The sequence below is a fragment of the Glycine soja genome, chromosome 17 (assembly GCF_004193775.1).
Source record: "Glycine soja cultivar W05 chromosome 17, ASM419377v2, whole genome shotgun sequence".
Taxonomy (NCBI): Eukaryota; Viridiplantae; Streptophyta; class Magnoliopsida; order Fabales; family Fabaceae; genus Glycine; species Glycine soja.
Genome location: NC_041018.1, coordinates 5776959 through 5833613, shown reverse-complemented (window position 1 = coordinate 5833613; position 56655 = coordinate 5776959). Strand labels below are relative to the sequence as shown.

Sequence of the window (56655 nt, the reverse complement as noted above, 5' to 3'; positions counted from 1 at the left end):
AATTTCTTTTTAAAAATTATAATAAATTTTAGAAAACTAAAATCAGAAGAAAAAAAACTCTGGAAACACAACACAATTATAAAACTATTTAAAAAAATGACATTTTATAATTTAAAAATCATTTATTTTTTAAAAGTTATCATAATCGATGATGAGGAAATCAAAATAGAAATTAAATCTTACTGTAAAAAAATGAAATAACAAAATAGAAATGTGGATGTATAAACGCTATTACGTTTGTATTTTTGCTAATAATAATAATAATAATAACTATTATTATTATTATAAATTACTTCACTATTATATTTCAATTTTCTACTTCAGTTAATTGCAATAAAAAGTCCAGTTCTAAATGATAAAAAATCTGGATAGGATGCTGTACACATTTTTTGAGACTTTTTGTCCGTCAATTCAAATCGCAGCAACTACTCTCCATTACTCTCATTGAATGTCAATTACTTTCCTCTCATGTAAATAACAATATTATATTTTTAGATTGTTAAAAAAATCGCTTGAATATTCCATGTATAACTACAACAAATGTCTTACCCGAAAGATAAAAAATGTGCATACGGTAGTGTCTGTCTTTCTGCTGGAGATCATGATCATGATATGTATAATTAATTTTTAATTGAAGAACCGGTTATATTATTAATGATGTGAAATTTTCAAACTAATCCTCAATCCCTCATCTAAAATTATGCATTTTCAAGATAATCCAATATATAAAATCATTAGCTCGCTGAAGTACAATGGTAGTATGATAGACTGGTAGTAATAGTAAGGTATGAAAAAGGCTTTGGTTCTTTCTCATACTCCTTTAACATCCTGACGTGCCATTGTCTAACTGTTTATTCTTTTGGTACGTACATGGCAATGATACTTGCCTAATATTTTATTTTATACTACCATAGTTACATGTCATTGTCAGTATTATATTGTTTTTTTTTCTAGGAGATCAGTATTGTTGTGTTACACTAGAATTAGATGAATATTTGTTATTTTTCTTTTCTACATGAGCTTGTTATAGGTTAGGCCATGACCACTGGCTAAAGGGTATTGGTCGTATTGCAAGGGCATTTAGGTGATGTGCCTACAACCATGTTAATAAGGTGAATTGATGGAACCAAAAGAATTACTTATATTTTTTTCAATGAGCAATTGTTGTGTCTTTACATGTGCTTGACAGGAGTAATTACGAAAACTTATTAGAAGCAAGGAAAGAAAAGAGATTTTTTTTTTTGAACGAGTTTTTAAGATAAATTGAAAATGGGGAACTTTTGGCTTGATTGATATACGTGTAGACTACTAATTCTAAATTTGTGTCAGTTAATTATAAAGGTAGAGCATGTTTGAGCAAATATGTTTATTGTAGCCATTAAAAATTCCAAACCTCTAAATGACTACTTGCAGTTGAAATTGTTCATGCCCCCTATAAATTTACCAGCTTTAGATTGTTTTAACATTGACTGCATTCCTAGTTTATCGCCACCCCTAAAAAAAGAGGGGATATGAACAGAAAATAAATTGATCATTTTACGTGAATTTTCCAATTTTATGCTTTTTTTTTAAGGAAAATTTAAGTGAATTGGATGTCGAAGCTCATCAAGATTATAATACATCTGGAGGTTCAAAGAATTTAATATAAGAATATTTACAACACTCACATTTTATTCAATCTATAAACTAGACACTCTTATTATATTATGACTATAATTACAATAATATTATAGAATAAATAGAAAATTCTCATAAAACACTTGAAGAAGAACAAGAAGTTTAATTTTGTCTAAATTTCAAATACATCAAACTTATAGGTGTATGTTACATTAATTAATGTACCAAAAAATATATAACATACAGTTAAATCACTTTTGTGTTCCTGTCAATCAAGCCTTACTAAAAAGAATGTACACAAGCAAAATATCATACATCCATGATTTTAAAGTTATAAGCACAGGAGGGGAAATGTTTGGACGTGTGTTGATATAATTAATTTTATATCAACAAGATTTTATAAAAATGATTATGATTAAAATTATTTTTGAAATAAGATGATTTTTGTTTAGAGAACATAAATTTTTTAAAAATTATAAGAAAATATTGTTTGAATAAAAAATAATTTTAAGCATGTAACTATCAAAATGGATTTTAATGTCTATGTATAATTATTTTCTATTATATATTGATAATTAAGATAATATGCTATAATATTTTTACTTTTAAAATAGAAGTCGTAATCTTTATAAAATATTAAATTTGGACGAAATGTATAATAAAAGTATTAAATTAGCACAAACATACAGAGGTATCTAAATTAAAAAAATTCAAATTCGTAATTAATATAATGTAAAGTGCAATAAAACTTTAACATATGAAGGTATAAGTGGGAGGAGATGACAATCGTGGCTAGGCATGTCTTATGCTCACTTTGAAGATTAGTAAATTGATTTTGCTTATTGAATCATACTCACCGATAAAGTTAAAGTGAAATGATTTTATTTTAAAAAAAGTATTAATTCAATTATGAAAAATTAGAATAAAAAATAAAACGCTTAAAATAAAGAGAAACTAACAAGAAACAAATCAATTATAAATTTATAATATTTAAAAAATCAAAATTAATTATCTTGATTATTGTCTTTATCAAAAGAGTTGACATACGAGTAAACACGACACTCATGTAAGATTTTATTGTGTTGATATGAATAAAAATATTTTTTTAATGAAAAAAATCATGTTTAATTCATATTGTTTATAAAGTTTTCTTAAATTAACGAAGTCAAAACATCATGAGTAAAATTAGTATTGTTGAGAGACATCTAAGGCTTTGTTTTTCAGCTTGGGTCTCTAAAAGGTCGTTGAAGTTGCATGGAATGGAGTACCATGCTGTTTGATAATTCCAAACAAGAGTTCAACTGAACATGAATTGTACACAAATTGACGTTTAATTGGGATTAGTTATGGATTATTTTTTTATCAACATTCATTGGATACTTTAGAAATATAAGATTTTTTTTAAAAAAATATAATTACTTTTAAAATAAAGTATTCAAACATAAAAAAATAAATTATATTCAACTTACTTTTATCTAAACTTTAGTTGATCATTATATTAAACTGAAGGTGTAATCCAAACACACACCAACACTTTGACACAGACCAAAAAAAACCACGTCACGTAAACATTGACACTTGGCGCGATGTTTATTTTTGTAAGTAAACTAAACTAATTTTTCCTTTCTACCGTACATTGTAAAGATTTGCACGCGTGTACTTCTGAGTCAGCAGTTTCATCTCCGTTGTTTGAAAACGATTTGTTGTTCATTTTCCTCAAAAATGGAATGGAATCACAGTCTCTGCATCCCACTTTTCCTCATTTAGAACGTCCATCTTCATCATCATCATGAGTCATCACGTTTCACCTCTCTCCATCATCATCGCGATTTATCTGTGGTTAAGCCAATTGATATTGGGGCATATTAGTTGCGTTGTTTCTCATATTCCCTAACATCCTCACGTGCCATTGCCTTACTGTTTATTCTTTTGGTACATGCCAGTCATGCTTGCATAATATTTTATTTTAGCTACCCTTACATGCCAATGGCAGTATTGTTGACACCAGAGCTAGATGAACATTGGTTATTTTTCCCTTTATGACTTTTTTCTTCTGTGTCCCTTTGGACATTAATTAGGAAAGGGTATTCGTATTGCAAGGCCATTTAGGGGATGTTTCTAAATTTGGAACCAAAAAATTAGGTGCAACTTTCTTAATAAGCAATTGTTATGTCTTTACATGTGCTAAGGAATTCCTCCTTTCCCTTGTTTGGTAAATTCATGAATTCTCGTGCTGATTATATTTTTATATTCCTACTTGATAGTATATTACAGAATGAGTTAGTAATATGTAGGATTTCTCACGTCAGTTACTCATACTTGAATTGATGAGCTTTTTTGGTTTGTGCAACAAGTTCCAAGTACAATCATTTCTGGTATTCCTCAGTAGGACATTAGAACAAAAATTCTGTCATAAGTTAAATAGAGCAAGTTAACTTGGCTTTATATTGTGCTACGTACAAATTGGTTGCTGGATAACTAAAATTACAAAAGACTTATTTGTGAGAATATCCATGTCAAGTGCCATTTATCCTGTGCTAATTAAAAATAATTATACTAGCAACCTTCTAAGTAAGATCAAATAAAATTTAGGATGCACTTGATAGTAGAGATAACGAAGAGTTATTCCAAGCAAGGATATATGTGTGTGTATATATATATATATTGTGAAGGAGTTTTAAAGGTAAATTGAAAATGGGAAACTTTTAAATTGATAGATATATGTGCACTACTAATCCTGAATTTGTGTCAATTAATTATAAAGGTTGAGCATGTTTGAGCAAATCTTCTGGTGTAGCCATTTAAAATTCCAAACCTCTAAATGGCTACTTTTTGCTTCAAAATAAGTTTATAATCTTTGCAGTTGAAATTGTCCATTCCCCCTTTCAAAGAATGTGTATTAAGTATTAACAGATCCCTATAATGTAGCTTTAATTGTGCTGCATGTTAAATGTATGTTGCGACATCTCCCTTCGGGTTAGATAAAAAATTTAATAGTTAGGAGACAATTTAAGAGGAATTACTTCCATATAAAAACATACTGTGTCAATTATGAGCTAAACTCGTCATTTTCATTTAACTTTTTTGTATAGGGAAAAGTATTCGGGCACAACCAACTAGTTAAAAATTAAGAAACAACCACATGTTGCATTTATAATTTTTCGTCGAGATATACGTTGTCATAAAAGTCGAATTGCCAATGTTTCGGACTTGATATACCTATCCGAGCCCAACACCAAAGCAGGGCCCAATAATTCTGTAATGCCTTCCCTCTTCTAAAAGTACTGAAAATCATGTGGTGCTGGTGCACCCTTCTATCCTTTTTTCTTCTTTCATCAGCATCACATCAAAAGCAAGAATTAAATTATAATTAAGAGCTAACAACGTATTAAAACAACATTTTAAAAAATATGGATTAAAAAACATTTTCAAAAAACTATTTAAAATTTAAAGCTTTTAATTTTAGAAATTCTCAAAACTTAGATAGATTAATGAAATTTACCTTAAAGTCACTTTTAGAGACATATCATTATATAAGTATTGATTAAAAATTTAATTATTAATAAAATCATTTAAAGAAACTGATGTATATTTTTTAATTTATGAAAAACTAATAAACTTACCATTATAATTTATTTTAGAAAATAGAAACTATAATTACAAAAATATTTTTTAAAGGCTAAAAACATGAAGAATAATATATGTGAAAATTATCATTAAATCGAAAGATTAATAAAAATAATTTAAGTATACTGAAAAAGTAAATATTTTTACTGTATTATTCAATTATTATTATTTTTATCAAATAGCATAGTAAACTACTGTTTTTTTTATAGGAATTGAAGACAATATTAAGGGATTTATAATAATTTATGCATTTTGCTCAACTAATTGAACTAGACTCTCTTAAATTGTAAAAATAATTATAAAATATCTTTATTATGATACAAATTTAAAATATTTTTTCAGCAAGTCTAACTATAAATTCTTTTGAACACAAATTGAATAAGTTCAAACTTAATATTATTATTGTTTTAATCATAAAAATAAAATAATAAAATGAAGATAATGAAATTCGATTTCAATAAACATATATTTTCATGATAATATTAATTTCTATTTGTTAATTTATGTTAGAATGATTTAGATTCCATAATTGAAGGTAAGAATAAGTAGAAATCTATCCTGGTTTGAAGTTTGACCACCCCGGTCCACGCGGTTCAAGTTTGAGTGGCCCAGTTGTTCTATTACCGACCCAGGATTTTCAAGGCCACACATATATATACACTCAATTCCGGGCCCAGGCCCAGGCCCTACCACCGATAATTGTAGAGATAGAAAGACAGACAATAAAAAAATCCACAACGGTGTGTTGCGTTGTTGGCGGTGTAGGGTTTAGTAGCCACTACCGTTCAACTATTACTTCTCTTTCCAGAAGCCGAAACCCTCTGCTTCTTCCGCGTCTTCTTCTTCTCTTCTCTTTTCGAAGCTTCTCGAACTCCACCAATGGCCGAAACCATCGTGATCCAAACGGAGCCTCCGAATCCGCCGGATCCTTCTTCGTCCACTACTACTACCGCCGCTCCTCCTGTGCTGTCCAGAAAAATCGTGTTTCTTCCCGTCAAGAAGCCCTTCAAGGGTTTCTCCAACCATTTCCACGTCGAAACCCTAAACCCTTCCTCCTCCTCCGAACCTCGCCCCTCCGGTTCCGTCGCTAAGAAACATGACGCTTCCGAATTCTCCGAGTACGGCTTGGATCCGGAGTTCAGCTTCGGAATTACCTTCCGCAGAATAGTGAGTTCAATTCCATTGCTTAGTTTGAGATAAAAAAAATAGTTTATGCGTCATTAGGAATCCTTGATTCTGCTACGGACTTTCTTTTTTCGTTGCGCGTCCTTTTTAGTTGTTATTGACACATTCCGTTTTATCGTTAAACCTTAAGCTGAAATAAAATTATCATATTTCCGTGTTCTGGGTAATGGCTTTGGCATGTCATAGTTTTCAGTATCTAAGGGCGCTATTCATGATTTTCAGGGAGCTGGATTGCGAAATCTAGGAAACACTTGTTTTCTCAATTCAGTATTGCAGTGTTTGACGTATACAGAACCTCTAGCTGCGTATCTGCAAAGTGGGAAGCATAAAACTTCATGTGAGTGACTTTCCAACATTTTCATTTTCCGTTCTCTTCTGTTAGATGGAAAATATTTATTTATTGTTCACTTTTGCTTTGTTCAGTTTGGTCTACCCGACCTTGGTAAATTAGTGCTGTTGAACAGGGTTATGCTTTCATTGTTTTTCCTTTTAGTTGGCCATGATGCATGCATATGGAGGAAATTATTGTTATATTGAGTTTCTAATTTCTGTATTTTACAAACATTGTAGGCCACGTTGCTGGATTTTGTGCTCTGTGTGCAATACAGAATCATGTTAGCCGTGCACTGCAATCGACTGGGAGAATATTAGCCCCAGAGGATTTGGTCGGGAATCTGCGATGTATCCTTATGTTTCGTGTTTGATTTATGATTGGACAATTATTTGAGTGCATACATAGTTAGACGAGGCATAATACTGTTTTTCAAGTTAACTAGAGTTTATTACTTGGTTTTATTATCCATGAACAATAAGTAATGTTCTCTGTCCCTTTTCCCTTTTATTAGCTTGAAATTTGTAATTCCTGACATGAGATCAGGCATATCACGAAATTTCCGAAATGCAAGGCAGGAGGATGCACATGAGTATATGGTGAATTTACTTGAGTGTATGCATAAATGTTGCCTGCCTTCTGGCATACCAAGCGAATCACCTGGTGCTTATGAGAAAAGTTTTGTTCATAAAATTTTTGGTGGTCGTCTCAGGAGTCAGGTAACTGTTTCTAGCTTTGTGGTGGAATTTTAGAGAGTAATTTCCTTACCAACTGAGCTAGGAAGCACAGAGAAAAGATATGACACAGACATGGGGATATGGCAAATTTTAAAAATCATAGGACACAATACTGATATAATTCAACATCTAAAATTCATATAAAATAAACATTTAAATCATGAGAGAGTTCATATTTTAAATATGGTCACAATTCATCAAATACATGGTAAAATACTAAATTTTGTCTAATTATTGTAGTATTCCAATATGTATTGGTATAAGCATAAACATTAAAAAATTAAAGCAAAAAAAAATTGTATAGCTGCAGCTAAAAGTATTTGAAGTATCTATGCAGTATCCAATAAGAAAGTGCATCTAGCAAGACTGTAGCATGTCTAAACTCAACTTTAGTGGATTTTTTCTTCAATGTACGACTACTTCATTACAACAATTGAAAAGTTCTTTGGTTGCTTATTCCAGGTGAAATGCCACCAGTGTTCTTATTGCTCCAACAAATTTGATCCTTTCTTAGATTTAAGTCTTGAAATATTCAAGGCAGATTCATTGCAAAAAGCACTTTCAAATTTCACGGCTGCAGAATGGTTGGATGGAGGGGAGAAGGAGTACCATTGTCAGCGGTGCAAACAGAAAGTTAAGGCTCTCAAACAGCTAACAATACATAAGGCACCTTATGTGCTAACGATCCACTTAAAGCGGTTTCATGCCCATGATACTGGACAAAAGATTAAAAAGAAGGTTCAATTTGGCTGTGCACTGGACTTGAAACCTTTTGTCAGTGGCTCAAATGTAAGTAAATAAGTAATATATTTTTGAAATTGATATGAATTATCTTACTACATATCCTCCTATTGTTCTTGCAAAATTCTTGAGAGATAAAATACAAAATATATCTCTAATATTTGTTTTGCCATATAGAATTTTTTGTTGCTTCTTGTTTTGAAATGTTCTGTATGCTGTTTGACTGTTATATGTGTTTCTAACTTTAAACTGGTATGTTATGCTTCTTTCAATTTTCTTCCATTTCGCAGGATGGAGATGTGAAGTACTCTCTATATGGTGTTCTGGTTCATGCTGGTTCCAGCACTCATTCTGGACACTATTACTGCTATGTTCGCACTTCAAATAACATGTGGTATACCTTGGATGACAACCGGGTACTGAACATATGCTTTATGGTTTTCTTTTTCTAGTTTTATGGTTTTCTTTTTCTAGTTTTATGGTTTTTGCAAATCTTGGCACTACTATGAATATCAATAAGCTTTGCAAAAGCAGTCAGTGTTTCAAGATGGGGATAACTAAAAAGAAACATAAATATTATAATGCAGAATTGCATTTTTTTAACTCTATTTACTCTATATAACTATGGATAATATTGAAAAATAAATATTTGCCTATGGAAATGGCTTTCATAAATAATGTATTGATGAATGACGACTCTTTTTTGGAGGAATACTATATAAAGCCAGACCCAAGGGTGCTGTTTTATTGAAGTCAGTTATTTACCATTTTAACCCAATTTGCACTGTTGAAACAGGTAAGTCATGTAAGTGAGCGGGAAGTTTTAAACCAGCAAGCATACATGTTGTTTTATGTTCGTGATAGAAAAAGTATTGTTCCAAGGAAGCCTGTTGACATTGCTAAGAAGGAAAATATGAAGACTAATTTGAATGTAAATAGAGAATCTTCAACTTCAAACCATGTATTGAAGGAATATCCAAATGGTACCGTCGAAAATAAAGCTGAGAAGGGTGCTCTAGTTCTGCAAAAGCATAGTGTCATATTAGCAGAAAACTTGATACAAAGTAAAAGACATGGATCTGAACTTTCTTCCAAGGCACAGGCACAGAAAGACTCACCGGATGAACTGTCTGTAGCTAAATCAGAACTTGGATGCTTGTCATCATTAGATCACTCTGGAAAAGATTATAGTCTCCCTCATAATCTGAAATCTTTAACTGCACCAGTTGGAAAAAATAGTTTGCGCAATGAGAATGTAATTTCAAAAGAGGGCATTAAAGATTCTCCTTCAATAGTGCCCTCATCCACTAATCCCCAGAATGTTGAACTCACTACTGAATGGAAACCTCAGTCTCTGAAGGTAAATAATTCTGATACTTTCAATATCCTCTTTGTGCTGAATTGGTAGGGATGTCAATTGGATGGGTTGGATAAATTTTGAACTGGATCATAATGGATAGATAGAAAACAATCCATTTATTTGTTTTTGGGATCTTTTAATTATTGAAGAAATTCAGTCTATCCATGACCTATTCAATTAAAACTATCCAACCCATTCAATAATCATTTTCAATTATTGCAATATTATTGCCAATGGATCATATAGTAATGGAGTAGCAACAGAAAGAAAAAGTGAGCTTTCAACAGCATCAAGAATAACCACTTGATCCATTTTTATTAGTTGAATATTCCAATGGATTGGGAATAGATGGATGGATCACTAACCATCCAGTATTCACAATAACCCAACTCATCTAATCCATTTACTCTTGTTTCTTTAAATGGATGGATTGGATTGGATTGGATTGCATTTAAGGAAGGATGAATTGGTTGGATTATGGGTATATGGTCTATTTTGCCTCATCTATGAACTGATGCTATTTCAGTTTTCTTGATTACTGAACTGTGATTCCTTTCTTTTCACTTAGAAAAATCTTGTCAAGATAGTTGATGTTGCTGCACCTCAAGATTCAAGCACAAATATGACCAATGGCATTTGCCCTAAGACATCACTAATTCATCTGAAAGTTAACCATCAGGTTTCTGTGCTATCCTGTGTGCCTGTTGCTTTGAGCCTGATTGTTTTAATGTATTGACTTTATTTTTATATTTTTAGCTTGGAACTTCTGCAATTGGTTCGGTGTGTGAGAAAGCAAGTAGTGTGGTGCATGAAGATCTGGTTGGTTCCCAGGGACTGATTCTTAATAAGTCAGTAAATACATCTTTGAATACAGAGAGTCTTAATCAAAAGCCTTTGAAAAAATCAAAAAAGAAGTTCCTTAAGTATCAGGTATCTTGGATGCATCTTCGCCCAATCTTCTATTACATGGCATACTTGGGCCCACGGAAGAAGAATCACAAAAGAATTAAACGCCGCACTTTGAGTATGAAGAATCCAAACAAAGACAAGCTTGATAAGCTTGCTTTCTCATCAGAAGATGCCAAACCTGATGTATTTCCTTGTCTATCAAGTTGTTCTGATAGTAAAGCAACCAAGGCTGGTTATAGACCTAGTGCTAATTTTAAATCTAGTGATGAATCTCTAATAGAGACTAGGGCTGAAGGGGAATTTAGGAAGAGAATTGATCATAGCTGTGCTGTGCTTGCATCAGCGGCGCAAATTGAAAATATATCTGGAAGTGGTTCAGTAGTAAGTCAATTTGAAGCTAGACAGGCTGATAGTGCACAAGATAGTACAAGAGATCAAATGCATAATGGTTTAATGAGTATGCCTAATGGAGGTCCAGAGGAGACAGTTGGTAAGTTTCTATTGATATTTCCTTTGTGGTTTTGTCTAGCATGATACATTAAATTTAGGTTCCACATCCTTGTGGTTTTATGCTTGCTGTAGTGCTCTATAACTTGCATAATTGTTGATGTTGCTGTCTTTGGATTTGTACCATTCATAATATACTTTTTTATGGTCAAGTAAATACATGTCTGCTTGCACATTTTAGCAGATCTAAATACTATTCAAGTTTCACATTAATGCTTCAAGTCAACTGACATATTTTCAGTATGTGTATGATCAAACATTAAATGGGTAATCTACTTGGAAAGTGGTCTAGAATGTGAATCTTTTCTACATACTTAAGGCCATGTATATAATGTTATCCTTGATATAACTAACTGTTTCTGTTAATTTAGCTCAATTTATTATCTCATGGAATACTTGAATTACTCCAACCCACCCTTCCACCCTGCCCCTTTTTGCTTTATAAATAATGGCCTTTATTTGGATACAGTTGCTCGATGGGATGATATAGAATTACCTTCATCTCAGCATTTGGAGTCAAAGAATGACAAAACTGTCAGCATTGGATATGTTGGGGATGAATGGTGAGCTCAGCTATATGTTGTTTCTTGTTTATTATTTCTAGTAATGTGGACTGTTATTAGTTTGTGCTTCTTCCTGTGCCATGACTAATTGAAATGCTTGAAGATACATTTTTTCCTAAGGCCGTACTTTTTCCCTGTTTGGCCTTCTGTCATGTCCAAAATATGATGTAATGATTGCCATGAAAGTATCTTGCCTTTGTAGATGCACTTGTTGACCTGGTCCTTTAGCTAATTGGTACACATTGGGTTCAAATGTAAAAGAAAGGGAAATGTTAGTGTATTTAGGCAGGTTTTGTTCAGAGACATGTATAAAATATGGTCTTCATGCAGTTACAGTCACAGAGCTGCTATTCACCACAATGTTGGCGTTTTGGTGGGGGAAGGCTTAGGAGTTAGGATTTGTCATTACTGTGTGACTGGGCTATTTTGATCCATAATTTTGCATATAAATTTGTATCTTGCTGCCACAATTTGCAGGGATGAAGAATATGATAAAGGGAAGAGGAAGAAGATAAGGGGCTTCAAGCATAGCTTTGGTGGGCCTAATCTTTTCCAAGAAATTGCTGTCGAGAAATCGAAGTTTAAAAGGGCAAAGTTTGACCAATCTTGCTCAGGGAACCCTCCATTTAGGATATGACATCCAGAAGAACTCTATGCCTTCTATTGCTTGGAGGCTTCTTTTGTAGCAATTTTGTCAAACGCTGAAAGTGTAATGAAGAGAGCACCTACCTTATTCTTTTCTCCAGTAAAAAAATTTGTTTGGTGGTTCACATCATTGTCTTTGGGACAGAGCCGCAGAGGGTTGGGTTTTTGTGCACCGGTATATTCCTGTTGGACATTTCTCATTTTGAGACTGTATTATTGTAGGAGCTGCACGCCGTAGCTCAGAAGTTTTGTTCATGATTTTAAATCATTCAAGACAATTTGTATTTCAGTTTTATGTTACGAAGCGTGTTTATCGTGTACCCGAAGTTGTATTTTGGTTTGAGTTTGGATTAGGTACTAAATTTTTATGTACTATTAATTTCTAGGAAAAATTGTAAGATAGTTAATTTATATTCTAATTCATGAATGTAAGTCTGTTTTTGTTTGGATTACATAAAAGGAAATGTTTTCGTGTAGTGACCTGAATTTTTAAGAAAAATTAAAGTTAGTTGAGAATAATATAATTGAACGGAAAAATCATACATACCACTTGGTTAATACAAAAAAATAATCTTAGTTGATTGGTGTTTATTATTGTAAACCCTAGTAGACAGACATTGCATGAATTTAGATAAAAATTATTCATTTATTTTTTATAATTTTATCATTTTTACTTTTTTGGTTACTATAATTTAAAAGTGGTATTTTTAGTTCTTATAGTTTATATTTTAATTTTTTTTAGTCTTTATAATTTTGAAGTGATTTTTTTAATCCTTATAATTTTTATTTTAATTTTCTTTTAATTCCTATAGTTTAAAATAATGTTTTAGTTTTTATATTTTATATTTTAATTTTATTTTAGTCCTTACCATCCAGATATGAGTAATATTATCAATTATAATTAATTACAAAATATTAGAAGTAATTCATAACTAATTTATCGTAAAATAATTTGTAATAAAAAATAATTAATTTATAACTAATTTGTAGTTAATTATTTTTATTTTTTTTTGTAGTAAGGATTAAAAGGTAATTAAAATGTAAATTATAGGAAATAAAAGTATTACTTTCAAATTATAGAAACTAAAAAAGAATTAAAATATACATTATAAGAACTAAAAAAATACTTTTAAACTACAAGGACTAAAAAGGTAAAAATAATGAAACTATAGGAACCAAATGAATAATTTAACCTAAAAAATATTGACGTATAACATGTTTTTAGAAAAAACCTAAAAAAATATTGACATGTACATTTTTTAAGAAATCTACTGCTTTTATCTTTGATTCTTACGGGTGTATATATATATATATATATATATATATATATATATATATATATATATATTTCAAGGTTAAATTACCTATTTGTTTTTTATGATTTTTACCTTTTTAGTCTCTATAGTTTGAAAATATTCTTTTTAGTCCCTATAGTTTATATTTTAATTTTTTTAATTTCTGTATTTTAAAAATTATTTTTGTTAGTTCTTTTTGTTTGTATTTTAGTTCTCTTTTAATCCTTATAATTTAAAAACTATAAAGACTAAAAAAGGAATCATGAAACTATAGGGACTAACAAGACCACTTTCAAAACTACAAGGATTAAAAGAGAATTAAAATATAAACTATAGGAACTAAAAATACCACTTTTAAAATATAGAAACTAAAAAGATAAGAATTATGCAATTATAGGAATCAAGTACCTTTTTTTTTAATTTAACAACTCTATATGTTCAAGCTAGTTGAATGAAAAATCAAGTATAACCTTTTGTGACATTTCTTTTAATAATAAATTTAAACTTGAATATATATTGTTTTCTTCTGATTTAAACTTAAATATGCTTAAAATACTCTTAATAATTAATTTAGACTTAAATATATTTTTTTATACCTACAGTTCAGTCTATTTTTATTTTTATTACTTTTTTTATTATTTAATTTTTAATTTTAACATCTCTAGTCATTTAAAGTATGATGTGATATTTAGTTTGATACAGTGTCACCTAATAATATGATCCTTTGATAATTTATCATTTCATCATTAAACAAATAACCTGACTAATGATATATACTTAAATCAAACAAAAAAAGTTTAGATAGTAAAATAAAGAAAAAATAAAGTTTAACTAGTGAAATTAAAATCAACTATATTACAATTATCAAAAACATATTTCAACTACATATTTATTATACTGAGGAATTTAAATTTTGAGGCCCTTTTTTTTATGTTACTTCGCTGATCTGTAAATTGAACATAAATAATTCCATGTCTGCAGGCTGCAACAAACAAAAATTAAGGTTATGATTAGATAAAACTAAAAAAAAAATACTTTTTAAAAAATTTGATATACATTCTTAATATCTAAAGCATAAAATAAAAAAAAATTGTTACTTGTAAAAATACTTTTAAACTTCCCACCTAATATCCCAACATACAATGAGTTAGAACTTCCATTATCTTTTTCCCGATCATTCTTGTGTTCACCACAAGGGATGAAATTAGTATCCAAGTGTATGGCTGTTCTGCAATCTTCCAGACCAGAACTGCAGAACATACAACAAAAACAAATTAATACGCCGTACTGACTACTGAATAATTTAAAGCTGTCAGAAGATGAATCAACCATAGTTTAAAGTCAACTTTTAATTCAACCCCCATATATATGTTCTTCCACCCATTTTAAAATCCCCTCTGTAATTTTTAATGAATTAATAAGAGGTTAAACCTTTTTTTTTTTTTTGAAAATGAGAGGGTAAACTTTTAAATATATAAAACACCATTCAGTAGAAACACTACTAACAATGGCACCCCTACGTTTTTGTACCAAAAAAACTCGACCAATTTCCGAATCTCACCAAAATAAAGACTAAGACCTAAATAATTTAAAAGACTAAATTGAATAAAGAACTAAAACCGAAATTAAAGGACAAATATTACAAGTTTACCTTATAAATACAATGGTGTTGAGTTTTAATTTCCATAGAAATTTCAGTAGGATACTTATTTATATTACCATTTACCGAGTGTATAGATTAAGGTGGTTAAAAAATCAGAAAATTCTTAAATAAGAAACAAACAGCATTACATCAAAACCACAAAAATATTTTATTACAATTACATCAGAAAAAAAAACTTGTCAGGATTTGTGCATCTGCGGGCTTAACAAATGCAATTTTGCGTCTCACTATGCTTAAAGTAGGTAAAGAAACTAAAAAGAATCTATAAATTAGTTAAAGAGAAAAAATGTTAATTTAATTTGATATAAAAATAAATCATACATGTATTACAAAAATAAAATATAAAAGACAGGCGACTTAAAAAAAATGTACAGAAGTTAGCCTCTGCTTTCAAGAATTGAGAACTTCAATTTGTTCTATAAGATCAAATAATGACTTCCTATCTTAATTATCAAGTGAGTAATGTGTTTGTGTTGGCATGATATTTGGGAATGGTGTGAAAGTGCTGTATGTGAAAGGGTTACACTCAAGTAGTTGAACCTTCTTATATACTCCATGAGTTGTGGCTTGCACAGAAGTATGCGCATGATGGTTTATTAATTTAGAAAGTTTGACTAGATCTTCATCATATTCTCTCCCTCCACCGTTGGATATCTAGAGAGGGTTTGCCATGATATATATCCACATGTAATAATACTACTATAGACTATAGTGTTATTTTTATATATAGTTATATATCATAATGCACCTCATGAAGTGGTCCCTTTGTTGCAGTAACATTATTAATTTGACGTGGTTTGAAATATAAGTATGGTGGCATGATTAAGGAAATGGATATCATACACAATGTCCGCATTAAAATATTAGTGGGAATGCTATGATTATTCAAAGTAATTTTGTCGGTTGATTTCATGTTACTCATTAAGCCTCACCCTTAATCAATGCAAATCATTAGACACTGACGCGGCTTCATTTTCACCCTCTCTACTCACTAGCTGCTTGTGAGGTTAGTTCTTAATGAGTTAATGCGTTCTTCTGTCTCTCTCTCACACACAGTCAAATGTTTATGCGTATTGACCCAACTTGGGAGGTTTGTTTAATAACCGGACAGTTTCTGCGCATGTTTCATGAAGAGTCCAACTTGCCATGTGAAAACACCAATTACTGTATTCCTTGTAGGTGAAGATTTTGTCTATATAATATAAAAGGGAATGAAGTCAGAAAGTCTCGTGTGCTAGCTAGCATTTCTCCAATTAACATTCAAATAAGTGGGGGGAATTGCGGGCCACTAGTGGAAATATAAACTCTAATTTTATCACAAAACTAACTCTAGTAAAAACTTCTAGACATTTAAAAACATTGGATATAGGATAAAGATTCTTTTACATCCCTAAAAGGTGTATAGTGTAATGTATACACACATTGGAGGTAGAGAAGATGAAAAATAAGAATTAGAAAGTCATAAGTGAAAATAAAAAAATTAAAATTGTTAGATATAAGCTCTGCTGAGATTATATGACTAACATAAACTGCACCTTGTTATGGGCAAAAATATGAATATTGTTCCTATGCATTGCTTCACGTGATGAGACAAATGAGCCGAAGGGCTCAAAATCCCAAATTGAAATGGATTATTGTTTTCAAGTGAAGAATGGTCACCAACTAGAGGGCCCACATGGTAGATTCTTGGCTACTGCCACTGTTCCTAGAGCCTTACATTGAGAATGGCCCGCACTATGTAATTGGCAACCTAGTGAGCATAAATTAAGGTGGGAAAAGGGGCAAAAAAAAAAGATAAAAGAAGAAGAAAGACTTACTTTAGGAAAATGATGTAGAAGGGAGCTATTTTCTATGTTTCAAAGTCAAAAAAAATACTCTTTATTCCACCAAGAAATCTAGCTAACCCATTGAAGTGACCATCATGATACAATTATTTAATTATTTTTTTTTGGGGTGGGGGGGGGGGGGGGGGACTGGACTTTGGAGGGTGGGTTGTGTTGTGAGCCCACGATTATACAGTTAAGATGTTGGTAACAAACCAAAGGCGTTTCCTACTTTCCTAGTACCAACAACATTAATTGCACAACAAAGATTATCAACTTTCACGAAAAGAGAGAGATAGAAAAGAGAGGACAGGAAGACAACACGCAATGAGGGTCACTCCTTTTCCCCTGATTCGCACTTGGATTACTATTTCTTAGTACAAGTCAAGGTGTTTGAGGGTGAAACTTTAAAGGATCCAAAATTTCTAATTAAAAGTTCATAGTTTCAATCTATAAATATATAATTCTAAACATTTGTGCTAATTTAATAAGTGTCTAGCCATTTAGTTTCATATTAAGTAAAGCTGAATTTAATATGTTAAGTATACGTTTAATTTCTTTCAATAAAATTTTAATTATAAATCATTTTTTAAGTAAGATAATTTAAGCGCTCGATTAATTAGATTATGGAGAGGTTAAAAAAAAAAAAGAACAAGAAATGATACGTGCTCATTTTTTTTTTCCTTTTGTATAATAATTATATCAAAATTCGAAAGAGACTTTTCTTTCTTTCTTTATTTCAAAAAATGGTGATAAACACCCTCACTCACTCAACAAAGCATCATTGAATTCACACCAATAAATCTGTGATATATTCACCACCATCACCAACAGTCACCCTCAAATGAGTTCAGTTCCTGAAACACTGCACTCTTCACCCTTTCTTTCTCAGTAAACAACAACACAGCACTGCATGTTGCGCTGTCTCTGCCTCTTTCGAAGGAGAAAAAAAGCCCCTCTTGAAACTTCAGTTTCTACACAAAAAGTGCTGCCACAGAACAGAACCAAAGCATCACAGCTTTTTCGACAACCTTGAGTCTAGACAAAGCCAATAGTTTGCTTCTTGCATCGGTTGTTTCTTTATTTATCCTTCTTTTTGTTGCCTTTCGGGGATCCTCACATCCAGACAAACTTGTTCACATTCTCTTGTTATAGTCCACAATCTTCATATTACATCACACTGAATTTGTTTTTGTCTTTAAAAAGTACCATTAGTTTTTATAAGCTTGTGCTGTGTACTTTTACTCTCTCAACTCTCAATTACTGTGTCCTTTAGCTTGTGTTTGTGTCCTTCTATGCTATATTATGCAGTAAAAAGATTTGAGAGATTTTTCTTACAGTAAAACACTAAAACATTCTGTACTTCATGATATGGTTTTGAAGTTCTGAGGGGACATTTTATTTTCCTGTGGTGGTTTGCATCTTTTGCAAGTATCAGATAACACTCCTTGATGGGGTTGGGAGTGTTTGGTTCTGTTCTGGTTTTGGCACTCTTATTCAAGCATTTGGCATCTCAGCAGCCAAATACTGATGAGTTCTTTGTGTCTGAGTTCTTGAAGAAGATGATGGGTTTAGCATCTTCCCAAGGCTACAACTTCTCTGCTTCTGTCTGTTCATGGAAAGGGGTTTCTTGTGATGCCAATAGAGAACATGTTGTTGACTTAGTCTTTTCTGGTATGGACCTCTCTGGCACTATACCTGATAACACCATAGGCAAGCTGGGAAAACTGCAATCTTTGGATCTTAGCCACAACAAAATCACTGACTTGCCTTCAGATTTTTGGAGTTTGAGCACTGTGAAGAGCCTTAACCTCTCCTCCAATCAGATTTCTGGCTCATTGACTAACAACATTGGCAACTTTGGTTTGCTAGAAAGCATTGACTTGTCCAGCAACAATTTCTCAGAGGAAATTCCTGAAGCTGTTAGCTCATTGCTGAGTCTAAGAGTCCTAAAACTTGACCAAAACAGGTTTGCACACAACATACCTTCTGGGATTCTCAAGTGCCAGTCTCTTGTTTCAATTGATGTTTCTTCAAATCAGCTGAATGGAACACTTCCAGAAGGTTTTGGTGCTGCTTTTCCTAAGCTTAGGGTCTTGAACCTTTCTGGGAATAATATGTATGGTCATATTTCAGATATTTCTGGGTTGAAGTCCATTGTGAATCTCAACATATCAGGGAATTCGTTTCAGGGTTCTATTGTGGATTTGTTTCAGGGAAGGTTGGAGGTTCTGGACCTTAGCAGAAACCAATTTCAAGGTCACATTCCACAGGTACTATACAACTTTAGTAGTTACAATTGGTCTCATTTAGTTTACCTGGATTTGTCAGAGAATAAGCTTAGTGGGGATTTTTTTCAAAATTTGAATGAGTCCTTGAATTTAAAACACATTAATCTTGCACACAATAGATTTGCCAGACAGAAATTCCCACAAATTGAAATGCTCCTGAAATTGGAATATCTGAACTTGTCCAAAACTAGCCTTGGTGGTGAAATTCCTCATGAAATCTCACAAATGAGTAATTTGAGTGCACTTGATCTTTCTATGAATCATCTTAGTGGGAGAATTCCCTTACTGAGGAATGAACACCTCCAAGTCCTTGACCTTTCAAACAACAATTTGACTGGAGTTGTCCCTCCATCTGTCTTGGAGAAACTCCCATTGATGGAGAAGTATAACTTCTCTTATAATAACCTATCCCTTTGTGCTTCTGAAATCAAACCTGAGATCCTGCAAACAGCATTCTTTGGATCATTGAACAGTTGTCCAATTGCTGCAAACCCACGACTCTTCAAAAGAGACACTGGAAACAAGGGAATGAAGCTAGCTCTGGCACTGACCTTCTCAATGATCTTTGTGCTTGCTGGCCTTTTGTTTCTAGCATTTGGATGCAGAAGGAAAACCAAAATGTGGGAATTCAAGCAAACTTCATACAAAGAGGAACAAAACATTTCTGGTCCTTTTTCATTCCAGACTGATTCAACAACTTGGGTGGCTGATGTTAAGCAAGCAACATCAGTCCCAGTAGTAATCTTTGAGAAGCCTTTGTTGAATATCACATTTGCAGACCTCTTGGCTGCAACTTCAAATTTTGATAGAGGCACCCTTTTGGCTGAAGGAAAATTTGGCCCAGTCTATAGAGGCTTTTTGCCTGGTGGCATTCATGTGGCAGTTAAGGTTTTGGTTGCTGGTTCTACATTGACAGATGAAGAGGCTGCAAGAGAGCTAGAATTTCTTGGTAGAATCAAGCACCCCAATCTTGTTCCTTTAACTGGATATTGTGTAGCTGGGGATCAGAGAATTGCCATATATGATTACATGGAGAATGGTAACTTGCAAAACCTGCTTTATGACTTGCCACTTGGGGTACAAAGCACAGATGACTGGAGCACAGACACATGGGAAGAAGCTGACAACAATGGCATTCAAAATGCTGGCTCTGAAGGGCTTCTCACATCTTGGAGATTTCGCCACAGAATCGCCCTTGGCACGGCTCGAGCATTGGCATTTTTGCATCATGGTTGCTCACCTCCAATAATCCACAGAGCTGTTAAGGCCAGTAGTGTGTATTTGGACTATGACTTGGAGCCAAGGTTGTCTGATTTTGGGTTGGCCAAGATTTTCGGAAGTGGCTTGGATGATCAAATCGCGCGTGGCTCGCCTGGTTATGTTCCACCAGAGTTTACTCAACCAGAATTGGACACTCCAACACCAAAATCTGATGTGTACTGTTTTGGGGTGGTGCTCTTTGAGCTAGTGACTGGAAAGAAGCCAATTGAAGATGATTACCCTGATGATAAAGAAGAAACTTTGGTGAGTTGGGTGAGAGGACTTGTAAGAAAGAACCAAGCTTCAAGAGCTATCGATCCGAAAATTCGCGACACTGGACCAGATGAACAAATAGAAGAGGCTCTTAAGATAGGTTATCTTTGCACTGCTGACCTTCCCTTCAAACGACCAAGCATGCAACAGATAGTTGGACTTCTAAAGGATATTGAACCTACTGGCTAGTTAGTGAGCATGATGAGAAAGAGTCTAGGTCCTTTTTTCAAATTTTTTTTAATTTTCTCTTTGATTTTTCTACTTGAGAGCTTCTCATGCTACCTTGGAGAAAATGTAAAGCAGTTTATGAGTTCTTGAATGTTGATCTTTTTTCAATTTTTTCCCACACCACTTCTGGTAGATGAACAAAACTTTGATGATGAATTGAATATACAGCTAAACGTGATATTTGCACTTTAATAACATGTTACTGCAGTTTACTTTACTTTTCTGTAAATTTAGTTATATCTTCCTTTATAAAGGTAAACGACTGTGGAAATTAGGCACCGCTGGGGACACTCACTATTTGTAAATGTTAGAAACACATGCTGATTTTACAAGTAAATGATGAATGGATGGATGGTGCTGATGAGGGTTTATCAAGAGATTTTTATTTTTTATTTTATGCGGAAATATCACTATTGGTGTTTTATGGTGTGAGTCTACTGATTTAGTGTGAGTCTATCACTATTGCTTTGCTTAGCTTGACATTGTCCTTATGTAAAATGAAATATAAAATATGTCCTATTTCAATTTAATAATGGCTATAGATGGCTATGGTGGTACCTTTACATTGGCCCATTCGCCTGGTGGCATGTTTTATATTTTTGTCGCGCACACAACACAAGTATTCTTTTACAGGTATTATTGTATAATCACAAGTACAAGGACTAACCAGCAACTTGCACCTTGTGATCAATTTGTTGTTCCCTGTGAAGCACAAGAAATTGCTGAGTTTGTTGCAGTTTCTCTTCCACACAGACATGTAACAGATGCTGCTGAAATGTGCTCCTTGACAATAATGAGTTTATGACAATCTATTTAGTTTCCATACCCCATATTGGGTGTGTGTTTGGTACGATTATATTGTGGTCACACGGATACTACAAATGAGTTCATACATGACACCCAGTTTTTTTGCTTAGTTGTTTCACTTGTTTGCTTTGTTGCAAAATACAACAAACGGCAATTTCCATCCTTTCAAAACTTATATTTTCTTTAAATATTTTTGCTACTTGAGTTGGAACATATGATTTATGAACATTGTATTTAACTATTTATGCTATGATTTTAATATTTTATAGTTCGTGTTGTTATTTTTCTATATGATAATACGCTGTAGTAACCATGCCTGTGTTCTAAAATATTTGTTATATTCCCATACTACCTGTACCAATACTGGAATTCATACACGTATCCATGAAACACAGATGACAAAATATTTTTAGTATTGCTCTGTTGTTTGTCTGTTATTGCCAACCTCACCTAATGGGATAAGATTTTTGTTGCCGTTGTATGCTATTTGTCTGTTATTATGATTTGGGACAATCAGTTAAGTGAACATATATTTTTTGCCCTGTTTGTTTGTCTATTTATCTTGACAGGTCGTAGAGGTTTCTACATCAAAGACAGGCAAGCATGGACATGCAAAGTGCCACTTTGTTGCAATTGATATTTTTAATGGGAAAAAGCTTGAAGATATTGTTCCATCATCACACAACTGTGATGTAAGGCAATTCTGCATTCATTTATGTATGTAATATTTGCTTGTGATGCATTTCTCAGTCATAATTTCTCTTTTTGCAGGTTCCACATGTGAATCGCACTGACTATCAGCTTATTGATATCTCTGAAGACGGCTTTGTAAGTTTTCTTTTACTTCCAACACTGAAGATGCCATGGAAGTCAATTATGTTGTGGTTTGTAAAATGAAAAAGAGAAATTAATATGCAACTACATTGCTGAGGATACCATGTTCTGAAAACTGAGATTATCTTTTGTTGAAGGTTTCTTTAGAAGATAAAATTAGTCTTCTGGTATGCTTCTGTAACATGGAGAAAGTCAAATATCTCCTATTGTTTCTACTTTTTTTTTATTTCTAACAAAAGCCTTTACATTCAATTAATAATTGTTTGTTTTGTTTTTCTCCTTTTGGGTTTATAATCTAAGATAAGATGGCATTGGGTGCACTTCCAACATGATATTTTTCTGAAGTTGAATAAATATAACTTGGTTAATTTTAAAAAGTAAAACAATGCCATGTTATGACTCTAACTGGTAGTGTAAAAGCAAGCATCCAGCAAGAAAAAACAGTTAGATTATTGCGATTTTTCTGAGAGTAGCAAAGCATTCTTAACCAATTGGCATGGGTTTCTTTTAGGTGAGTCTGTTGACTGATAATGGAAATACCAAGGATGATCTGAAGCTTCCCACGGATGAGGCGTTGCTTTCTCAGGTGTGGTGTTGAAATCATTTTTAAAGTTGCTTTCCATGTTTGATGTGTTTTATTTTTCAAGTTGTGGTTTTATGCCTCATGTGAACTCTTTCCAGTTAATTGACTACTTGCATGCTTGCTTTTGTATTTAGATTAAAGATGGATTTGCTGAAGGAAAAGATCTTGTGGTTTCTGTCATGTCTGCAATGGGAGAAGAACAGATCTGTTCGCTGAAGGACATCGGTCCAAAAAATTAAAATGATGCTATGGCTGTAGCTATAGCTGTAGCTATAGCTGATAGCATGCTTTTTCTTCTTATGTTGCTAACAGGTAGTATATTTTCCGATACATGTGTGCAAAATAAACTTCATAAGATGGAAATTTGCCTGCGCTTGAAACTCAAATGCTTGGGATAGAGGAAAGGGAGCTGAAGTGCTTTTTGTCCATTAATCAAGGAACACAACGGTCTTGGGTGGATGAAATTCTTATAAATATCTCATCATTTGTTTTTGTTGAGTTTAATATATAACCCTATTAGTTCTCTCACTTATCTGCACTTTTAATATATGATACACAGATAAATTTAGGAAAACCACGTCATACTTGAATCTCCAAATTTGATTGCCTTTTTATAATTTATTATTTTTATTAGTGTAAATTTTAGGAAATAATATTTGATCGATCTTTATTTTACTTCATTTATATAAATATTTACATAAGAAAATCTTCTTAAATTTTTTAAATCAAGGAGTCGAGTATATATATATTATCCTGCTAGTACTAAAAATAAGATACGTATTGTTGTTCTGGAGTGTGATAAAGTGGTGAATGGAAAATCTAGTTTCCGCTTTTCCTAACAGTGCTTTAAAGTCTGAAACTCAATCGGGTCACATGCATTATAATTCCCAAAATGTACACCATCAAAAATACATTTTTGGCTAAATAGTACACATACCATTCGTCTTCACCATTAAAAGTTGAACTTCATAATGGTGATTTTTTTTTTTAACAACGAACTTCAAAATGGTGATAATCCTGCATACTATAATTTCGGAGGTCATAGTCTTTCCACGAGTGTATGATACAGACATCTTCCTCATTCTACTCTGATCTAATAGCAGAATCATTGTATATGGAATTTGTGTTGCACTTAAAACTCTGATCTAATAGCAGAATCATTATATATGGAATTTGTGTTACACTTAAAACTATATTCACAATCTTTACTTATATTAAATCTCCTAAATTCAATTCCTTCATCATTGTTTTTCCCGTTGATACACAGAATTAAGATTATTACTCTTCCCAGATCACATAAATTCATCTTTATTTAATATTTATTAAATTTGAATGTTGTGTTTGAGACTAATCAATCAACAGGATACCATGGCAAGGAGACCCATGAGCGATTCACACAAAATTAACCAGTGTTTGTTCTTTGATGACTGATACGTGCTCTGTCATGGTTGTTAGTGGCTCATAATCTTCAACTAATTTGGAAGGGCTTAATTCTTGGGAATTCTTGGGGGAATTTGTTATTCTCAAGATCTGCATTATTAGGTTGACAATAACTATCAAAATAGTTTAGGATGTTATAGTAAACAGCTCTGGAGACTAATCTTTGGCTTCATAGTTAAATGATCTTTGGGTATGTAATCTTTCTAGAACAAATAGCAACAAAAATGGGCATAACAAAAAAAATATTAAAATGGCAAATCACCAGCACAAATGTTAGAAAATAAAATAAAATTACCACGGGGGACCTCGGTGAAATTGGCTTGAGAAACTTACCTTCAATTTATTAAATAAAGTTACATGTTTCTGTCTCTGACAAGTATAGGCCAAACACGATGCCTCTTTAGTGCAATTAATTTGGCTCATTATCCACTATGACCTCATGATTACTCATCTAATCAACATTTAATAATAGTAGTGGTAAATGAAATTGGTCTGACTGTGCCGTTTCTTTTCAATTTGGCTGCTACGTTGTGAACCACACAAGGATTTTGTATGCAATGCAACATCCAATTAAAGTAAGAGTTGAATCTCAAAGGAAAAGGAAAATGGCGCCCACAAAAATCACATCAGACCACCCGCTCAATATCAGCATCCAAAAACAGAATCCAAGGAGTACCATTTTTATATGAAGCCTATCAAAAAATCCAAAACACTCCTAATTCTCAAATGCAAAAATAAGCTAACAATTTCTAAAAGGGCCACAACAGCCAGAACATAATCATCGTCAACATCATATAAACGGTGGCTCAGGATAGACTCGACCAATAATTAAGCTTTTAACTTTAATAGATACCCAATAGTTAAGAAATATAATATTTGTGCACTCATGCACCATAGTCCATATTATATAAAACGGTGGCTAGCTCACGTTAGACTCGATATATAGTACTCGACTATTAATTTATGGCTTTCATGCATATATAACAATTATTGAACTAGTTGTATATATAGTGGATTCCTTTGTGTCAAGTTGTAGACAGTACTGGCATGGAAGGAACCTGTTAAAGTAAAAGAGATATCATATCCATGCAACAAATATAAGACCTAAATCCTTTTAGCTTTTGTCACGCACGCCACTACTGCCAATAATGTTTATCCACAAAACCATGAGCACTGGCAAACCTCTACTAATTAACGTACGGTCCCCATTTTTGTTCACAGCATCACAATATTCTTGTTCAATCTTTGTTGCAATCTCTGAACCAAATTGCGTCTTCTTTGTCTTTTTTAATCTCTTGCTGCTGGCATCGCCACTTTGCACTACTACCCTATCTTCTACCTGCTGCCTTCTGTCAACCACCGCATCACCAACCAAATATTGTTAGATGCCCATTCATAAAACTTTGTTCACCAAACAAGCTACTACCAGAAATAAGAACAACGTTTAAATACCATTGGATTAAGTCTAGCAAAGGAACCACTAGTCTCTCACAAGGTGACCAATCAAGGTTGGAATAATTTTCGCTAGAAGATGTGTAAAATAAAGACAAGTGTTTGGAACACACTCTTTTAAACACTTTTTTTCTAATAAATTAAAATTTATTGAAAATTATAAAATTAAGAAAAAATTATTAAATATGATATGTGACTTGTTAAATTTTGTTACTTTTAATAAATTTTAACTAATTAGAAAGTATGTATATCAATGAATGTAATATAGAGAGTCTGTTTTTAACATTTCTTGTGAAACAAAAGTTCAAATGAATAAGGATTTTGTTTTTTTATACCCCAACTACAATTGCAAATAATACTGTATTTTTTTTACTCTTTAAATTCAAGTATTTAGTTTTATGTCTTAACCCATTTAGTATGTTTGGATCGCATCATTTTTAGTTAATATAATTGCGTCCATATTGCATTTTGATAAATTCGGTTGTCCACGTCGTTTACTCAAGTTATTGTCTGTGGACGTGGAATCTAACATACGTTGTGTGTGTTTAGAGACACCTTAAAACGTGTGTGAAACTACAAAATCACATGACATAAAGCAATTTGACACGGAATGTATATATAGTTTAATGCGAAAACAAACATGTACTAAAGAGATTTTAAGTGTCCAACCAGAACCATTTGTTTAGAAAATATTATATTTAACAACTCAAGGAAAATGATCCATATGTGGATCACTATTCAAATGGGGCACTTTATACGACAGAGGAGAATCTTGAATTTATCTCAACAAGTTAGCAAACAAGTATTAGAATTTTGTGTAAGTGTGTGCTCGCATTAAGGATATTGCTTTCAGTAGACTATCAAAAGTTAATTCTTTTTAAGATAAAGAGATCACTTAAGTAAGTTATATAAGCTCTCTTAACAAAATTTTATTAATATACATGCAACCATCAATCAAATATTAATGAATATCCTTAAAGACTTAACTATTTATTAATATAATATACTCAGTTAGTATTAGAAAGTTATAAGAATGCAAAAAGGCATTATAAAATTTATAATAAAAAAACGAAAAAGGGGTACTTAAGGGAAGCAAATTGTCTGTAAAAAAGACGAGAAATTTGGTACCCTTTTTGCCAGCATTTATGGCTTTCCATTCATAAGATTGGACTTACCTGCAATCATCACTTTAATGGGAGAAACTAGTTTTAACTTTTAACGGCTGAAATTTTAAGTTAAAAAATTGTTATTATACATGTGAATATATTTTATCACGATTTTTAATAATAATTTCCAATTAAGAATTATAACTATTTTTAAAATTATATATTTTTTACTTTTAAATACTCAAATCCTAAAAGTTAATAATAAGGGGATATGTCAACAGTGAACTCACAATCATTTAGGCAGGTCTTAATGAAAGTCAATTTTGCTCTATTATAGGCTTTAATCATCTAATTTTGATGGACAAGAAGGCTCTTTTGCCTCTCCGATCCATACGGTTCATATATATTTCAAAGAATGAAACCATCTCGAGCAAATATAATAATAAGGTTAGTGCTTTGGAGGGCTTCAAATTCTCTCTTCCAGTTGCTTATCATCCAAAACAACATTTGAAACTTCTTCATGCATCTTGTACTTTAAAACTTCACTCTTACCTCTTCGTGATCTTCAATGTTCTCATCTTGTCCATCATTGCATCCTCCCAACTCAAATTCTCCACTCCTTGTCCGCGCTCACCATTCCAGAATTGTCATTTTAATAAGAAGTAAAAGTGGTGGATAGACGACATATAGTCGTGTGAAAATGAACAAGAGAGAAAGTAGCAATTTTGATTTTGTTGTTTAATAAAGTGGAGTCTCAATAAAGGTTTGGTAAAATAACAAGTTCAAGGGTTATTTTAGTAACAATAGAAAAACTATATATTTAAAAATGAATTTGTACTGATCTAGGAGAGAAAATAAACATTGACAACCATAGGAACAATAATACCTCATATATATTCCACTTGGCTCTATTTCATTTTTCTCATCATTGACAAGAGGGTTAGAAAACAGAAACTCCCATAATAGAATATCCTTGACGAACCTTCATATCCTCTAATGCCTTTTGGTGAGCATGATAGGAAATTCAAGTTGAATGGGTGATTTGAGTGCACATGCATTTAGTGTTGGTCATGGCCAACACAATACTAGTTGTGTCGGTTTAACGTCCACCATGTAGACTTAAAATTGATACTAATTAAAGTCATTTTAGTGTCTACTTTCTCGTTGTAGCATCCACGAAAACCGACATTAAAACACAAAACATTTGCTGTGAAAATAGCTTATGATTTTAATCAAATTTCTTATTATTTTCAGCTTCTAATATTTTAAAAGGTGATTTTTTACAGAAATTTTTTTATATCAAACGGCAGTAAGAATGTGCTTATTGCATTTAGTAATTCGTTTTATAAAAGTAATTGTATTTTAAACAAATTTATCAGTTTTGTTTAAATATCAAATATTTTATTAAAAATTAAAATAAATATATAGCAAAGGAGACAATTTATCAAAATATTAAGAATATGAGTAGACAAATAATAAGCTGTATATTTCTATAAACTTTTTACGTAAAAAAAATGTTATTTTTATATTATTGTACCTTTAAAGTTGAAATTTAAACATGTAAAATTTATTTATTTGAGTGCGTGTATTGCGATTGATATTGTCCCATCATTCAAAATATAAGTGCCATCACAAATCAGAAAAAAGGTAATTAAAAATACATCTTTTTTATTTTAAAATAATTATTATATTAATCTTTTAATTTATCTATCACTTTAAAATATTAATTTTTATATATTTAAAAAATAATATGTATCTTTTTAAAAATATATATAACGTTAATCTTTATATATCAACGAAGTATTAAACCATTTTAAACAAATGTAGGATTATATAAAAAAATTATACGATAAAATTTTCTTATCTGACTATATATTTTACAAAATAACTATCAACTGAACAATTATTAAATTGTGTAAAATAATCTTGAATTACATCAATATAAAATATATAAAAAAATGCCTTAAAAGTTAGTCTCGCATGGATGCCAATAAAAAAAGCTAAAAATATATACTTGAGTTGGTTAGTGGATGCTAATTATGGCTTTGTTTACTTACGGTTGATTGTACTGTGTTTGCATCATTCATGTACGGGTTGAGAAAATGAATTCAATAAATACATGATTTAAGAGATGCATTGTTGTAAGCTTAGGTCAAAGTAATGCTGCTTTGGAAGGGAGCACAATCTGGCTATCTTGTGATGATAAAAACCACTCATTGTTGAACAGAAATTCTACTATTCTTTCCACAACTTTATCCCTTTACTCCGTTCGTCCAAAAACATTAAATATACACATACATATTCTAAAAGTTATTATACAAACATTTATCTATACTAAGTTATCATCGTATTTACTTCGGCGTGACGACATGAACATATGTCATTTAAATTTGGTTACGAAAACTCAAATTAAACATTGTGAAATTCATATTTGTAGTTATATCGAATATTATATTTTTTTATTAACAAATAAGTTCATATCTAATTGATATTGTTCTTTTATACTCTTTTTTCTCTTCTGAAAATAACATATTCTGAAAATAACATATTAACAAATAACTTTTTGGGTTGACCGTGAGAGGGAGAAGGAACCCTTAATTATTGTGACTGGGAATTGAATAATAATAATAATAATAATAATAATAATAATAATAATAATAATAATAATAATAATAATAATAATAATAATAATATGAGAGTAAAGATTGTTGTTTGTGGTTTCAAATCCTTTTTTTCTTTGTGATTCTTAATTTTTTTTTCTTTGTGATTCTTAATTTTTTAAATAAAAAAATAGTGATCATTTTTAACTGCTATTATATTAATTTAACTATTTTAAAATTTAAAATATTAATATTTCTAATTGAAAATTTGAAAAAAGGAATCAAAATGATACATTTTAAAAACATAAAAGACAAGAATGAAACTTTTAATATATAATGTACCAAAGTCATAATAAACCAAAAATAATGCTTAACAATTTTAAATTTAAAAGTTAACAAAACATTAACATTTCAAACGAAAAATAAAAAAAAACCAAAACAATATATTTAAAAAACATAAAGGATAAGAATACACTTTTAATACATAAAGTGCAGAGCAACTGCCAAATATAATAAAAAAAATTTAAAAGTTAACATATTGACATTTCAAATGAAAAATTATATATATATATATATTAAAGACATAAAATATTAAAATGAAAATTTTAAAATTTGATATATTAAAATTAAAAAATTATAAAACATAATAAATAAAAAATAACATTAATCCTAGAATATATTATATTCGTACCAAATCCTGATTTATGTCAAGTCTAGCTTGAAGTGTACTATAATGGGAGAAACTAACTTAAAACACGAAGGTTTTATTTTACAAGTGTCTTACCTATTAATTTAACTAAAACAGTTTGTCAACAAAAATATTAGTATTAAACAAAAAATATACATTTGAATATACTTGAAAAATATTTATTTCAATCTAAAAATATTAAATAATATTTTGTAAATTTTAACGTAATACTGGTTAATAAAATACACGGAGTATTATTAAACCTTTGAAAATAAAGAAAGGTAGAGAAGTGCCACATTGGATTCAAGAGTCATTAATGGTCAAAAAAAGCAAAAGCAAAAGAAAAGGTTTCACTGTAGCTGGTCAAAGAATCGGGAACATTAGATTAGAGCATTGACGGCGTTAACGCAACCCCTAATTCAACAACGCTAGTAATAGACGGCGTATGTTACCTTCCGTGAGAAGAGAAGAGAGAGAACGAATTACTACTAGGTCTAGGATGTTCTCCTTATTAATTCTGATTATATTTATAATAAGGTTTTTTTATTATTATGTAAGTTTCATGAATAACACAGTAGAATGCAAATATGAAGCAAAGAAGTCATGATATAACGTATTATAATATTTTATAAAACATTAAATAAAAAAATTAATTTAACATCATAATATAAAAATATATTTATTTTATTTATAAATTAAAAATTATATAAGAAATTTCATATCAGTAGAATAATCTTCATAAACGAATTTTTATAATATTAATTAAAATATACTCTTTTATATTTCACTAAATGTTTTAATCTACTTTAAATAATTATAGGTATATTCTTAATAAATAATCATATTTTTAGGAGGTTATTATTATTGTGAATTAAAAAATATATAAATAAAATCATTAAATATATTCCATAAAATAATTTAAATTATTTGAGGATTTTAATCACACTCACAATTAATTAAAAATAATTACTGATATAATTTTTAAAATGGTTATTATAAAATAAATTAATTTATCATAAACGATAATTTGTAATCGAATAAAAATATATAATTTTTTAAGTATAAGCAAATATTATATACTGTTTTATTTAAAGTAATTTATTTAAATCAAATATTAAATAAATTTACGTTTTCAATTATAACCATATAAGATATAGTAAAAAATACTTATTTATTTTAATAAAATTCTTATTGACCAACGTTTAACAGTATTAATTAATGTTGTATAACAAGAGTATTAATTGAAAAATTAACAAATACAAAATTATCAAAAGTCAAAACAAGATTACATAATAAATTATAAAATTAGTGAATATTATTAAAAAATTTATCCAAAAAATAAATTTTAAAGTAATCATTATAAAATCAGTAAAAATATGTTATATGATCATTTATAATTGAATAAAAATATAAAAAAAATTGTAAATGAGTTTCATTCAAATTTTATTATATATTTAAATAAACAATATACAAATTAACAATGTAGAGTAATTATATTCGCTTCTTATATATAAAGAATTTAATAGATATACATATAGTGTAAAATAAACAAATAGTTTATATAATTAATTTGTGGTTTGCATTATTGGTGCATCACCTATTTCCTCAAAAGTAAATTATAATTACTGTTTTTTTTCCTATAAGTATGTGAGCATCGTTCTTAATAAAAAATTAAATTTAAATTCATTACTACACTAGAAAGAAAGTACTACGTAACCCTTTTTACTAGATTGAATTTGTGTTAGTAAAGTAGAAGTGGAGGTCTAATAAGTATTTTAGTTTGAATAAATGCCAACATTCATTGATTTAACTATTTGTTCTCTTGGGAAAAGAGAGGCACCTGAGTCAATGCTGGTCAGAGACACGCACCCCTCCCCCGCAAACTCTCTCTCACACAAACTGTGGCGTTTCGCGAAACCCGAGACGTTTCTCTTTTCCACACCATAAAACGCACAGCACAGCACAGCATCTCCAAACCTTCCCTTTTCTCTCCTTCCGCTACTCTGCGCCATGGCCCAGCGCCGCAGCCCCCAACCTCTCCCAGAGCCAGACACCAAAGGAAACAATTCCCACCAAAAACCGCAACACAACAAGGAAACAGAACGAGTCGCCGAATCGCCTTCCGCCGCCGAGTCGCAGCGTGGCGAGTTACGGAGCTCCGACGAGCCTCGTACGGAGTCCAATTTAGAAACCCTAGGCCATGGTGTTTCCTCATCGGTTGAAACCCTTGCTGTGCAGTCTCCGACTGACGGTATTTAACTATTTATTTCCTTCAGTGTGCGTCCTTTTTTATTTATATGAAAATTAATATTTATTTCTTTTTAAGTGAATTGTGTGGTTGATGTAACAGATTTGCAAGGGAGCTCTACCGCACTTAATTCGGGTGCCAAAGCCGAAAGTAAGGTTAGAGAGCATTTAGCTTAGGATATTTAATTTAATTATTTTGAATGAGGTTTTAAATCTCGTTTTGATGCGATCGTATGTTTGAAGGGTTTCTAGTAGTTGTTGCTCTGATTAGGGATTTTAGTATGTGGTGTAAGTGTAACCCGTTTAAAGAGTTTTGCTCGGTTGCTTGTTCTTATGTATCAGTTGCTATATATAGGTTCATTAGATTTTTGTATCTCTGTTTTAAAGCACTTTTTTTAGTGTTTTTGTGGCTAGTGTTTATTATAACTGTGAAGTTTGAACTGCTTGAAAGGTAGAATGAAGTGTGTGTATGTGTATTCCTCTATTTTCTTTCTTTCATCTTCCTCTTTGTTTTATTGGTCTACTAGATGATGATGGTCAGGTTAGTTTTGAATGAGTACTGATTAGGACTTTGGAATTTGGATTTAGAATGATCGCTTGCTTTTTACAATAAATCATTCCAACTCGGGGATTTGAATTTATGAAACTTATTTTAGGAAAAGACTTCTCAAGCCTCCTGATTCCACTTTTTTTTATCTCATTAAAAAGTGTAAGTAGATGCTTTGAGGCTTCATCTTAAAAAAGTGTTCAGACCTGCTCTTCAAAGTATACTGATGATGCATACCATAGAAGGAGCTTGAAACATAAAAAATATAATTGCTTGAAACTTAAAAGAAAAAAAGAAGAAGAAGAAGTAATTTCCAGAATCTAAGATTGGGCTGCAATAATCCAAAATCCTATCAAAGGTACATGCTGCTACTAATAATTGACTGCTTTCAAAATTGAGACCTGAAGCTTTATGCAACTCCTGCATGATGTTTGTCAAGATTCTTAGTATAATTTTCCTATCTCTGTGGTTTACACTTCATTTTAACATTGATATCTAATATCTAATGTACATAGGAAATGTCTACCTGATGGTGCATTTAATACTAAAAAGTCTACAGTCACAAACCAGTAGAGATATAGGGTCCTTTTGATTCGCTAAATTTTAAAGGACTGGACAGCGCAAAAGCATTTTTCCCATGTTTGTTTTAAATAATAATTGGAGAACGGACTGGAAAAAAGTTTAAAAATTTATAACTTACTCAACTACGGGACAACTTTTTGTCCGGTGGCTGCTAAACAGAAATGTCAAAATTATCCTTCTCTCTACCCCCTCTCTCCCACACGTTCACAATCCACACTGTGTTCCACATTGTAACACAGTGATATTCGTGCATGGTCTCTTTCACATGTTCAAGTTCCATTTATATCATTTTATTTCATGACAATAAATACAACTTGGCCTTAATCAATACCCAAGTGCCGTGGAGAAGGCCTGATGATTAAGCATGAGGTATCAATAGAAAAAAAAACAAAAAAGAGAAATTTTTTGTTGTAAAATAATTTTGTGTCAATTCCGTCCAAAAAACTGATGTTGGGGAAATAAAATTAATTAGATCGGTGAAATGATGAAAAAGAAGGGGCTTTGAAGAAATGAGGCAAAAGATTTTGAAATCGTGAAGGTGCTTGATGGATCTCTTCAACTTCCTTTTTTTGTTCTGTCATTTGGTGTCGTAATCTCTATGGTTGTTGAGATCTGATTTTGATCCTGTATATTCTGATTTTATAAGTTTATAATGATAATTATTAAAAAGGATATTTTGGTAAAAATAATGTTATTTTATTTGTGATGTTCATTGTCCATCAAGCATAATCCTGGACAAAAAGTTATGTTTCTTGATTACTTGTACTGTGCTGTTCTTGTGCTATACCTCAACACATATCAAGCGCGCCCATAAACCATTCTCGAGCTTATGTCCAACTCTGAGCTTTTAGGAGAATTGATCCTTGACATGCTATTAAAGCCCCCAGGACCAGGAGTTTGTCTGTGATGACTCATTTTTTCACAATTAAGTTGAATTTTAGTATGACTCTTTGACAAGAACCAGTAAGCTTGATTTTTGGAATTTGGCTTCCCATCCCAATTCAGCCTAGGAGCATTGATGATGGGTTCAGAGTTGCATTTTGGTTTGTGTATCAATGTACATGCATATGAACAGTTTAGATTATGCAATATGACATGTAAGTGCAACGCACAAAACTAATTTCCTTAAAAATTGATAGTAAAAAGTAACATCTTTTGTTCGCATTAAGCATCAGAAAGTCGTATGTTCTGTACATCCCCATTATTTTGGCTTCTTTTGCACTAAAGTAGATCATTGCATGCTCAGGAGACCGTTGGATCTCCTGAAAAGGAAATTATTGATAGAGGAGCAGTGCAGCCACTCCAAACTCAGACAGAAGATCGGCTTCAGGTGTCTGTGTGTTCAACTCCATTGTCTGATCTATCACCAACTTCTGTTACACAATCTTTATCAATTGTTTCTAGTCCAACCATACCGAAACAGAAAATATCTACTCCAAAGGTCAATAACGCACATGTGCCAGAAGTAGATAAGAAAAATCCTTCTGGTCGCAAAACCTTATCTTCTGTTTCTATTGCAAGGACATCAGCATCTGATGGATACAACTGGCGGAAGTATGGTCAGAAGCAAGTGAAGAGTCCTACAGGTTCTCGAAGCTATTACAGGTGTACTCATTCAGATTGTTGTGCTAAGAAGATTGAATGCTGTGATGATTCAGGTCATGTGATAGAGATTGTATATAAAAGTGAGCACAGTCATGATCCTCCACGGAAGACTAATTCCATTAGGGAAAATAAGTTTCTGTCTTCCAGTGAACCCATTGTAGAAAACAGTGTTCCGGAGCAGCCTATCAAAGTTCTGAAGGATGCTGATCCATCCATTTCTTCAAAAGAATCTCTACAAGAAGCACCCTGCAGCACTGATAAGAAACGACAAAACACATCTAATATCAGTGGTAATGGTAAAGTTATTTTGAAAGAGGAACATGTAAATGAGCCAGTACCAAAAAAAAGGCAAGTTTGCATATGAACTCATACTTTAAGTAAAAAAAATTAGACAATAAACCCATTTTGTGGCAGGATATAATATTTAATGTTCTTTCCTTTAATTTGATAACCAGAATGAAGAAAGGTGACTTAACAGACATGGATTCTCCAGTAAAACCTGGAAAAAAATCCAAGTTTGTTGTACATGCAGCAGGAGATGTGGGGATATCTGCTGATGGTTACCGATGGCGCAAGTATGGGCAGAAAATGGTGAAAGGAAATCCACATCCCAGGTGCATGCCTATTTATTGCTTACTTTCTGTTTTCTTTTTCTTTTTTTAATTTGTCCAGTACTTAACATGTTTTTCTTATTTTTGCCTTGACAAATTAGTATCCTTATACATTGTTGGTGAAAATTAAGTTGTAATTAGATTTAATTGGTGTCAAATTAAAAATATAAACTGATAAAAAATTGTAGAATCTGATAAGAAATTGCATGTTGGTTTATTTGCTTGTAAGCAGTTCAAAGACAATGATGCAATGCAAATACATTATTTCTAGCTAGTGCCCTTTCTTTTTAACTTTTGCTAGTTTTTAAAAATATTGCCCCTATATATTTTCTTTTTAAAATTTTCTTTTTCTGTAGGAGTGCTAATTACTGAGCTTCATTAATAATTTGTTATTGTGTAGGTTTAAACTTGAACAAAAAACTCATAGTTGTATTTAGTGACCCAGGATAAAGGCACTTGTATTCTGTGCATGTTTGTATTAGCCTAGTTTTTGTTTGGAATAACAGAATAAGAAAGTTGCTTAGAGGTCTTTTAGATAGAAGCTATTTTTGTGGGAAAATTAAGCCAAAACAAACATGGACTGAGTGTGAAATTAATAAATGAAACAGTTTGCAAAAATTATTATATCTAAGGCTGATGAATTGTGTTAAACTGAGACTTGTCTATCCCTTCTTATGTTCCAAGAAATGCTGCATTCATCATGGCAGCATGTATTATTTAAAATTGAATTTATTGGTTCTTCAAGAGAATATATACGGACTCTTGTTCATCAGTAATATCATTTCAGACTACCATATTACTGTTGGTTTTCTCTGTTTGCTAAAGAAACCAAAGCTCATAATATGGAGTAATAACTAATAACCTGAAAACTGGAATTGCTGTTATCTTCAGTGTTCAGTTGCAAGTTGTTGACAGCAAAATGTGTACACAGTTAAAAGAAAAATGCATAGTGTCTAAAACAAAGATAACTTGAATTTGCTGATATATGTTAGAGGAGCTCTTTTGTGATCATTGGCACAAGTTTTGTTTTGAAATTGAATGTTGTTAGTCATTTACATAAAGACAGGTGTTCTTTTTAGGCCTACTGCCATATAACCTAGTAAAACCAATTGTCAGAAATTCTAAATTAGTTGAATTTTATTTTATTGTTGTTGTACATCTTTTGAGTGTGGACTGTCGACTACATTATTAGCAATCAGAATTAACTTTTAGGTGGATTTTCCCAAAATAAATGCATGGGTGGATTTATCCCCCCCAAAAAATAATGATTGGGTTTGTGCAAAACAAAATAAAAAATTGGGATACTGTATTTTTCTATCTGTCATGGAATCAAACCTTTGATCACTTGTAAATAGTAAGTCAGTATGAGACTGAGAGCCAAATACTGATTTATTTTCCCTCCATGAAGAATATCTTTTAACAGCCAATCAGTCATTCTGGAAATTTTATTAACAGCTATAGTGAGATATTGGCAAAGTCTATGAAGTTAGGTGTTTCTATTTGTGTCTCCTATCAAGTCTTGGAACCTTACCTAACTTGGTCTGGAGTTTCAGACATTATGTATTGTGTTTTAGATGCATATTCTTCTCTCCTTGGTGCATCTTATTTACGTAGCTTAATGTATTTTCACTGGATTTTCTGTGCTCAAAATCAAAAGTGTCAGTAACTGGGACATACATGTGCATTTTATTGTCCAAAACCATTTGGATGCAAATATTTTCTTAATTTTTTTTTAATTCTTTTTATTTTTTGGATTTTGCATAATTAGTTTGTGTTTGCATCATTTGCACTGTGAATAACTATCGGTACATTCCTTCCAAAACATGGAGGATGAGATTTCTTATCTTCTAAAGCAAAGATATGTAGGTGGTGGTATAGTACTTTTGCTTTCTTGCTATGCTGAGAAGAACTGCTTTGTCTGGGCAAAATGACAAGGACAGATGCATCCTCATGCTTGAAAGTTACTGACATGAAATATAGGGTGAGTGACCATTGGTGTATGGAGAAATCCCAACCATTGAGAGCTCTGCTCCATGGGAAAAAAAGCATGTCAGCAGACATACTTGCGGAGAAGAGAAACACAGTTGGGAGAAGGAAAAGAATACAAATGCATGTTTTTTTGTGTTCCACAAGTTTGCCATTTCTTACAATGATACCACAGTACAAATCACTTCTTTTAAAATTGAACAAAAATGGCTTCGGATTGTTCTGGTTTTTTCCTTAGGAACAAAATATTAGGAGCTAGATTTAAATTCTTCAAATAAAAGAAGTCAACCTTATTCTTCTGTTTGTTGATCTTTAAAAAATTAGTTGTTTTCTGAAACAGTAACCAAACAGCTGCCCCCCTCCTCGTCTTCTATATGGCATGTTGATTTCCCCTTCTGTGTTTTTTTTAGTTTGGCCATTGAAATTATGATCTATTTCTTTTCTTCTGATTAACTCGTGAATTTTTCAGGAACTACTACAGATGCACTTCTGCTGGATGTCCTGTCAGAAAGCACATTGAGACCGCTGTAGATAATTCAGATGCCGTCATCATAACATACAAGGGTGTACATGACCATGACATGCCAGTGCCCAAGAAACGACATGGGCCACCAAGTGCTCCTCTTGTGGCTGCTGCAGCACCTGCCTCCTTGAACAGTTTGCAGGCGAAGAAATCCGATTCCCCACAAAACAAGAAAATTTCTACTCAATGGTCAGTGGACACCGAAGGAGAACTAACTGGGGAAGCACTGGAGCTTGGGGGTGAGAAAGCAATGGAGTCAGCTCGAACGCTTCTGAGCATAGGTTTTGAAATTAAGCCTTGCTGAATTCATCCTTCAGAAGCCATGCAGTTGTAACTATATAAATTAATTGGCAGGTCTCTTGTAATTTCATTGCTTCTCATGTTTATCCTTTTTTGTTATTGTTTTTCTTCCTCACTTAGGCTTGTAGTGGAACAGTTGGTGTGTATTTGCTTGTACACCGCTTCAACTTGTCTGAAACAGTTTGCTAGTTGTGGAACAAATGTAGAATTTATTGGCATCATTTTATTCTCACGGTCATGGAGGGTAACAGTAGCATTTTGGCATTATCATTTCCAGATTTCCTACTCAGAAGTCTCAAATGATTCCATACAAAGATTATGTCAGCAAATTACACATACATGTTGGTCAAATCAACAAAGAGGTTTAGCTGAGAATGGACTTGGGCCAAGTAAGGGTGCATTTGTTTGTGTAAATTTTAATTCATAAGGCTTGCATTTCATATTTGGTGGTGCTGGAATCCGGAAAAGGTTGATGGTGATATAATTTTTGTATAAGTTCCGATGCATGGGGCAATTAGATTTAGCATTTGCTTTTGTCACTTTTGGTTGTAAAAAAATTCACGCAATTTTTCACGAGATAGATGGTTATGTAAAATTCTTCTTGAAGTGATGATTTTAAGGCTCTCATCAATGATATCATAGATAAATAAATAAAGACTATTAGCATCACACTCTCTATTATATTACTCCTTATAATTAGTTGAAATTTATTAGAGAAAATAAAAACATGAGTGAGACTAATTAAATAAAAAGTAAAACTCAAAATTTTGTGATTTTTAATAAATGAGTGTTTAAAAGAGTGTGTTAGATTTTTTTATAGATGAAATTTTCCTAAGAATTTTATTTTAATATGATCAATTAGTGTATTTCCTTCGTATACTTGTGGTAAAAGATTTTGATGACCAAGAAGAGAGATAAATGGTTTAAATCCGGATGGTTACTTAGATGCGTTTAAATTATAGTTGGTAAAACTATGGTTTAGCCTAACGAGATAGTGTTACTTAAATTATGGTTTGGAATTAAAATTACGCTCAATTTTGACTTAATTGTGTTTTAGCTAAACATGTTATTTGTAAAAATAGTTTACAGTCTCCAAATTATGGTTCAGGGCGTCTGAATTACAATCTAAACTTGCACTCAACCCCCTAAGCTTTCCTCATCCAATCTAATCTTTCTAGCTTGGCATAACCCCTATTTCATTTAATGAACTTAGAAAATCAGCTTTCCGAAATTGTACTTTATTACTATTTTTTTCAGTCTCTACTTCCAAAGCAAACTAATTACTTTTTCTTTAATGTTTTGGTGAATATTGTGGTTGATTGTCCTTGTAGTTGGTATATGGTGGTTGATAATATAAAACTTGGCTACTGAATATGATATTGCTTATAGATTATATAGGTATCTACAGTGAAATTACAACTAATTTGACTTGGAAAGACTAAACATAAAAGTAAGACTCGTGACTGTTTTCTCTATTCATACTTCCTTTATTTGGAGTGTCAACAAACACATTCTGCATATAGTAAATGATTTATGGAGTTAGCTCCTTTGGTGGGAAAAAATCAACTTGATTTAAGGTTGAAGTCAGGTTTTTCTTAATTATAAATAACAAATGAGGACAATTTTGAGATATAAATACTCATGGCTAACCTGACAAATTTGATTCAAGTCACAACTTTCGCAAAGAGAAAAAATTATAGTGTAATCCGTGTAATTTGCATTTCATCATATAGTATAATTTTTATTTACAACTGTAGACATATATTGTGCTCAAATTTGGTGAGTTTGATCTATCTAATCATTATTAAACTTGATATTTCTAATATTGTACACGTAATTAATCTATTTGTCAATTATTCAATTGTTGTTCATTGAGCGACTATTCTTTCCATCCTTTGTTATTTGCTTGATACCCAATTTCAAAGTCTTCCTTTCTTTTCCTCGACTTCTTCCTTGGAGTTGCATGCTTACTCTAATGCAGATTGGAGGTGATTCCATTGATCATAAGTCTACTTCAAGATTTTACATTTTTTGGGGGATTATCTTTTTTTTTTTTTTTGCAAGAGTAAGAAACAATAATTGTGTCTAGATTCTCAACAGAAGATGAGTATCGAGCCATGACATCCACCAAGGCATAAATAATTTGGTTGAGATGGTTACTTGACTATATGAATGTCTCACTCTCTACTCCAATTTCTATGCATTGTGATAACATGAGGGCAATGCAAATCACCTGCAACTTAGTCTTCCATGAGTGCACCATTTGAGATTGATTGTCATCTTAGTGGACATTATTTTTTTCAAGGACCATTACCTTAACTTTGTTTTCTTCTTCTATGCAAAATGCTGATTTGTTTACAAAACCGCATTCCACTCGGCCTTTTCCTTTCTTAACTAATAAACTTTCAATACTTCCTATTGATGCATCATGAGTTTGAGGAAAGATATTAAATAATATGTCTTTTTTTATTTCACTTATTTGTTAGAGTAGTTTTGTTTTATTACTTGTTGGTTTTATATTTCTCTCTTTTCACTATTGTACATATTAGGTTGAATAGAGTTAAACCTCTTCATCTCTCATTTGTTGTTTGTTTTTCTTCCTCTTTGTTTATATATTTGCATTATTAACAATAATATCAAATATATAGAAGGTTGAAAAGAGTAACTATTTTTTTTCTGTGCTTAATGATATGCTAAACAAAAAGTTTGAATAAGAGTTTTTGCAACCAACCGTGACAAAAAAATTATTTAAACAATAAAAAGAAAAAAATAATATTTTTTTTTTCTATATTTAAACAATAAAAAAACATGATATTCCTTTTTATGTATATCTTTATTTATGTTCTTTCGTTCTACTTATCTTGATATTTAAAGTAATTATTTAGTTAACTCAAACAATTGAGGATTCTTAAGAAAAGAAAACTCTAACTTAATTAGTTAAGTTCTATTCATCTCAACAAATTATTAACCCTTTCTAAAAAAATATTAACCCATAACTTATTCCTAATGAGCTGAGTAATCCATAATTAACATCCCTAGACCCTAATCCTTTTGTAAACAACAAAATAAAAGGGCAAAAATTGAATTTTGGTGTCTAACTATAATTTTTTACACTCGTATTATTCTTGATATTTTTTTATTATTGTATCCTTCTTGATATAAATCCTAATGAGGTAATAATCTATATAAAAAAATATTTCTCTCTTTTTTATAGCTTTGATATTCCTAGATCGAGAATTGAGAAGATAGTGAAATTTATAAAGGATCAACTTTTTTTAAGAAATACTTTACATATGCACCAACTTGAAATTCAATTCTTAGCCATTCAAAAATTACGGTACTGGTTCAGTAAAAAAAAAACTACAATTCTAATCTCTTAAGACATATTTTTTTTCTTTCTATAATCTCTTATGAAATTTATAAGGAATCGACTTTTTTAGACAAATATTTGTCATATGTATGAACTTAAAATATAACCCTTAATTATATGTTTAAGAGATAAAATTATTTTTCAATTATTTATTTTTTATTAGATTATTTTATCATTTAACTATTCTCTAAGTTACTCACTACACTACACTTATTAGTTTTTTAGACTCTAATATCAAATTAATTATTAAAAATTCAAATTTAACATTTAAAAAAAAATTAAAAGTGGCCTGCCTTTCTTCCCACCGGTTAGAAAAACAAGGGTTGATATCAGATTTTTACATTTAAAAAGCTATTTCACATTTATTTAAATTTTAATATAGTGTTTTTTTATTCTTACCACTTTTATACTTTTTAATATTAAAAATCATTGTGTTTTTTTTTATGAAGATTAAACAATATTGTTAACCTAATTGGTTCGATTCAATAAATGAATCTATTTGAAAGAATAAAATATAAAATATAGTACCATATTTTTTTAATTCTTACCAAACTTGACTTTAAATAATTTCGTTTTCTAAAGGCTGATACTTGCGTCACTAGGCGTTCTTACTTCTTACTCTCCCCATTGTCTCACTTCATCTCATCTCCCACATTTTTTTTTTCTGTATCTTCGTTTGTTTTGATCAAACTTCTCTTTCTCTCTCTTCAATCTTCAACGTTTCTGTTATTCTCACTCCCAAACCTCACTCCTTTTCCCGGAAAATTTCTTTCTTTGCTATTTTTCTGGGAAAGAAAAAGAAAAAGGAAACAAAATAAACGAAGCATGAATTCAGCTGAGGAATGCGTGTAAGCGAGGTTGCAGTGCTGAGAGCAACCTCCTTCTCCACAATGCAGAATGCAATCTCAACGTTTGGAGACTCTTTCAACCTCATTTCCAAACCCACCACTCCTACAGTGCAACTAGGCTTAAACCCTAGCTTTTGCTCAAAAGGGTCAACAACTTGATCCTGTTGTGTCAGCAGCACCCACCGCCAGCTTCAACCTTTCTGGGTTTTGAGCTGATTTCGGAATCTGGGTATCAGAGGAATGCGGGTTTGGTCTCTCAATGCCTCTCAAATTGCAAGCTTTGGATGTGTTTTCAGAGATACCGAGTTCAGTGCATATTTGAGATCTATTTAGAAACCCACATCACTGCACACCAGGTGTTCGCCAAAAGTTTCAGTGATCAAGCTTTCTATTGAGTCTTAAGCTTCCAAGAGTGGTGTTTCTGTGAGTTTTTCTGGGTAGCTGATGGATAGTTAGAAGGAAAAAAAAAAAAAAAGAAGACAGAATTCTCTGAAGTGGTGAGTGGTGAAGTAACAAACAAAAAAGGAAATTGAACCAAAAAAATAGTGTCAATGTCAGGTCCTAGATTGAGGTCTATGAATGTTGGTGACTCAGAGGCTGCAAGGCCTGTGTTTGGACCAGCTGGGAACAAGACAGGGTCATTGAGTTCTCGGAAAACAGCTTCAAAGCCACTGAGGAAAGCTGAGAAATTGTACAACGAGGCCAAAGAGAAGAAGAAGTCCTATGAAATGTCTTCGGTTGTGGCTTCTCCTCAGTCACATTCTGCTAGTGTTCTGCGCCGGCATGAGCAGTTGCTGCATTGTAACTTGTCTCTCAATGCTTCGTGCTCGTCTGATGCATCCACTGACTCGTTTCATAGCCGGGCTTCTACTGGAAGATTGACTCGGTCTAATAGCTTGGGTTGTTATAGGAAGCGCTCCGTGTCAAAGCCTAGGAGTGTTGCTTCTGATGGAGTGTTGGAATCTCCTCCTCACGGTTCACAATCCAAGAAGAGGTGTGCTTGGATCACTCCTAATACTGGTTCGTATTCTTCTCCATCTTCTTTCACTTCCTCCATATTTATACCAAGAAGACTTGTTATGCTGTGATGCTAAGTTGGTTTTACTATAAGCCTTTTAAATTTTGATAGTTTCTGTTGTCTGGTTTTGTTGGTGCTCATATTGTTGTAGTGTGAATTGTATGATTCTCACTTGGTTTCAATGTGAATTTCAGTGTTTGAAGTTTGAGATTTATTTACTTTAAAAATTGAATGTATAGTTCCGTTTAATGTCATTGTATTCTTTCAGATATAAATTAATGTGAAATGAGAGTGGAGTTGGGCTTGTTAATTTAAGATGTTGAGTTCTTCTCATTTGCTTGAAATGTAATACAACATGCATGTGTTTGTAGCTGAAGCCAGTGTAATAGAACATGCAACGGATGTATGTTTTTTTTTTTTTTTTCTGTGGATTTTAGTTGATATTTTTCAACTATTAAAGAGAAAATTGGGAATCTTAAGTGAATGTATGGTATGAACCAGATATAGGTTGATAGTGGTGGAGATGAATGCACGCTAGCCACACCTTTCTTGGAAATTCCTCTATAATTCTTGTTTTGAGTTTTAAGTTCTGAACTAAATTGGCTTTTTTCAAAGTTTTATTTCCTAACTAAGTTTACCTATTGATATTAGAACCATGTTATGCTACCTTCCATGACGAAGAATGGGGAGTTCCAGTACACGATGACAAGTAAGTGATCCACAAAAATCAATCTTGTTATAATGGCTGGAAAAGGAATCTGTCTTTTGCTGTTATATTTTTCTTGACGCTCTTTATCTTGTGTAGGAAACTATTTGAGCTTCTTGTTCTTTCAAGTGCACTGTCTGAACTCTCTTGGCCAGCTATTCTAAGCAAGAGGCACATTTTTAGGTATTACCTCTGTAGATTTTCTAAATTTATTTTATTTTTTAGAATTATTATTATCCATTCTTAGCCTCAAACCCGTACCAGTTGGCTGCTACCTCGGCTGTCGCCCATTATTTTCTTTGACTGTTCACATTATTTTTGTTAACAAAGTTCATTGCAGGGAAGTTTTTGTTGACTTTGATCCAGTTGCTGTCTCAAAATTTAATGAGAAGAAGATAATGGCACCGGGATCCACTGCAAGCTCCTTACTTTCTGACCTTAAATTGCGTGCTATAATTGAGAATGCACGTCAAATATCAAAGGTATATTAGTTTTCTCATGACTTTTGCAACCTTTCATATTGGAATATGCAAACTCTTGGGTTGGTCATGATTACTTATTGATTGCTGGACCATTGAAAGACAATATTACAGCCTTGGTGTTATTTCACCGTCATATCCTAAATTAATTCTTCTGTATTGGGTGTCCCTGGATTTAATAACATGTCCAGGGAACAAGTGATCTAGGTGGTACTACTTGGTACTTCCTTATTTATGATCTATGAATTGAGAGGAATATTGGGGTCCCTTCCTGTTTATCCTTATTAGGATATGGTAGTTAGGAGCATAATCATCTACTTAATATTTTTTTGAGTTTGGAAGCCTTTTTCTTCTTCTTCTAAAATTAATAGCTTTATTTTCTGCATTGATCTTTAGGGGAAATACCTAAAAAGAAAATCAAGTCTGAATTTTGTTCAAACTGCGTCTGTATTTGCCAAAATAGGGAGACACTTGAACTTAAATGCTAGATTTCATAACAATCGGGGCAAACAGGATAATTCAATTCTGTTTTGATAATTAACGCATTTTGTTCTCTTTTTAAGAAAGATTGGAGTTGCCCTGGGATCTATTGAGTTTTCTGCAAAATCAATTAAAGAACTTTATATTTTCTTCCCATTTACCCCCACATTGATCAACTGAATGACTTAAAATTGGTGTTTAATGGTCATTTGTTCAGGTAGGTTAGGTAATAAAGATAATTGGGTTGTGGTCCTGACCCTTATTCAATTTGTATGACCCATATGGGACAAACCATGATAGTAATCCACTGTACAGCCTGAGCTTCTTTTATTCTAATTTTCAACAATGATATGCAACCTAATTATTTTTATTCTCTAACCAGCCAGCGTGCTTAGCTGGTATGTCCCAAGTCACCTATCAGTCTTGATACTTTTCCAAACAAAACACTACAATGCCCTTTTTTCACTGAACTGCCATAATTGCATTTTGCACAATTTGCTCCATGGTTATGATTATCATTGCAACTAACTTTTTGCAGGTTTTACTGATGCCAGGTCATAGAAGAGTTTGGGTCATTTGACAAGTATATTTGGAGTTTTGTGAACCATAAGCCTATAATTAGCAGATTCCGATATCCTCGACAGGTTCCTGTAAAAACACCAAAAGCTGATGTTATTAGCAAAGACCTGGTGAGAAGAGGTTTCCGAGGTGTGGGTCCCACTGTCATATACTCCTTCATGCAGGTTGTGGGGTTAACAAATGACCACCTCATCAGTTGCTTCAGATTCCAAGATTGTATGGCTGCTGCAGAAGGGAAGGAAGAGAATGCCATCAAGGATGATGCTCAACAAAAGGAGCGTGATCATGTGATGGAATCTGATCTGTCCATTGCCATCGACAATTTGAGTTTATCCTCAGAGTGAATGACCGACGACTCAACAATTGTCTTGGCTGATATAGATCCTGGTTCTATTGGCAGTTCATCTGGTAGACCAAATTCATACTACTTAGGCCTTAGATTGAAGAGTCATGATGGAGGAGAACTTATGTACCCATCTCATGAAATCCCTGAAACTGAAAGCATAATTAGTTTAGTTGAATTAAATCAACTGAGTACCTAACTACCCATGCTGTTGTATGTGGCTTCTTGAGGGAGGCCTTAACAAATTGTTGTACAATTTTTTGTACAGTAAAAAATATCGGACGATTAGAAATATCTTTTATTAAGCCAGTGGCATCAGGTGATAGATAACCTTGCTCTTTGTTACCATCTCAATTTTTTTATGGGTAAATGTTAATTATTGGCAAATATTAATTATTAGGATTGTTAGTCTTTGTTACCGTCTCATTCTCATTACAGTTACATCACTGTTCATGCATGCATTGCCTTGGTTACCTAGAGTTTGAACTGATTGATAGTCCCACTTGTGATGGATGACAATGATAGAACAGTGGCGTTTGTTTATTTGTCACCTTGGCAGCAAGACTACTCATGATAGATATGTTTGCTACGTTTGGATTCCACCAACAGTGGTGGGGCATTGCTTGGTCTCTGAAAATGATAATTGTGACGGATTGTGGCTTGTCACCAACAATGTCTCCTACCTCTTTCTGCTCCATTTTCTTTCTCAACCTTACGCAATACCTTTTTGGCTCGTTTTTTCTAGTAACCAACAAGTTGATGGGTAGATTCCTGGAGACAGTTTCTCTCATAATTATCTCACGTTAGTCTGAGGTTTGTTTGTCATCAACCTTCTGTTTACCTCCAAAAATAAAAAAATCTAATTTTGCTGTGTCTTTTTGCTCTAGTAACTTGTATAAACGGACAAAATAGAAAAAAACCCAATTCCAATTACTATAAATTTACGAAATCTTTAAAAATTTCAATGTTGTGGTGGTGTCTCTTTTAGTCTTTTACAATTCTTGAGAATAATGACTTTTTTTGTCTCTGTGTACATGAGCTCATAATTTTCTGCGTGTGAAGACAGCTGCAGAAGCGCAAGTCCACAAGGTAAGGAATCTTTGATTTATATTTTCCATGATGACAGCTAAATCACTCTTAACATTAGCAGAAAACGGATAGCATATTATTGAGTCACCACAATCAAAGGGAAGGTGTTATCTATGTCTGCATGTATAGCCATTTACATTTTACCACAAACATTACAAAATCTACAACTTAACAGACCTTTACTACCATGAGATAGATATATCATAAGCCAAAATCCTTTGTAAGATTCGAAAATGACGTCTTCTCTTCAACAGAAGGCAAACTTAGCAATAAATATAAGCATAACAACACTAGACTCAATTAATTTAGATTGGTCGTAAAAGAATATTTTCTATATATGATTCATATATTGTCCACTGGCTATAGCCTCTATGGCCACAACTGAGAACATTTTAGAGTATTTCTAATAATATCTCTACCTGTTAAATATAACAATACCAGCCATTTCGAACAACCAATAATCATAAATTCATAACTGAGATGAATAGAATGATTTTTCACAGACTAACATTTTATTGCCGGGAATAAAGCAATCAACACGGATTTTGAGGGAAAATAGAGTACCATGGACTGGGGAAACCAATTAGATCTCCATAGTCCTATTTAAGTGTCAAAATTAACTAAATTACTTAATATTTCATTTAATGAGCTGTTTAACTCAGTAAAATTAGTATAGTTTGTTTGCGTAAACTTTTCTATGAGCATTGAGAAGAACATTTTGAAGGAAAAATGAAAGAAAAAAAAAATCTCCATAAGTTAAAATTAACATGCATAAGGTTCAAATTAACTTCTAAAGGCCTTAAAAAAAAATTAACTTCTAAAAAACTAACATGAGAAATTATTTATAAAATTAACTTTCTAAAGGCCTTTAAATTTCGCTGTTTCGCAGACTCATTATAACTTTATGGAGAAGCATTTTTTTATTTTATTTTATTTTATTTTCTTCTCCTACAAATACTTTTGTAAAAGTTTATCCTCCAAGCAGGTCCTAAATTATGTAATAAAATATTACACAAATAAAAAATAACTACACAATGGAAACTAATTTTCGTTGTATATTTCAGATGAAATACAAAATTAAAACTAATATCTGTTATGTATTATAGGTTGACACCTCCCTATATATTTCCACTAAAATACATTACAAAAAATTCTTTCCATTGTTTATTATAGGTTGACAACTTATATTTTTTCCACTGAAATACGTAATGGAAATTAGTTTTTGTTGTGTATTTGGTATACATACACAACGAAAACTAGTTCATGTGTATGGTGATTTTGTAAAAAGAAAAAGGTGGAGAGTTTGAATATCAAACAGGAAATGTCAATACATTTTGTAGTTACATTCCGAAAGACAAAAAGGGAATAGGAGAAGCAGCTAAATTCTCCTTTTGTTCTCACTTTTATTACAAAACCCCAATTAAGCTAATTTTAAGCGTCCCAAATAAAAAAACCTGCCGCCCCAAAACTGACATTTCAGTCACGTGGCATGTAAAACAACCTAATTTGATACTCAGCCCAAAACTTCTCTCTCTCTCTTTTTTTTTTTTTTTTTTATGGTTTTGACAAACAGCCCATAGTCTCATGGAAATAAATATGAACAATTAAAAAATCTACCATTTGTACTTATTTATCAAAAGAATGATCTTATCTAAAAAAAATCAAAAGAATGATTATATAATAAATAGTAGTGGGATACACGTATTATATATATATATATATATATATATATATATATATATATATATATATATATATAAAGAATTTATCATTCATTTTTTTAATCTAATAATTAAGATTAACTATTTATTATTACTATTAAATCTTGCTTTTGGAGTAAGTGAAAATCTACACACACAAATATATATTAAACTTGAAACATTATCCTACTTACAAACACGTGATGACCGGATAATTTCTATTTATATGATTTGTATAAAATCTTTTATTTATTTTTATTATAAATTAGAAAAGAATGATGCTGTATCATCCTATCAATGCAGTGATATATTTCTATAAAAAAAATGTCAATTCTTTCAATATTCTATAGAGTAGATATTAAATGAAAAAAAAATTAATGTATTAAATATTTTAAAAGCATAAAATAAATCAATCATTTCTTTAATTAACAATTAAGAAAACTTGTAAAAAAATTGTAAAAATTTCATGTTTAAATCATATAAAATAAACAGTTATTAGTTTTTTTATCACCTGAAATTCATATATATATATTAATTTTTTAAATCATATTAGTCATACTTTTCTTTTTTAATTTTTGTTGCTGAAATTGATATTTTTTTTCATTATACAATATTTTTTTATTGACAACAGTGCCGCATCAAGAGTTCTGACAAAGCATCCAATGGAAAGCATCAGAGCAAACCAAAAATGGCAATAGGAAAGAAAGTCTCTTGTCAGCTTGTCTCATTACTCATCTTTCCAAAAGGAAGAAAAATACTAATAAAGTGAAGAATAACTCTATTTGTCTTGAGTAAATAAAAAACTCTATTTCTCTATGAAATTTATTATTAACTTTTTTATTTATTAAATATAATTTTTTAAAATATTTTTTTAATATTGAAAACATTTAATTTTTATTTAATATTTTTTTGTAAAAAATGATCTTTCATTGAAAGACAATCTTTCGGATTATTAAAAACAATAACATTTTTTTTTTAAAATTTAATTATTTTTTTCATCTCAACACTTTAGCATTTTTTTTTATTTTCTCTTATAATTTATAACGTACACTCTCCCACACCGAAATGGCAGCCATTGCTACTATCTTCGTTTCTTTCACAACCACTTCGTCTTCTCTGTTTCTCACTAGACTCACATCGCGCCTCCATTTCGCTGCATTCCCTCTGCGTTCTCCAACGAGGAAACTCATGTCGCACACTCTCGCACGTGCCACTCTCGGTCTCACACATCCTTCTAACATCGAAACACCCAAGGTCAGTCTAAACTCGTTAACTAGTTTTTCTCATTCAATCTAACGTGCCCAGGTTTTGTTTAACTCTTTATATGATTTAACGATGTAAAAAGTTAATAACTTGTGGATTTTCTCGTTGTGGGGGTTTACTTTAAATTTAACTTTTTTTAGGGGTGACTGATTGGATTTGAAATGTATTGGCGTATTTGTGTGTGTTTATTGATGTGATGCTGAAAATGCGTTTTATGTTTGTGAAAATTCGTGGAAGATCTCTTTTGGTGCTAAGGATGTTGATGTGACGGAATGGAAAGGGGACATTCTGGCAGTGGGTGTTACGGAGAAAGATTTGGCTAGAGATGCAAACTCGAAGTTTGAGAATGTGATTTTGAGCAAGATCGACTCAAAGTTGGGTGGTTTATTAGCTGAAGCCTCTTCTGAAGAGGATTTCTCTGGCAAAGTTGGTCAGTCAACTGTTCTTAGAATTACAGGACTTGGATCAAAGAGGGTTGGATTGATTGGTCTTGGTCAGTCACCTTCCACTCCTTCACCTTTTAAGGGTCTTGGCGAGGCCGTTGTGGAGGCTGCCAAGTCTTCTCAAGCAAGCAGTGTTGCTGTCGTTCTTGCCTCTTCTGAAGGACTCTCTGCTCAATCAAAGCTTAGCACTGCTTATGCAATTGCTTCTGGTATTGAATTTGTGGTTTATATTTGGGTGATATATATAAAAGCTTGTGATTTGTAGTTATGCTTGACAATGTGCGGGCTTGAAATGTGCCAGGGGCTGTGCTGGGATTATTTGAAGATAATAGATACAAGTCAGAAGCAAAGAAATCAACACTTAGGTCCATTGATATTATTGGTTTTGGGATGGGACCTGAACTGGAGAAGAAACTGAAGTACGCAGGAGATGTTTCTTCCGGAATTATCTTTGGAAGGGAGCTTGTAAATTCTCCTGCTAATGTGCTCACACCAGGTTCATATGACACTTTGAATGTATATGATATGTGATTATTGTTCCTAGTTCTGTAGTTGCTTGGGGTGCAGTTGGCCAGTTTCATATCTGTGAGGGAATTTTGTTTCTCTAAAATTGATCAGTGCTTGATGATTTGTTTACCTCAGGGGTGTTGGCAGAAGAGGCAGCTAAGATTGCTTCTACCTACAGTGATGTTTTCACTGCTAAAATATTAAATGCCGAGCAATGTGCTGAATTAAAAATGGGATCCTATCTGGGTGTTGCTGCAGCCTCGGAAAATCCTCCTCATTTTATCCATCTATGTTACAAACCTCTGAGTGGACCTGTCAATGTCAAGTTGGCTTTAGTTGGCAAAGGTTTGACTTTTGACAGGTAAATAGGTGACCTATTTATCTATAAGTCAATTAGAGAGTGATCAATCTGAAGTGGGATTTCCCTAGTGTGTTATCCATGGTTTTGATTTTTTGTATTATAACTTCAATCTGGTGTGACATTAAACATTATAACTTCAATTCATTATGATGTTGTAACTCCATAACAGGGATTTTCCCTAGTGATCAATTGGTTTGATTTCAGTATTATAACTTCAATAAGAGAGTGATCAATCTGAAATGGGATTTCCATGTTTGACAAACCATTTTAGTTAACTTGTTGCTTATTTAACTAGTTTATAAGCTTATTTGACCAAAATAGAGATATTTGGTAAACAAACATATCTCACCAGCCTGTAGCAGTTTTTTAGATGCTAGTTGAGGCAGCTTTTGAGCTTTATAACTTATATTTTTTTTTTCATTTTTATCTTCAATACTTTATTAAAATTTATCATTTATTATTTCCTTTAGTATATCACATTGTTTATCCTTTTTTTTTTTAATTTTTTAATTTTTTAATAAATATCTAGTAATTTATTTTCATAATTTCCTCCGCAATGTTAAAAGTCCTTATCATTTTAATTGATTCTTATTTAATATAATAAAATATCCATCATTATAATGAAAACGTCTATTTATCTCTTTAAATTATTATTTTATGTTGTCTGCATATTATTAGTGGTGGCTACAACATCAAGACTGGACCTGGCTGTTCAATTGAACTCATGAAATTTGATATGGGTGGTTCAGCAGCAGTTTTAGGAACAGCGAAAGCTCTTGGTCAAATCAAACCTCTAGGGGTGGAGGTCAGTCATTTATGTCAATAGTCATGTCTTTTTCTTTGCATAGAATAACATTTGGTTTGATTGATTGTTGCATGGTATCCTATGTTTTTCTATCTTTCAATGTTATGTCAAGGCTTTACTTAGGGGTGGTGATGGGTGGGATGTGGCAAATCATGGGTTCATATACATAAAAGTGATAAAACCAATTGCACTTTTTGTCTCAGGCTCAGCTAATGTTTTCCATAATGAACTTATGGAATATGAATTTTCATTTCTTTTCTGGTGACTAATTTGTTTAGAGTTCTGATGGAGATTGTGTAGTGTCTTTTGTGGTGTAGTAATGATAATGCATGCAATGCCCAGATTAAAAATCCTACATGTGCAGGTTCATTTTATTGTTGCAGCTTGTGAGAATATGATAAGTGGAACAGGTATGAGGCCTGGAGATATTGTCACAGCTTCAAATGGAAAGACTATAGAGGTGTGGATTTACTATATTTTTTATTTGTAGATTTTGTACATTAAATTTATGTTTTTTAATGTGATACTGACTCGTAGTATCTGGTGGATTTTGTTTCAGTTTCAGCCATTACTTTGCTGTATTTCTTATTTGTAAACAAATTAACTAATTTCAGTTGCATTGTATACATATGTTATATTAAAAATCAATTAATTGGAGTTTTGGCCTTGATGATTTATTTAATATAACATGTGTAGTACTTTACCCCGTTCTTGTACTGAGGATTTGATAGGCTTAACATCTTCTGTAGGTTAACAACACTGATGCTGAAGGTAGACTTACCCTGGCAGATGCTCTGGTATATGCTTGTAATCAAGGTGTTGAAAAGGTATAACATTACGCAGCCATGCATTCTTTCCATCCTTATAAATCATAAAAGCTCCAGGTCTCCCTCCCAAAAGATTTGCTTAGCATTTAAAATTTTATTTGTATGTTTGATAGATTTGTTGATTAATTATTTGATGAATTTATACAATTGTTATTCTTTAAAAATATCTGTAGGTAAGTTCAGTTCTTTATACAAAGATTGCTGAAAAGTGCTGACTTTGGGCATTTTGTATTTACACACTTAACTCTATTGTCTTCATATTTTTGGTTTTTGGTTTCAATTTACATAAGCTTAATAATTGTTTCGTAGGTGTACGGTTTGTTTTTAGAATGGTGCTAATGGGTTGGTCAACTGTTCTTCAGATTATTGACTTGGCAACCTTGACTGGGGCCTGCGTTGTTGCCCTTGGACCCTCAATTGCTGGTAATTATAAACTAAAATTCTATTATATCAAGTGTGAATCTGTTCTTTTTTTTAAGACCATATACCAATATTTGCTTGTAATAAACACAAAAGGGCCCAATATTTTAGTCGGCACCAAAAGCATTTGTATAAGCTCTGGTAGAGGCTGGACCTGAAAGGTATATCTCTTAAAATGCTTCTGAGTCCTGATTACTATTGCAAACTATTGTTTTTGAAGGTGTGTTTACACCCAGTGATGACCTAGCAAAGGAAGTTTTTGAAGCTTCTGATGTGAGTGGGGAGAAACTATGGAGGTTGCCATTGGAGGAAAGTTACTGGGAAACAATGAAATCAGGAGTTGCTGACATGTTGAACACTGGTGGTCGACAAGGTGGTGCTATTGTGGCTGCTCTCTTCTTAAAACAGGTTTGCACTAAATCATGATATAGATCATGTTATTTTCTGAATGATATATACTGCTATTTTTTCGCTCCATGTTTCCCCTAGTGATTGTGTTTCATCCAAACTTCGACAAGCAGTGTTCCACATAAAATGTGTGCACTGGTGCATGAACTATCCCAATGTGAAGTTTAAAATAATCATATACAAACCATTTATTTAAGGAGAATTATTGCTGGAAAAAAATAGATGCATTGTAAATATGGAAGTGTGTGTTTCTTAGTTGTCTGGCTTCTTGTTGTGTCGTTCCGCTGCACATTCATGTTAGCAGTTTCTGAAACAATTTTCCTTTACAGTTTGTTGATGAAAAGGTTCAATGGATGCACATTGACATGGCTGGTCCTGTGTGGAATGACAAGAAGCGTTCAGCAACAGGATTTGGCATTGCTACTTTAGTGGAATGGGTTTTGAAAAACGCTTCAAAGGCCAACTGAAATCTTCAAATCTTGTGACATCGTGTGTGAAACACAGGATGGGATAAACTCATCTTGTGATGTTTCTGCTTCAATGGAGGTTTTGTTATATGAATAAGTTATTTAAAGGGATGGAAAATGTGGTAAGCCGAGGCATTTTTTAGTGTATTCGAATTTCTTTTTTTTAAATACAAAGAACAACCTTTTTGGTTTTTCACGTTTGCCAATAATCCAGTTTGCTTCTCATAGTTTGTTTTATTTACATTTTTCCATCGTCTTTCGCAATTGCATTAGTATCTCCTATGCAAAATTGTAGCCTTATTCTACGCCTTTAAAAAAAGTAATCAAAGGGATTCATTTTGGGGGTTATGCATGGTGATTCGGAAGCATGACTTGGAGGTAAAGAAAGATACATTTTTGTGATGTGATGTTATTTTAATTTGAATAACACTAATGAGAGAAGTGATATGTATAACATATTTAAAGAAAGAGACATTTTTGTGATGTGATGTTATTTCAATTTGAATAACATTAATGAGACAAGTGATATGTATAACATATTTAAAGAAAGAGACATTTTTGTGATGTGATGTTATTTCAATTTGAATAACACTAATGAGAGAAGTGATATGTATATTATTTTTTTGATAAAATTGTATTTTTATACCTCTAATTTGTCTTCAATTTTGATTTTGATTTTCCTTTAAAATTGTTGACGAATTTTATTTTCTTATTTTATCCAATCACGCAATTTTGATCTTCCAATTTAGACATTGATTATTTCAAATAAATGTTGAATGTCATGTGTCATATTCTTATTAGATGATTATTATCACGTGTCATGTTCTGATTGGTCCATAACAACAATGTATTTTATTTTCGATGAATTCGACATCCAATCAGAACATGACACATAATAGTCATCATCCAATAAAAATATGACATGTGACCGTCAATATTCTTGTGTAACAATCAACATCCAATTTTAGATTGACTGGATAAAATAAGAAGACAAATTCGTCACTAATTTTAAAGAGAATCAAAATCGAAAATAGAGATAAAATGGGGAATCAAATTTATAATTTTGCCTATATTTTTAACCTTTAGTTTTTTTTTTTTCAAATATAAAAGACAATATAGAACCGAGAAGGGTAATGCGTGATTTAAAGTACTGGCTTCTTTGGTATGCAAATTAATTGTTTTAAAAAAACGAAGTAAATAACTGTTAAGATGCCTGTTTTAAACTTGCTCTTACACGTAAAGAGCAAAGGGAGAAGGAGGAATCATTTAAAATATGTTTTGCCATTGTCACCCATTGTCTTTAATATAGAATAAAATCTGAAAATAATCAACATTTGAAATTTTATAATTTATTTTTAAAATATTATGTTTTATCTCAAGTATATCCTTACACAGTTAAATCAGAATTTTCAAATATCATTTAAAATACCCTTTTAATGAGGTTGGTGCCCGAAAAGAAAGAGATGGGTGGTATTTTTTTAATTTTATAATTTTTAATAAATTTTGACTAAAGATGTTGCTATTAAAATATTTTAATTAATAAAGTAAACATGATAATCGTAAGGTAGTAGACATA

At 31.9% G+C, this 56655-nt stretch overlaps 5 protein-coding genes across 8 annotated transcripts; all 5 read left to right on the top strand.

The window, feature by feature from the left end:
• The first annotated feature begins 5979 nt into the window (after positions 1–5979).
• LOC114392227 (ubiquitin carboxyl-terminal hydrolase 23-like) lies at positions 5980–12698 on the top strand. 2 transcript variants are annotated; one of them, XM_028353279.1, is made up of 11 exons: positions 5980–6411; positions 6652–6766; positions 7000–7110; positions 7307–7479; positions 7960–8286; positions 8529–8654; positions 9035–9598; positions 10167–10277; positions 10355–10997; positions 11484–11577; positions 12055–12698. In XM_028353279.1, the coding sequence occupies exons 1-11, from the start codon at positions 6124–6126 to the stop codon at positions 12212–12214; spliced, it is 2712 nt and encodes a 903-aa protein (XP_028209080.1). In that variant the 5' UTR covers positions 5980–6123; the 3' UTR covers positions 12215–12698. The 2 variants fall into 2 exon arrangements, with proteins under 2 accessions (XP_028209080.1, XP_028209081.1); XM_028353280.1 differs by lacking the exon at positions 10167–10277 and having other exon boundaries at positions 12055–12548.
• Positions 12699–17755: 5057 nt separating this feature from the next.
• On the top strand, positions 17756–23811 carry LOC114394007 (probable LRR receptor-like serine/threonine-protein kinase At2g24230). 2 transcript variants are annotated; one of them, XM_028355546.1, is made up of 5 exons: positions 17774–19276; positions 22432–22554; positions 22634–22690; positions 23208–23282; positions 23414–23811. In XM_028355546.1, exons 1-5 carry the CDS (start codon positions 18455–18457, stop codon positions 23516–23518), a joined length of 1182 nt encoding a protein of 393 aa, XP_028211347.1. In that variant the 5' UTR covers positions 17774–18454; the 3' UTR covers positions 23519–23811. The 2 variants fall into 2 exon arrangements, with proteins under 2 accessions (XP_028211346.1, XP_028211347.1); XM_028355545.1 differs by lacking the exons at positions 22432–22554; positions 22634–22690; positions 23208–23282; positions 23414–23811 and having other exon boundaries at positions 17756–21175.
• Positions 23812–32368: 8557 nt separating this feature from the next.
• Positions 32369–39572, top strand: LOC114393594 (probable WRKY transcription factor 32). 2 transcript variants are annotated; one of them, XM_028354946.1, is made up of 5 exons: positions 32369–32816; positions 32916–32963; positions 35188–35894; positions 36002–36160; positions 38613–39572. In XM_028354946.1, the coding sequence occupies exons 1-5, from the start codon at positions 32766–32768 to the stop codon at positions 38968–38970; spliced, it is 1323 nt and encodes a 440-aa protein (XP_028210747.1). In that variant the 5' UTR covers positions 32369–32765; the 3' UTR covers positions 38971–39572. The 2 variants fall into 2 exon arrangements, with proteins under 2 accessions (XP_028210747.1, XP_028210745.1); XM_028354944.1 differs by having other exon boundaries at positions 32370–32816; positions 32916–32968.
• Positions 39573–42909: 3337 nt separating this feature from the next.
• Positions 42910–47137, top strand: LOC114394263 (probable GMP synthase [glutamine-hydrolyzing]). Its single transcript, XM_028355943.1, has 5 exons — positions 42910–44204; positions 44854–44911; positions 45008–45091; positions 45249–45390; positions 46422–47137. Exons 1-5 carry the CDS (start codon positions 43736–43738, stop codon positions 46788–46790), a joined length of 1122 nt encoding a protein of 373 aa, XP_028211744.1. The 5' UTR covers positions 42910–43735; the 3' UTR covers positions 46791–47137.
• Positions 47138–50623: 3486 nt separating this feature from the next.
• LOC114393918 (leucine aminopeptidase 1-like) lies at positions 50624–55306 on the top strand. Its single transcript, XM_028355422.1, has 10 exons — positions 50624–50832; positions 51079–51493; positions 51586–51780; positions 51927–52152; positions 52831–52957; positions 53322–53417; positions 53707–53784; positions 54147–54207; positions 54425–54612; positions 54942–55306. Exons 1-10 carry the CDS (start codon positions 50644–50646, stop codon positions 55077–55079), a joined length of 1713 nt encoding a protein of 570 aa, XP_028211223.1. The 5' UTR covers positions 50624–50643; the 3' UTR covers positions 55080–55306.
• The last annotated feature ends 1349 nt before the right edge of the window (positions 55307–56655 follow it).

Excerpts from the sequence above, each read along its gene's own strand:
- LOC114392227 (XM_028353279.1), top strand. The coding sequence starts at position 6,124 with ATGGCCGAAACCATCGTGATCCAAACGGAGCCTCCGAATCCGCCGGAT. Across the intron at positions 7,111-7,306 it reads TTTGGTCGGGAATCTGCGAT|GCATATCACGAAATTTCCGA; the intron begins GTATCCTTATGT and ends ACATGAGATCAG. Across the intron at positions 8,655-9,034 it reads ATACCTTGGATGACAACCGG|GTAAGTCATGTAAGTGAGCG; the intron begins GTACTGAACATA and ends CTGTTGAAACAG.
- LOC114394007 (XM_028355545.1), top strand. The coding sequence starts at position 18,455 with ATGGGGTTGGGAGTGTTTGGTTCTGTTCTGGTTTTGGCACTCTTATTC.
- LOC114393594 (XM_028354944.1), top strand. The coding sequence starts at position 32,576 with ATGGCCCAGCGCCGCAGCCCCCAACCTCTCCCAGAGCCAGACACCAAA. Across the intron at positions 35,895-36,001 it reads GAGCCAGTACCAAAAAAAAG|AATGAAGAAAGGTGACTTAA; the intron begins GCAAGTTTGCAT and ends TTTGATAACCAG. Across the intron at positions 36,161-38,612 it reads AAAGGAAATCCACATCCCAG|GAACTACTACAGATGCACTT; the intron begins GTGCATGCCTAT and ends TGAATTTTTCAG.
- LOC114394263 (XM_028355943.1), top strand. The coding sequence starts at position 43,736 with ATGTCAGGTCCTAGATTGAGGTCTATGAATGTTGGTGACTCAGAGGCT. Across the intron at positions 44,205-44,853 it reads TTGGATCACTCCTAATACTG|AACCATGTTATGCTACCTTC; the intron begins GTTCGTATTCTT and ends TATTGATATTAG. Across the intron at positions 45,391-46,421 it reads ATGCACGTCAAATATCAAAG|GTCATAGAAGAGTTTGGGTC; the intron begins GTATATTAGTTT and ends TACTGATGCCAG.
- LOC114393918 (XM_028355422.1), top strand. The coding sequence starts at position 50,644 with ATGGCAGCCATTGCTACTATCTTCGTTTCTTTCACAACCACTTCGTCT. Across the intron at positions 52,958-53,321 it reads TCAAACCTCTAGGGGTGGAG|GTTCATTTTATTGTTGCAGC; the intron begins GTCAGTCATTTA and ends CTACATGTGCAG. Across the intron at positions 54,613-54,941 it reads CTGCTCTCTTCTTAAAACAG|TTTGTTGATGAAAAGGTTCA; the intron begins GTTTGCACTAAA and ends TTTCCTTTACAG.